At 43.7% G+C, this 71,901-nt stretch overlaps 3 protein-coding genes across 6 annotated transcripts in view; all 3 read right to left on the bottom strand.

Moving 5' to 3' along the window:
• Window positions 1-10,168: 10,168 nt before the first annotated feature.
• LOC130405209 (ras-related protein Rab-7L1-like) lies at window positions 10,169-20,816 on the bottom strand. Of its 2 annotated transcripts, XM_056610241.1 has the most exons (5): window positions 17,698-20,816; window positions 17,491-17,562; window positions 17,186-17,367; window positions 16,473-16,594; window positions 10,169-12,737 (listed from the first exon to the last, which is right to left on the bottom strand). In XM_056610241.1, exons 1-5 carry the CDS (start codon window positions 17,813-17,815, stop codon window positions 12,632-12,634), a joined length of 600 nt encoding a protein of 199 aa, XP_056466216.1. In that variant the 5' UTR covers window positions 17,816-20,816; the 3' UTR covers window positions 10,169-12,631. The 2 variants fall into 2 exon arrangements, with proteins under 2 accessions (XP_056466216.1, XP_056466217.1); XM_056610242.1 differs by lacking the exon at window positions 17,491-17,562 and having other exon boundaries at window positions 17,698-20,815.
• Window positions 20,817-21,480: 664 nt separating this feature from the next.
• On the bottom strand, window positions 21,481-51,875 carry LOC130405208 (atlastin-2-like). Of its 3 annotated transcripts, none has more exons than XM_056610237.1 (14): window positions 51,702-51,875; window positions 45,128-45,312; window positions 44,832-45,044; window positions 43,332-43,463; window positions 41,425-41,529; window positions 39,918-39,968; window positions 39,767-39,823; window positions 39,548-39,640; window positions 39,244-39,382; window positions 38,877-39,004; window positions 38,613-38,669; window positions 38,433-38,504; window positions 37,708-38,139; window positions 21,481-36,634 (listed from the first exon to the last, which is right to left on the bottom strand). In XM_056610237.1, the coding sequence occupies exons 1-14, from the start codon at window positions 51,772-51,774 to the stop codon at window positions 36,503-36,505; spliced, it is 1,869 nt and encodes a 622-aa protein (XP_056466212.1). In that variant the 5' UTR covers window positions 51,775-51,875; the 3' UTR covers window positions 21,481-36,502. The 3 variants fall into 3 exon arrangements, with proteins under 3 accessions (XP_056466212.1, XP_056466213.1, XP_056466215.1); XM_056610238.1 differs by having other exon boundaries at window positions 44,832-45,041; window positions 51,702-51,866; XM_056610240.1 differs by having other exon boundaries at window positions 21,483-35,848.
• Window positions 51,876-62,291: 10,416 nt separating this feature from the next.
• The window catches only part of LOC130404630 (equilibrative nucleoside transporter 1-like), a 15,800-nt gene continuing 6,190 nt past the window's right edge, over window positions 62,292-71,901 (bottom strand). The window contains exons 5-13 of the mRNA XM_056609474.1: window positions 71,053-71,192; window positions 68,658-68,792; window positions 68,130-68,227; window positions 67,838-67,919; window positions 67,084-67,157; window positions 66,758-66,866; window positions 66,443-66,528; window positions 63,742-63,941; window positions 62,292-63,445 (exon numbers count right to left, since the gene is read on the bottom strand). Of these exons, the coding sequence (XP_056465449.1) occupies window positions 63,334-63,445; window positions 63,742-63,941; window positions 66,443-66,528; window positions 66,758-66,866; window positions 67,084-67,157; window positions 67,838-67,919; window positions 68,130-68,227; window positions 68,658-68,792; window positions 71,053-71,192 (1,036 nt within the window). The 3' untranslated portion in view covers window positions 62,292-63,333. The remainder of the gene's footprint in view (window positions 63,446-63,741; window positions 63,942-66,442; window positions 66,529-66,757; window positions 66,867-67,083; window positions 67,158-67,837; window positions 67,920-68,129; window positions 68,228-68,657; window positions 68,793-71,052; window positions 71,193-71,901) is intronic.

Here is a 71,901-nt window from a genome sequence, read left to right on the forward strand (position 1 = left end):
ATCTCTTATCGTCGTATCCCTCGCCCCCTGGGAAATGAAGTTCAAGCGCATCATGTTGCATTAGCAGCTCGCTTTCACTTGCTTTGAGTTTGGTTCCTGAGGGGAGGAATTGTCTGTAAGGGATACAGTAGGCATTGTGGTGATGTTTAAGGGTGACAGGGAGCTCATTATTCAGTGTTATACCAAAACACATATTAATAAGGGCCGACATCATTAATGCATTATTGATGCGGTAGGGGAGGTTTGTCTAATTGCTGTTGACAATACCACTCTTAGGTCTGTTTTAGGGACCCTAAACATCGTTGTTACTGCTTTAAGGTGCTAGTGTTGTCCGCTAAGTGCAAGCTAATCAAAAACTCCCAAGCCCATTAAAACCTTGTCATCAGCTAAACTTTGCGGCAAAGGTAAAAGTTGGCCGTCAACAGTAAATTTTCGGGCTCCTTTAACTGCCCAATTAAACAAAGGGAGGAGGATAAAGGCATGAAATATAGATTAGCTGGCACCGCGCGGCTAGCCTGCTGCAGTGGAATGGCAGCCATGCGTCCGGTCGCCACAATAAGCGTGGCGAACGGAGAGCGTCTTGTTTTCCGCACGGTAGTCAATGCTTAATAGGGTCCCGGAAATTAAACATTAACCGCTGAGTTCTGACTCGGGCGCTCAAGGAGTATTAAAGCGATACCACGGCACAAATCGTACGGGTGGGTAGCTTCCATTGATGCACTACGTTGCGGGTGTGCGGTGTTTATCCCAAGCCCACGTTACTTTGCAGGACTTGGGGACCGGGCTTTTAACGGTGCGACAGAAGGGGCCTCTTCCTCTCGCGCCACAGAATTAGCCAGGGTTGTAATTCTGACGAGCTATAGTCTTTACGAGTCCCCCACCTCGCTTCTGCAGAATATGAAAACATCAGCATATGGCTGCCGACAGCACCGGGGCTAAGGAGTCCAGCTCCCCGAAGCAACATTGAGACAGGGGTGACATTCGCCCACACACCGCCGGCCATAACAGAGGAATGGAGAGTTTACGAGATGAAGTCAAGGGAAGATGGAGAGGAATATAGTATAATCAGAATATGAACATAACCCTGTATAAAAAGGAGGAAATATTAAAACATTGAAGGATAGGGTTGAAAGTAAATCCACCAACCTTGTGTAATACCTTTTTATCAATCCAGAATATTGAGATTTAAATAAAAGGTATTCGATGGATTTATTACACTATTAATTGTGCATCCTAAGCCTTATCATTTCAGACTAATGTGGTTTTGTGTGGGTGTGTGGATGTGTTTGTGTGTGTGTGTGAGACTGTCTGTTTGTACGCGTGTGTTTGTGTAGCTTTACGTGTGGTGAACGGGATCAGAGCATGTGTCCGTCAGCTGCCAACTGTCCAGCTTTGCTCCAGTCCCCCGAGCTCTCTTTAAAAATCTTCTGTTTCACACCCATGAATTACATGTCTGTCTTTATGGACCTGGTTAAAACGGGCACTTTCTGGGCACATCGTGTTCATATGTGTGTGTGTGTGTGTGCCAGTGTGTGTGAGAGTGCGCGTGTGTGTGTGCCTGCCTGTACATGTTTGTGTGTGTTTGTGTGTGTGTGTATGTGTGTGCGTGTGTGTGTGTGTGTGCGTTCCCGCGCACGTGTGTGTATGTGTGTGTGTGTGTGTGTGTGTGTGTGTGTGTGTGTGTGTGTGTGTGTGTGTGTGTGTGTGTGTGTGTGTGTGTGTGTGTGTGTGTGTGTGTGTGTGTGTGTGTGCGTTTGCATGTGAGTGTGTACTGTGTGACAGATGGGAGGCAATATGGCATACTTCTGTCCAGGCAGATGTGGCCCAGCACATCACACCAAGGACCACGAGAGAGAGGCTCTGAAAGGCTCTGCAACATCTGGACCTAAAGCCACCTTTAGCCCTGGCCAACAAGCTAACTTTACCTAGCTGATACGAAACGGGGGGGAGGAAGAGGAGGAGAGGAAGAGTGGAGGATACAAGGAGGAGAGGAGAGAGAAAGAAGAGGAGCAGAGAGGCGGAGAAGAGGAAGAAAATGGGAACAGGAGGAGGAGCTGAGAGGAAGATGAGGCGGGGCCGAGAAGGAGAGAGCGGGCAAGAGAATATGTTAATCACATCCGCCTTGTTATGGTAGCAGAACGTTGTTCCAGGAGAAACAAATCATTTAGTTCCATGCAGCGCACCACCTCTTTATGATCCTCCCAAAACGCCCAAACACGGCACCCATACGTCCGGTAGCACTATGATTGACAAGTGAGGAATCCCGTCCCCCTCAGTGAGGGCTGTCAATCAGTCTGTCCCCACATGGGCCTGTCATGGCCCACTGCCCAGGAGGAGTTCCCACCCAGCAGGGGCCGCCTGGGCCGGACCGGGGAGACGGATTGTGCTCTGACGGCAGACCAGAGAGAGAGAGACAGGGAGAGAGACGGAGCGAAAGACAGAGAGAGAGGGGGGGGGGGGTTGGTATAGCCACTGCTTGGGAACAGAGGGTGACAGAACAGGAATGAATTGTGTTGCTTTATTGTATTAATTACCTTTCTAATTAACTTGGTTAACTCAGTAAACAACACACTCTGCGCTGAAGCACCAAATAAAATAAATACAATGAGAGGCCAGCAGCCTCATGATGCTACAGCAGACAGTAAACAGAGACTAACAAAGAGGAGTGTGTTGGCTCACATTCACTATGTCCAAAACACATCCTTTCTCACCAATATAAAATCCAGCTTGCTCTCAACCTGCCTCTGCTTTCTCTATACAATTATCCTGGAAATATAACATGATGTTCTATTGGTGTGAGGCTGGCATTGATTTAGTATTGATCTTGAAATGATCTGGTATTGAGTTTGTATTGATCTGGTATTGTGCTGGTATTAATTATGCATTTTGCTGGTATTGTGCTGGCATGGTGCTGATATTGTGCTGGTATACTTCTGGTATTGTGCTGGTATTGTGCTGTTATTGTGCTGGCATTGTGCTGGTATACTTCTGGTATTGGGCTGGTATTGTGCTGGTGTTGTGCTAGTATTGTGCTAGTATGGTGCTGGTATTGTGCTGGTATTGGGCTGGTGTTGGGCTGGTATTGTGCTGTTATTGTGCTGGCATTGTGCTGGTATACTGCTTGTATTGTGCTGGTATTTGGCTGGTATTGTGCTGGTGTTGTGCTAGTATTGTGCTAGTATGGTGCTGGTATTGTGCTGTTATTGTGCTGGTGTTGTGCTGGTATACTGCTTGTATTGTGCTGGTATTGGGCTGGTATTGTGCTGGTGTTGTGCTAGTATTGTGCTAGCATGGTGCTGGTATTGGGCTGGTATTGTGCTGGTGTTGTGCTGGTATACTGCTTGTATTGTGCTGGTATTGGGCTGGTATTGTGCTGGTGTTGTGCTAGTATGGTGCTGGTATTGTGCTGTGTTGGGCTGGTGTTGGGCTGGTATGCTGCTGCTGTGTGTGTGCGGTGCCATAGGGACCGCCCATCGCAGATAAAAGCAGTCATATGTTGAGCAGAGGTGCCCTGGATTTCTATACAGCTGTAACCAGATGTCCATTGGCCTATAAAGATCACACGCAGTGTGAGGCGTTTACCCTGACCACGCACAACTACTACAAGACTGCAGCAGCACCTCCATGTACCACTTATATGTTTACATATATATATATACGTTAGCAATTTATGAAAAAAAACAAATGTTCTTGACAAAATGTACAATATAATTGAAAACTTAATAAATGTATACACTGATATAATTGATATATATATTAAGATATATATACCGTTTTATATTGATAAATGATAAGAAGCAAAAAAATATAATTATATCAGTATATATACAGATCATGTTCATATATAAAACTTATATAAAACTATTAACTATAACTATATTAATATTATGGATGTTTCAGTGTTTCTGTGTATATATCTGTGTTTCTACAAACTGGATTTGATATCTTGGTATGTGATTTTAGAGCTACAGAGACCACTGACTCCAAGGAATCCAGGACCCCACTGTGTGTGTGTGTGTGTGTGTGTGGGGGGGGGGGGGGGGGGGGGGGGCTCTCTGTCTCTCTCTCACAACCTGTCTCCAAGAAAATACCTCACCCTCCGATGTCTTCCTCCATTCCCGCTTTCTCTCCCTCTCTCTCTCTCTCTCTCTCTCTCTCTCTCTCTCTCTCTCTCAATCTCTCTCTCTCCCTCTCTCTCTCTCTCTCTCTCTCTCTCTCTCTCTCTCTCCCTCTCTCTCTCTCTCTCTCTCCCTCTCTCGCTCTCTCTCCCTCTCTCTCTCTCTCTCTCTCTCCCTCTCTCTCTCTCTCTCTCTCTCTCTCTCGCTCCATCTCTCCATCTCTCCATCTCTCTCTCTCTCTCTCTCTCTCTCTCTCTCTCTCTCTCTCTCTCTCTCTCTCTCTCACCCTCTCCCTCTGTCTCTCGCCCGTTCCCTGATGGCTTCCCGCCGGTCTCCCTCAGCCTCTCTGAATAATTAGTGATGTGTGTCAATATTGCAGCCCATAGTAACCATATGGTAGGTGCGGGCAGACAGGCCATTGTTAGGAGCTGTGAAATATTGTGTCTCCCTGTGAAGGCTGGAGCCAGCGGAGGCAGGAAGTGATGTCGGGACTGACAGGGACATTGTGTGGCTGAATGGGCCAGTCCTCGACGGCAGAGAGAACCACGGACCCAGACAGAAAGTCTTGACCCTGGTGAGAAAGGCTGATTAGTCATGGTGCCCAACAGGGCCCTCTCTCTCTCTCTCTCTCTCTCTCTCTCTCTCTCTCTCTCTCTCTCTCTCTCTCTCTCTCTCTCTCTCTCTCTCTCTCACTCTCCCCCCCCCCTCCCCCCCGCGACCCCAACACACACAAACACCACCCCTTGATGTCTTTAAGGCCACTTAACTCAACCCAGGCCTTTTCACTGCTCCCATTAAAAACACACACTCATATATTCATGTCAGAGCGAGTGGGAGGGAGGGCGAGCGGGAGAGAGTCAGAGAGGGGGCGGGGTCTGAGAGCTAAGAGGTGCTAGCAAGTTCCGAGGCTAAAGGCCGTGGACGTCTTGGGTATGCGAGCTACAATGCCACTGCTACTATAATATATGCATTTGTGTGTTCATCTGTCTCAAGTCGGTCTTCTGTTGCTCATTCAATATAATTTAAAGGAAAATAACGACGCTGGCCGTTTATCTGTGTCGTGAAGAAGACAGATTGTACCACAGCAGATACAGAAAAACGAATGAGTTGAGATGTAAGGTGCTTGCCAACATTATTGAGCCAAATTAACAAGCTGTGAGCTGTTACTACAGACGATTCACAAATTCAGCAAAATCTACCAAATGCTGAAGTTATAAAGTATGTTCAGTCCCACATTATGTGAGACAACTTGAATTCTTCAACAAACAATCCATATGGGGTCTCTTTTTGCACAAATACATTTGTGCAAAATCTGGGGATTTACACGTTTAGTCAACTAAATAGATGTGCTTTATCAACTGCATTGCTCAAGAAAATTTTAGAAGGAAAGTAAATTTAAAGTTTGAGCATTAAGTTAGGAAACAACTTATTAAGTTCTAAACTTTGTGAAGGCACACACTCACACACTCGCATAGACGTTCATAGACCAACAAACACAAACACACTCTCATACACACACATTCATCACACACACACCACCCAAATAGACACACAAACACACATACACAAACACTCTCATACACACACATTTAGTACACACACACACAAACACCACACAAACAGACACACACACACACACACACATGTACCCTCTCGAACACACATGAGTGTGCGCTCACACACACGCACACACACACACACCAATAGATGTACTATGACTCTTCTTCTTCTTCTTCTTCTTCTTCTTCTTCTTCTTCTTCTTCTTCTTCTTCTTCTTCTTCTTCTTCTTCTTCTTCTTCTTCTTCTTCTTCTTCTTCTTCTTCTTCTTCTTCTTCTTCTTCTTCTTCTTCTTCTTCTTCTTCTTCTTCTTCTTCTTCTTCTTCTTCTTCTTCTTCTTCTTCTTCTTCTTCTTCTTCTTCTTCTTCTTACCTCCATCCACATCCACTCCCAACATCCCTCCATCTTTCCCTCTTTCATCCAATCCCTCGGCCCCCTCTGCCAATTATGTCCCGGTCAGTCATCTGCTCTTTGTACTCTGATGAAGGCGTTTTAAATGGATGCCCAGCCTGCCTTTATCTTCCATCATAAAGAACTACAATTAAGCTCATGTATCTTTGCTCAGGCCTTTGATGGCTAACAAAGCTGCCACACACACAACCAGAGACCGGGGAGAAGCCAAGCACAGGAGAACTGGCACGGATATTTACTGCTACGGGCATGCACACATACACATGCGCACAAACATGCACACATATGTGCACACAAAAGCGCACACCCAAACACACACACACACACACATACACACACACACACACACATGAACACGCACACACAGACACACACACACCCGGACACAAATATATTCACAAGCGTGCACACACACTGAACGCATGTGGAAGAATTGAATATTTCATACGTCAATATTTCATGCGTCACAAATGAAAGACAAAGTGACAACTTTTGACAAAGTTAAAGTAAAAAATGGTATATACATATAAAAAATGAAATTGAATTGAAAAGTTTTTTAGGGGGGGAGGTATGGTAAAATTGCTCAATAAGAATTAAGACAGATAATTAGCAGGTAAATAAAAACACAAAAATCTCTAAAATGGGTCTAGAAAACATTTAAAAAGCCCAGCAGGGCGCCAGCAGCAGCGCTCAGGCTGTTCCCGCCTGCTCCACGGAGCCGGTCTGCGGGGGCCCCGGGGGGCCGCGTCTCTGCTGAGGGCGGGGGATTGAATAGTCACTGGAAGTAAATGGAAAGTTAAGAAGAAGAAAGCCCACGGAAAGTCATTAAAATCCATATTCATCCAGAGAGACGGCGGTAAAGCAGAGAGGCTGTGCGGTGATGGGAGCCATCAAATGGATCGCGCAACCTGTTATTACTCTCTGTTTAGTGGAATGAGAAACGAGCAGGTCCACCGCACCAAGTAGTTGTTGTTGTTGTTGTCGTTGTTGTTATTGTTAAATTCATCCAGTAAGAAAGAATTCAAAAATCTATGAAACTCATGATAAAGTATACACATAATTCAATAATGAATAATCAATTTATTTGTGTATTCAATCCCCATTAGTTCAATCCCTAAATCAATAATAAAAACCTCTTTCCTGTAAGCCTCTTGTTGTCTGCATTCTGATGAAAAATAAAGCGTGAAAGCAAATAATGATAGGCCTAATTAATATGTGAAATAGGGATAGATATCCTTTTTTTTTTTGCTTTGACAAAAATGTATTAACAATCACTGAAAGATATTACTCCAACAAATGGAATGTAAATGGATAAATAATCATTACCATAATAAATTATTATTAAAAATGTTTCCCGAAGACATTGCATCAGCATCACTTTCTGAAAACATGTTCAAACTTGTGCATAAAAACTCAATGAATCAATCATTGCTGCGTCTTTAACTCTGCAGTGGAAACCCGCCGAGAAGGAGCGGAGGAGAAGAGCAAGGTATCCGTATTGTTCCGCAAGGAACAAAACCAGCTCCACAGGACCTCATATGTCACACTCTCTTTATCCCGCTCTCCCTTTCCTCCCCCTCGCTCTCCGTCCCCCTCTCTCCCTCGCCTCTCTCTCCATCCCCCTCTCTTGCTCTCCCTCCCTCTCTCTCCCCCCCTCGCTCTCCATCCCCCTCTCCCCCTTTCTCTCCCTCTCTCCCGCTCCCTCCCTCGCCCTTCTTCCCCCTCTCTCTACCCATCTCCCTCCCTCTCCCTCTCTCTCTCCCTCCCCCCCTCCCAGCCCCTCTCTCCCCCCCTCTCTCTCCCATGCACCAGCTCAGCAGTATAGTTACCTGGGAGCCAGGGCCCCAGCGAGTGAGTAATGTTGCGGAGACAAAGGTCCTGACAGCAGAAGTGTGGAGAGAGTGATGAGGGGCCCCTCTGGGGTAGCTTGGCTCCAGGCTGGCCCCGGCCTGTCCTCCCTGGCCCCCTGGCCCAGCCGCATGTCCCTCTCGTGGCGCCGGGCCCTCGGCCAACTCCCGCGAAGAGGATGAGACGCTGCTCCCACCATTAGGCAGCGGGGATCGTAGTTGAGAAACAACTGTGGATTACTGGATTTGGGTCTTTGGTGTGATTTGTAAACAGCCATTGAATCAATGGGTGTGTGTGTGTGTGTGTTAGTGTGTGAGCCTAATTATGTAGGTTTAATTATTCCAATTTTTTTTTTCTCATCATAACCAAAATATTAAAACCTCCACCGTCTGTTCGATTAAGAGTGAAATAAACGTGAAAACCTGTTTCACCCGGGGGAATATAACTTGTTTAAATATGAACACGAGAATAGGCCTCCTGCACTCCGACCAAGACTAATGAGAAGACACACTGTTAGGAAATTAAATCTCGTTTGATTGGACGCTGGCCCTGCCCTTGAATAAATGTGGTTAACAGGACGTTTGTCTTTTTACTTCATGTTAAATAAGATAATTTATTTAAAGTAAATAAAATCATAATCAAAAAAGCCCATGATAGGGCTTGTTCATCGCGACGTCACACCGCAATGCCCGCCTTTAATTAGGAAGCATAGCAGCATAGGAATATTAGCCTACTGGTAGTCATAGTGTTTGGGTCATTGTAATGTTTGAAATAATTTGTCATTATTCGGGAGACATTGATGTGTTTAAAACTGCCACAGCATTTATCATGAAAGACATGGCGAAACCACTCTTTGATTAGTAGGCCTACATGTTACAGTACCTACATTCCCCCTTATTTATGATTTTATACTACAACTCGCTTGAGGCATTATCGAGTAAGCGAGTTGTCTCGCCAAAAAAACCTGCCATGATGCTTCTGATGTACACGCCCTATTGTCCCTTTGCACAGCGGCGGGAAAAGGGGAAAGGTGTCACCAATAAACCCACAAACCACTCATTATGGGTCTGCTCCTTATATGAACCAGGACACAGGTAGGAGATAGTGAAAAATTAGGCATTGATCATTGCTAGTGCTTTGACGAGATGCAAAGTTATTGTAACTGTAAACACCATGGAACGCTGTGTGTTCTCGACAAAACGACAAGACGACAAAACTTCTGAAAGATTATTCCAATAAGTAATGAATAGTAATGTATTAGTGCATCGTCAATTGCAATGTAACACATGTATTCAAATAATAAATAAGTGAATAACCAATGATGAAGCCAGCAAATAGATTGCAGGAATGTAAAGAGTGAAATATAAACAGCTTTCTGTGCCAGCTAGTCTCTGATTCGTGACCTAAAACTGGGAACTCTGGAAGCTTCATTTCTAATGGTCGAGTTCAATGGAATTTAATTAAACAATATAAACGGTAAGGTATGGTGTTCGGTTCTAGCTGTTGATTTAGTAATCTGTAACATACAAAAACATTCACAATAGTTATTGCCACCATATTATTATGTGGCAAGAATTGAATAGAAAGCCATTCAAAAAGTGACGATGAGCGAGAGAGGACACATAACCCTTGGTTCACGCCCACCCACCCCTTGCTATACCGGTCCACTAGTGGGCGGCAGCCCGATGGAAGACCCCCCCCCTGAAAAGAGAGCTGCTGCCTGCAGGCCCACTCAACTCACACACATGTTGGCCCCACACCCCCAACCTGTTTGAAACACGGTCTTTAATTTGCTTTAGTCCTTAAAACCTTGAGGGCCCCTCGAGCTACATGGTGTGTACCTGCTCCCAGTGTATTCACACTGCTAGAAATCGCTTATTGCCATTGCTTATTAGTGGTTCTGAGGGAGCCTTAAAGACATTTAAAAGCAGAATTGAAGAGCGGTCTGGTGTTTCAGCTACAGCGCAGGTTAACTGACCAAACCTGGAAATACTTTGGTATCAGTGGCACAAGCCTGGTGTATGGATTGGGATGTGGCGTGTCTTTCTCCTGTAAATATCTATGAGCTAAATTCGATTTTTTAAATGTAATCAGATACAATTTGGGTAATCTCAGTAACATTCATGAAAGGAATTGATGTGCTTCAAAATGCTATTAGGCTATTTTTCTGGCCGATGAATGTGTGGGCGGTGGAGAGAACTAATTGCCTATCCCATATGTATATTCTGCATTTGAAATGCCATGTGTTTTCATAGGAACGTATAGAGGTGATCAGTATAATTATGGCTTAGAATAAGCCCAAGATAGCAGCACAGCTGGAGCATTTGTGCTGCTTAATATACATATTTGTAAAATATAACTGGTAGAAAAAATACGGTGAAAATTGGTTGGTGAATTATCACCATGTTTTTTTCTACACATACTTTATCATATAATATTTAATGTAGTTTGGATACGATTTCCATTATTATAACATGGCGTAGGCCATCATGATCGGTTTGAAAAAGATTTAATATTGAACTGCCCCATTTTCTGTGTTCATTTTTGGTCAGGCAAAACACACAAAAAATATCTAGGAAGTGTATCACACTTGTATTACATGGAGGTGTTGAAATGATTTTCTGGATATCCTGTCTGCTTCACTTCAACATTTCCCCTTTTTTATTATGCTGTCTCTAGTCAACTCAAAAGGACCTATGCTGCCCCCTTCTGTTCAATATATCACACTGAAGGTTGTTTACCACATACTTCTGACTTCTGAATGTGCTCGGTAAATCCCTTTACAACACAGTACAATAATTGTGCATATTTGATTTTACACAATATGTCACATTAATATTCAATAATATATAAAGCTAACCTTAAGTTCCACATTAGACAGGTAGCTGTGATATCGATATTAAGGATCCATGCGTGACACAAACTGAATTAAAGACTAACAAAACTAACATTTCAAAAATCAGTTCCTGAGAAAATATTCACCATTTATAACTAGAAAATCCATTTCCTGCGGAAAATGCAGTGAGTGCTGCAGTGCAAGGTGAGGTTGAAAATATGTTTTAATAAAGCCACATAATTTAATACGTAAAGAAAACAGAGTTCAAAAGTCTAAATGGCGTAAACAATGTAAACATGCAAATAATTTAAAAAAATGTAAATGGTGGGAGCAAATAAAGTGACAGCTGAATGAAAAGCGCAAAGCATTGCTAAAAAAGCAGAAATGTGAAATGAATTGAACTGAAGAATCTGAAAGGTGTTGCCCTGCACTGCTGGTGCAGGGCAACACCTAGTGGGGCCAATGGCCCCACCATGGCCCCACTATGATGGTGAACCTAGATCTTCTGCCTGTTCAGTTGTTCAAACCTGTCTTGACTCTTTTAATTTGAACCGTCAATTTGAGCATGCTGTTTTGGTAGTGCTCACAATATGTTGACAGAATAGTAAATTACCATTAATGTAAGTTGTCGTATTTTCAACATTTACTTGTGTTGGGCTAAAACCTTGCAAGGTTAAATCATTTATTAGGCGTTTGATAGAACAATGTCATCAAGTGACCTGAAAAGACACCGCATCAATGTCCTGTAACAAATCAACTAACTGAAGAAGAAATATGCTGAAGAAAATAAACAAATAAACTTGTTTCTTGAATAGCGTTCCCCATGTATTGTTCCACATGCATATCATCCCGTCTCTCTTAAGTGAACTTAAATCATGTTGGAAACATGGAAACTAAAAAGCTATAGGCACACACAGTATATAGAAAACAAGGAAAAAGTAGTGCAATAACAATCGCAATAAAAGAGTGTGAGCCCTATTACAACGATACAATTGCAGAAATGATGAGAACATAAGCTTAGTCTTCAATGAATCACTGATATTTTAGAATAATTTACAGAGGACCAGCCCGAAATAGACAAAGAGAAAGTGAGGTAAAAAAAGCGAAGCAAAATTGTTTTTTTTAAATGGTTTAGTAGTAATAAAGTAATAAAAGGTGTGCAGTGATCATTCAAAACAAACAAATAAAAACAAAACTATGTGTAGAGCTCAGTCCTGTGTGTGCAACAGGTTCCTGTATAAAAGGAGAACTGAAAGTTTGACAACAGTGAGGGCCACGGGACAGAACTAGAGAAACATGTCACCACTGTTTACCCCTAATCCATCCACTCATTTTCCCCAATGAAGGAAAATTTGGAAACTACATTTTCTAAATTCCATTTATTGTATTCACTGATAGTGAGTGGCTGATACCTGCAGTTTGATACCTGAACTCCATCATACGCTATTTAAGTTTTTCCCTTCCTTTCACGTATAATCTAATCTGGTTCTAGGAATAAAAGAGCGGATATATAAAACATTTTCCCTTTTAATACTTCCAAGATTCCTCTATGTGCTCAATACATTTGATCTGGTCTCTTTTTTAATCCTGAAGATCATTTGGTGCCATTTTATCATTTTGGACACACACACACACACACACACACACACACACACACACACACACACACACACACACACACACCACACACACCACACACACACACACACACACACACACACACACACACACACACAGTAAGGTCAAGTAAGGTCTGTGATTCTGGTCAGGGTTTAGGGAGTTGGATGCCTTGCTCATGAGCCCCCAGAGAGTGCAGTCCTAAAGGTAGTCATATGCAGGTTGTTGGTGGGAGGAGGGCTGCTCAGCAGCACCCGGTGTTGGGGTCCAGCTGGCGGTCCAGTAGATGATTGACATCACCGGTCTGTTGTAGGTCGCACTGCATGGACAGAATCTCCTCCACCAACCTCCTGCATCACAAGACAGCGCATTGAGAGGAGTTGTGGCTGCAGGCCGTTTCAGTGGAGCCTTCCACTGATCCCTTTAGAGTGTTGCGAATTCAGTCTTCAGTCTAAAGCGGGGGCCACACTAAAGGATTTTCAAGGCCGATTAGAAGCAGGGGGATTCCAGAATCTGCAGCTCCAGTCCCTTTCATTAGGTGAATTTTGTAAGTGTACAGTTTGTTTATTAAAGAGGACATTTTATACACACAATACCACCAGTAGTTCACCCATCGACACCATCTTGTTTTTAAGACTCGATAAGTAGATTAACGAACACAGAGATAGTGACATCCGTCAACAGCACGCAAGCTCTGTGTTCGCCAATCTACTGTACACTTAAAAAGTTATCAATGCCTCGTTTTATATGTTAAGACCAGGGCTTGAAAACGAAATTATTTTTCAATCGTTCCGCTCCGAACGGAACCGGTATATTTAACGTTCTCGTTCTTGCGTTCCGCCACCAACATATCGCTCCTGAACCGGTTCGGAACGTAAAATAACGTTCGTTCTTAACGTTCCGGCAGTGTTATTGGGCATAGTCTATTTTTGTGGTCGATAAAAGGGTGACCAGATGTGTCGCGTTGTGCGGGACAGTCCCGCATTTCCATTACTTTGTACACGTCCCGCAAATTGAGACGTTGTCCCGCATTGTTATTAGGGCTGGCCCGAATTATTTGAATATTCAAATACTCGTTGGGAAAATTAGTATTCAAAGCTTAAATCAGTATTCGGAGCTTCGTTGTTTCATGTAGGGCCTACGTGACGTTACTTTACTTTATAACAACATTAGCGGGATCTCGGGAGGAAAAGAAATGCTTAGTGAAATGCTAACCTTAGCTTAGTTGTTTGTTTACGTTCGCTGTACAGCGCCGGTGCCGCGCCAATCAACTGTGACTGGCTTGCTGCAGAGCGTGAGCGTCTTGGGAATACCCGGTCAATATAATGGATATAATATGGACACATAAGACAATCAATATTCTGTATTTGTTATGGATTTATTGTACAAATTCCCTGAAAAGATGCACGTTCCAGAATGAATTGAAAAGCTCCCGCAAGGGCTGAGATGGCAGAGTACAGCTGATTTGGAACGGAACAACAGCTGTTTGCTTCCACGGGGAAAACTAAGTAACTGCAACTTACTTAGGCCTACTAATTAACGTTCAAAAGCTATTAAATCTTCAACAAAATATGCAGATACTGTCAAAATCGGTTCCAGGGAGTATATAGGGATTATTAATGTTGTTCTTGATGGTGTATTTTTCTGGAATGAGTATTCGAATATTCGCTCGGAAAAACCAACGAGTATTCAAAGCCTGAAAAATGGCATTCGGGCCAGCCCTAATTGTTATTGACAGACTGTCAGACTTGATTTTTGAAATAAGTGTTTTATAATCTGGCATTTATGAAATAGCTGTGTGTAGACAGCAGTGGGGGCTGTCACTAGGCAGCGGGCGGGCTGTCTGATCATGTCAATAAAACTGGGACGCGGACGCAGGTTAAGGGCACGGCCACCAACAAGAAACAATGCAAAGGCGATATAGTGGACTCGGTTAATTTAGCTCACGTTACCTTTGTCGAAGATAGAGCTCAGTGCAACTGTTGCTTCCAAATCGCCTCTCGCCAGGGTGGTGCTGGGAACTTGTGACAACTGAGCTTAGCGGGTGGCAAAGTGAACTGGGCAACCGGAAATATTTTTATTTTTTCATGAAATAGGCTATGCTTTTGTGAAATTTTATAGGCTATTTTATAGGCGAAAAAAACCCCGTTATTAACCGGTTTTGGGGATTTCAGAATAACGTTTCTGTTCCGGAACAGTTGAAGACCATTTGGTTTTCGTTTCCATTTCCGTTCCTCGTAAAATTCCGTTCGTTTTCCGTTTTCGTTTTCGTTCCTTGAACCAATTCAGAGCCCTGGTTAAGACCCTTATTATACTGCCAAAGAAGTGTCGGGCTACTTCTAGCCTTTTAAGTGGTTTAAAATAGCAATTTAGTTTTTACCATAACACATGCCCCCATCGTTCCAAGTTTATAGCGTTTTGCTAGAATTGTCTAAAAACAGCCAACTTAAGAATGCGTCTATACACGCTTTTTTGCTCCCAAACGAACATTCCAGCTCAACATCCCTACTAGACATATCCCAGATCCATTTTACACCGGACTTCTCCTTTAAGACATCGTAACTCAATAATTTTTCCACTGTTTACCTTCGTTCAACCCATTTAACAAATCTACACAATTGTATCTTCAATAATATCCAAACGGAATTTCGATATCATTTAAAGTATTCAGAATCACAGTTTTAGTTTCATACCGGCTTCGTTTTCAGTTGGCCTCATCGATTTACGTTGACGCTGGAGCGTGCGGACGCTCGGCATTGTTGCCAGATTGGGCAGTTTTTCCCGCCAGATTGGGCTACTTTTGGAGGACGTTCAGGCAGTTTTGCCAGATTGGGCTATTTTTCCCGCTCTATTGGGCTACTTTATCACGCACCGGCTTGCTATTCTCTTAAAGACACACTCACACCCACACACCAGCAGTGCAGGGCAACACATTTGACCTTTCAGATTCTTCAGTTCAATTAATTTTACATTTCTGCATTTTTAGCAATGCTTTGCGCTTTTCATTCAGCTGTCACTTTATTTGTAACCATTTACATTTCTTAAATGGTGTGAATGTTAACATTGTTTACTCAATTTAGACTTTTGAACTTGTTCAAATCCCTTCACTTGATTTAAGCCATTTAACGTTTCTTTAAGTCTTAATCTATGTGGCTTTATTAAAAAATATTTTCAACCTCACTCCCCCCTATCTCTTCTCTACATGTAGTTTTGGTGCGCGAATGCTGCTGAGGGAGGTAGCCTATTTGATTGATTCGCTGAATTGTCCAATCATGTGGTGATAACAAAAAAGAAAGCGATACCATTGGCCTGGGGCGCACACTGGTGCGACCCGAGGGCAAATTTTCTTGCGCCAATGAAAAGCTGTCTCTGCTTGATAGACAGCAAAAAGTTAGCGAGCTTAGATTGACTTCAATGTGGCCGGCGCCCCTGACTTGGAGGGCTTTATTTCGAATGACCAATAACTAGCCTAGCCCAAATCATTGACGTTCAGACGCATTTAAATGGTTGCTGGCAGTGACAAGTATGTCACACAATTAAACAAGGATAAACGCTATGTATTTTTGTTGATTTATTTCGTAATGATAATAGTTTATTAATAGTTGGCAGATATATGGCAGTTGGAATTCACTCCCCTCCCACATCAAAGTCTCTCCAACCCTCTCTTCTTTGAAATCTGCCCTCAAAACATACCTTTTCACACTAGCCTTCCCCACCTAACTCCCACCTTATTCTTCATGTTTAACCTCTGTTTTTCTTTTATTCCTAGTCTGTTTTACATAGTTTTTGATAGGGCAATATGTAAAGCGTCTTAGAGTACCATATTAAGCGCTATATACATTTATTTTATTATTATTATTATTATTATTATTATTATTATTATTATTATTATTATTATTATTATAGATTCAAGTGAATATTTCACGGAGGGGCGGTGCCCTAGCGCCCCTTATTGGCCCACCGCCATTCCATCCTATTAAATGAACCACATCAACCGAATACACTGTAAGCTTGCATTTTTTAAAAGATAGAATTGGCAATCGTTTATATCCACTTGAGGGTTCGGGCTGTATCGGCTGTGTCACCTGATAGCCTCTGAGATGTTTTTGTTGTCCTTCACAGAAGTCTCCATCCACGCCACAAATCCATTCTCCTTACTAAACCTACTGATGAACTCGGTCGACACCACCCTTGAGGGTAGATCACACTAGGGGGGGGAAGAACGAGAGAGAGAGAGCGAGAGAAAGAGCGAGAGAGAGAGAGCAAAGGGTGTAATTAATCTGAGATGTCTGAGGAATATTAGAGACAGAGGGCAAGAGATGGATGGGGGCATGGGTCGGAGGGAGAGTATAAAACTAGTACAGTAAACATGGCATGGGGATGAGAGTGAACAGAAGTTGAAAAGGACAAAGGGACCTGCTGGTTACATAAATATATGTTATGTTGTCATTCAAGTCATCGAAGATTTTCATTCAACTTCTTCTGAGACCTTCAAGGAGCCTGCTGTCTGTCCACACCACCTGGTCAGAGCCTGACTGAATAGCCCTGCGTGTTAATGTTTAAACCATGACCGGTTATCACATGCCGGAGAGGCCAAGAAGCGTTACGAAATGACGGTATTATTCAAAATAACTCAGAACTCTATTGCTCAATTTGCAATCTGGATTGTCTCAAGCAAATAATTATGCTAATCGATTAGTTTACACACTGCAATGATTGGCTGGACAACATCAGTACACCTTCAGCAGAACTGTGTTTACAGTTGTAGGCCTCTACAGGTGTACAACACAGAAGCTACCTTATTAGCCAGAAGAATGCAGGGTATTGGGTTCCCGTCCGGCAGCATGGCCTTGCTGTCCAGGTCCTGCTTCCACACTCGGCAGCTCTGGAAGCTGTCCGGGTTTGTGACGTCAAACATGATGACGCAGCCCGACGTGCCTTTATAGTAGATCCTGGTCATGGAGATGAACCGCTCCTGGCCTGACACACACGCACAGAGACACACACATAAGAGACACACAGACACACATGGTTATCCAGTATGAAACCATTTACTCTTTGTGATGATATTGCCCCTTATGTAACCCATACTACTCTTTCTACCTGCAATGTCCCACAACTGCAGTCTGACTTTCTCTGTGTCTGTCCAGGATAGCAACTTCATAGAGAAATCCACTAGCGAGAGAGGGATAGGGAGGGAGGTACATCCAACCAGAGATTACTGTGAAACATTGACGGATTGTTGTCAAATTACCGAAGTAACCAAAACATGATTGGTCTGATAAGTGCCAAAAACACATGTGGCCTTACCTCCCATAGTCATCTTGTAGTCTTTGTTGAACTGCCCGTTGACATAGCGATGGACAAAGGACGACTTTCCCACATTCCCATCACCGACAACCAAGACTTTCAACAAGTACTCGGTCATAGCTCTCCTTAGAGTGAACGCATTGGCCGCTCAGACACACCGGGGAAAGGGGAAGCGATCCGTGTTGGCAACGGGGCTTCGTTCCCTGTCCGTCCCCGTCACTCAAGTCGAACAGGATTGTTCAGCAACTCCCAAACTCACCGTTGATGGCGGTCCACTTGTTTTTCCCCTAATCTTCACATGTCACAAACTTCGCGTTCCTGTCCTCTGCGCCTCGCACTCAAAGGAGTTTTGCTTCGCATCCCGAGGTGTGGACGCGCTTCATCGTTGCGTAACCTTGGACTGCCCGTGACGTAACCTCGTGTGTCGTGCACTTGCTGCTTGAAGGATTTCAAAATAAAACTAGTAATTTAATTTCCTGCAAAAAATGCGTCGAGTGCTGTAGTACAAAGTGAGGTTGAAAATATTTTTTAATAAAGCCACATAGATTAAAACATAAAGAAACGTTATGACTTAAATACCTACGTGCAGGTTAACCGGAAGTTTTGATTAATGGGTAGGCCTAAATAAAGCACTTAAAATATGTGTATCATTTATAAAATGTCTCCAAAATAGTCCAGTTTTTGTCGTTTTTGGCAGTAACGGGTGTTTTCTAACGCAATTTGGCGATGACGTCACGTTGGGGGAGACGTGGTGGGAGGTAGCCTGTGACGCCTCGTTGCCACATACGTACAATCTCGTATGCGATCCAACCGTCTCCGACCGAAAGTCCATTCATTCCTATGTGATTCTCCGTAATGTCCATTTATCCTCCGAGACTCCTCCCCTCCGTAAAATTTCTGTCCGGTATGTCCGTAATATACGTTCAAAAAATGTAACTTTCGCCGTCGTTTTACGGAGATACCGTATGAAAGTTTTTATGTTTTTCACAAAACATGTAATAGGCCTACCTGGCAGGCCAAAATCCTCGCAGATCTCTTTCCAAGCCTGGTTGGTTTTGTTTTTATCTCTATGTCGATCCTCATGTTCGAAAGTACCGGTCTCCTAAAAACGGCCGGGACAACGTCGCGTCTGAGTCCGAAATGGGTCCCGTAATCGGACTGAGTGTGGCGGTTGGTTGCCAACGGTCTGGAGGTCTTCCTGAAGCTCCAGAGTAGCGGGACAACGTCGCGTCTGAGTCCGAAATGGGTCCCGTAATCGGACTGAGCGGTGAGGTTGGTTGCCAACGGTCTGGAGGTCCTGAGAATCATCCAGGGGAGCGGGACCACTTTGCTTCTGAGTCCGAGATGAGTCCCCAAATCGGACTGAATGGTGCAGTTGGTGGCCCCAGGTCTGGAGGTCTTCCTGAGGCTCCAGAGGAGGGTAACTCTGTGAGTCTGAGTCCGAGATGAGTCCCCAAATCGGACATCTTTTGTCCGTAAATAAATTCATGTCCGTACATAAAACACTAGCGACTCCTTCCGTAAAGTTACGGAAGCACAGATACGAAAAACATACGTATGTGGAAACGAGGCGTCAGCCTAGTACTATAACTATGGCGTCTAAGATGTGGCAAAAAACACAAATAACATGTATGATGGCCAACAGCAGTATCATTTCAAACCTGTCAGACGTGAGAGGGCGAATGAGGAATTGCCGAGAACTGATGGCGGTCAAAGCCAATTAAATGCATGGTCAGAGGATAATGAGTGGAGAGTTATAATTTAGCAACCAGCAACGAGCGCTGGAGCTAGTCAATGAACAGCAGTGCATACAATAACGACACTTTTATTTATTTTTACTGTCAGTGAAAAGCACCGATTGAAAGTCAACGTTTTCTTTATATCTAGTGACAGCGATTATCGTCGTAAGTACCGGTGTTACACCGAACTCTGCGACCCACCGAAAAGTGTGACCCCAGGGGGCGCAGTTGTATATCTACATTTTCTGCAACATGGTGGGCATTAGCCTATAACAAAAACATAAATAAAACATAAGATCTGGGGTGGGTCTTTCTTTTCTTGATACTAACATTAATTCTAAACAGCATTTTACACAGTAGCCAATAGGAAATGCTCAAAGGTAAAGCAGCGTAATTTTACACAGACTGTAGCTTTTTATGGGTAAAGAAGCAACGGTGAAGGACCGGACTGGACGCCCTATCGATTGTATTGGTCTGTAAAGTGCTAACAAATCAATCAAATGTATCTATTAAGCACCTTTATTAAAAAGGTAATTGGTTGGGGGGAGATCTTATGTTTTATGTATGTTTTTGTCATGCCTGTCTTCCTTCAAACTCGTGCATACTGCATAAAATATGCAACAGCGCCACCTGGGGTCACACTTTTCGTGGGTCGCAGAATTCGGTGTAACACCGGTAAACTTACTCAAGGACTGTGCGGCTGAACTAACTCCAGTTCTCACCACCATCTTTAACCTGTCTCTGGCCTCATCCTGCGTCCCAGGATGTCTCAAGGCAGCAACAATAGTCCCGGTTCCCAAGACACCAAATGTTGCAGGTCTGAACAACTACAGGCCTGTGGCACTCACCCCTATCGTCGCTGAATGCTTTGAGAAACTAGTCATGAAACACATTAAAGCCTCCATACCGCCATCATTAGATCAGAATCAGTTTGCTTACCGGAAGAACAGGTCAACAGAGGATGCCATGGCCATTGTGTTACACACTCTACTAGAACATCTTGAGCACAGTAACACATATGGGCGACTCCTTTTTGTTGAATTTAGTTCATCTTTCAACACTATCCTGCGAAGTGAATAGTGGGGAATAGCCCCCGAGACCGAAGGTTTATTTGTTATCAGCTGACATTTTGCGTTGAAAACAATATTGAGTTTGAGATGTCAATCATGGGATATTGCCCAATATCCCGAGATAGCGAACCAATCAAATTGCGCCATCTTAGGAGGTTCACGTGTAGCATATACTAACTATAGATAATATCTATGTATTTATCTATGTATCTGTATAATCTGCTGAACACTCTCTACACGCCTACTATTTTAGAGGTTTGCTATTGATTCTCATTTCCCTTAGAATGGGGAGACACGGACCAAAGCCTCATTGAGACCCTTGGGAGTAGAGACTAGTAATTAAGTGCACTCACACTAGGCCATCTGGCCGTGTCTGTTGGCCGTTTTCACACCTAACCGTGCTCAAATGGCCCCATTGTTCTCCGGCCTGCACTCACACTAGGCCATCTGGCCGTGGCCGTTGGGCGTTGTAACTGTGGCCTGGCCACGGTAGGCTCTTGTACATACGTCATCATGTCGTAAGTAACACGTCATCACCAAGCGTCCGCTGCATGGACCATAATAAAGTCTGCCGCCAGTCAGAGTTCTAACAACAATGGACAACAACACACAAAACACAGTTCGCACTTTGCTGAGTCTGTTGCTTATTTGGATATATGTTTACCGTTTAATGGGAAAGAAGGCTTGTCGCCTTTATTATGTCCGTGGTCGTCGCATGGACTATACGTCATCCAGCTCAGGTTGCGTAGCCGTGCGTGTGCGCGTGTCGGCTCATTAGCATCTGTACCGTAGCGGCCCGTGCCGTAGCAGCACACCTCTCCCAAGTGGCCAAATTGGCCCGGCCTGGCCAGACTGGCCACACTCACACTGGCAGATTTGAGCCCGGTTAGGTGCTAAAACGGCCACTGCCACGGCCAGATGGCCTAGTGTGAGTGCACTTAATTACTAGTCTCTACTCTCAAGGGTCTCAATGCGGCTTTGGTCCGTGTCTCCCCATTCTGAGGGAATCAATAGCAAACCTCTAAAATAGTAGGCTACCTACTTTTTCGTATAACATTCCGCTTTGTGATACCTAACAACATTAAATACAATAAATAACAGTTTAAATCTTAAATACCCACAAGCAAATTGCACAAATTCGTTGGAAAATAAACCCTGCAACACGGCCTTTAAATCAAGCCACAAGTGAAGGGATTTGAACAAAAGTAAAATGGAGTAGGCCTAAACAATGTAAACATGCACACCATCTAAGTAAATGTAAATTTGGAAATAAAGTTTCCAAATTTGTCCAAAGCTGTCACTTTATTTGGAATAAAGTGACAGCTGAATGAAAAGCGCAAAGCATTGCTAAAAATGTAGAAATGTACAATTAATTGAACTGAAGTATCTGAAAGGTCAAATGTATTGTCCTGTACTGCTGGTGCGTGCGTGCTTGTTGTGTTTCTCTTGTTTCTCTTTCATGTTTCTCTTGTGCGTGCTCATGATCTTTATTAAATCTTTACGATACAAACAAGAACAAGCAAACAGTCATTAATAATTGATCAACAGCAGAGCCAGGGGGAGTTTCAAATACATACATTAAAAATAGAGCATAACTGAATGGATTTAGCAGCATTCTTATTTTTTGAGTCATAGATGGTTTTGACATTCTCTTTTTCCCTACCAAAAGCAATAAAAGAAGGTTTAGAGTTACTAAATTTGGCTTTGTGAATATGTTGTTTCCCTAAAATGATCAACGAATTAATCAGGTACATTTCTTTGTTTTTTACTTTTGTTGTCATGGAAACCAAACAGTACATCTTTCCACAACAAAGAAAAATCAGCGACAAGTTTATCGGTAATGTATCGGGATAGATCTTTCCATAAAGTGGTGGTGTAGGGACATTGCCAGAACAGGTGCACCATTGTTTCTGTACATATTCCACATAAAGAACAGTTAACACATACGTCAAACTTAAACCTAAGGAGATATTGCTTAGCAGGATAATACCTATGTATGATTTTGAATGACATTTCTCTTACTTTATTCGTAAGGAGGTATTTTTAAGGAAGGTTCCAGATATTTCCCAAATTCAAGTTGTCAACAAAATTAGACCAATAGGGAACAACATTAGGGGTACTGTTGACATCTCTCTGGAATAAAGAGCGAATGTTACGATTATTATTCCTCATTGTGGTAGCGAAACATATACATGGCGCGTTTCCACTGCAGGGTGCGGAACGGATCGGATCGCAAAGGTGCGGATCGGGTCGCGTTTCCACCGCCAAAAGTGGGCGTGACCCGGACTTTGCCGTACCCGTTCCGGCCTCGTTCTCGGGACTCCTCCGTTGGGGTACCGAAAACGAGACGAGACGCCTGAAAGGGTCCCGGGAAATTCTAGCTAGACACCCCCTCCGTTGATTGGTCGACAGAATCATCACTTCCGGGTGACGCGGGGATAAAAACAAACAAACAGTAGCCTCGAGGTATTATTCTTTACAATTAACATGTCGTGTAAAACGCTTGCTTGGGCGAACAAGGAGGTGGAGACGTTCGTCTGCATTCTTGGGGAGGAAGACGTTGTTTACGATGTTTACGTAGCTGCCGCGGCGATCAACATCCGGCCTACCACAAAGGGTACTGTCGGCAGTGGAAACGCGACCTCGGAACTGAGCTGGGCCCCGTTTCCCGATAACGATGGATCCACGCTCGTACGATCATTCTCACGATGGATCTTGCGATCCATCGTCAATTTCTTTGGAGCGTTTCCCGAAACTCCTCTTAACGTGAACGCGCATTCGCTGCACTCACGACGTCGATTGTAACTGTCTACTGACACGGTGCTGAAAAGGGCTCCGTAGGAGGGGGAGACGCAGGAATGTCGCAGGAAAATTGTGTTAAAAAGGGTTAAAATATATCCCCATCAAGGACAACAGCAGAGTAGCCTACAAAATTTTTTTACTGCAATTATATGAATGCTAAAGACATTAAAACACAATTGATTAGGCTTAAACCGACATATATCAGTCCTAATCCTGAATGCACTGTGCGTTTCACGGCATTTTCCCCCCTGAAATAATTCCTCTTCACACCTGTGAATAACCCGGGAGACGTCCATGATGAGGAATACAACGAAGCCCACCGTCTGGCCCGGTGCATCGTTGAGCGCACGATCGGGAGGTGGAAGTTGCGCTTTAGATGCCTTCACAAGTCAGGCGGAGGGCTCCAGTTTTCGCCGGCCAAGTCATGCGCCGTGATATGTGTGACGGCTATGTTGCACAACATTGCAGCTAAGGCTGGGGTGGCATTGCTTGAACCGGAGGACGTTGAGGACGATGACGATGAGGAAGATTGGTGTGAGGACGGCCTCCCTCATAACTACGCGGCTGGTTTTCATGCGCGTCGAATAGTGATTGAGACTTTTTTTTAACCCCCTCCACCCTCCCTCATGTCACTAAACATTCCCGTCAACGTGACCAATTTTAATTTGTTTAATTTATTTATTTTTTTACATTATTTTATGCTACGTTTTATGAGTATCGTATGTCAGTCTGCACAAATCCCCCCACTTTCTCTCACACATTTTGAGTGCCCTGCCTGCGCAAACATTTTCTGGACTGGCCCGTTTTATTTTGGCCATTTTAACATCTTTATTAATAAATTAATTAATAATCTTTATTAATTACCAAACTAAGAACATAAAGGCGCAATGCGTTTTAATAAAACGCATCCAATATACGGAATGTCCGATGGTGACGCCACTGAGGCTATAGCTGACGATGCTCTTAGCGTCCTACGAGTACCTACGAGCACCCCTGGAGTACTCGTTAGCTACGAGCGTTTTCAAGACGTTCGTTCCCCACGATGCTTTCGGGAAACGCGGTGAAAACTCTACGATGCCCTTTCGACGCACTTCACGATCCACTAACGCCTCGTGCCCACTGCACCGTCAGTCAACGGACGTGGGAAGGCGTGGCTGACGGATGGGGGAGTAGTCTTTGCAGAGGCATCCGTCAGCCAATCAAATCGCTTCGCCGGGTTCTTCCCGCTTCTTCCTGCTTGTTGCGAGGCAAGATGACCCGCTTTCCCACTTTCCAGTATCGTCAGAGCCCGAGTCGCGTCACAGTGCTTAAATTTGCATACGCGATCTGATTGGATGACGGAACCGTCGCTGCCGAAAAAGTTGAACATTTTTCAACTTTCTGACGGTGGCGAACGCTCCAACTGAACGGACGGATCCACAATGCATTGCGCGTCCGTCCCCATTCAAAGTCAATGGGCAACGGACAACTGACGGAGGTAGTGGGCAAGGGGCGTTAGGCTAACGACGCTTTCGGGAAACGGGGCCCAGGGCTATACCGCCCCCTCCCTACGTACCGCACCTTTGCGATCCGATCCGTTCCGCACCCTGCAGTGGAAACGCGGCAGTTAACATTACCAACTGAGGTCAATTTAGGGTCCAAAGCTGGTAAACAGTCTGGTTTTCCAGTCCCTCTCAAGAGAGTTAAAATACCAGATGGGATGGCATCCGTAACAATAGTAAACTCTTTTGGGGTGATTGGAATGCCAAAAGTGTGAAGGAATTCAGAATAATTCAGCAAAGTTTCATTATCATTTAGTAATTTGGATACTAGAATTATGCTTCTATTGAACCAAGTTTTATAAAAAAAAAAGATTTATTCTTGAATTTAATAAGCCGATTATTCCAGATGAAGCACCTATGGGAGAAATTATGTTTGTAGATTAACGACCATGCTAAGAGCATTTGTTTGTGGAATTTGGATAAAATTAAGGGATTTATTTTCTATTTTATAATCACATAAAAGAAAAAAATCTAGACCTCCAACAATAGAGAAAATATAGTTATGTATAAAATTCCATGTAGATGTGGGATTTTTTAGAAAATGCTTTATCCAATTTATTTTAAAAGTAATATTAAGGGTTGTTAAATCAAGAAAATTTAGACCACCGTGTCAAAGGTGTTCATAATAACAGATTTTTCCAAATCTAACTGAAAGTAATTCATCAATGGAGTTACAGAGTTTTTTGTTGACAAACAAGGGGATAGCTGCATATGTAAGATGAGATAAACCTTCTGCCTTTGTCAACAATACTCGTCCTTTCAAGGATAAATCTCTCTGCAGCCATTGATTAAGGTTTTTCTTTGTCTTATCACTAATCAAATTAAAGTGTACAGAGCATCTCTCCTCCTAATTTTTCATTATATTAATCCCTAGATAATTAATCTTATCTTCGATTGGTATGTTACAAACCTGAGAGGTGTTGCTTTCTTTAAGGGAAAAAAGTTCACACTTCAGATTTAAGCAGAGTCCAGAAGCTGCGGAAAATAATGATATTGTTTGGCTGGCATTTTTTAAAAATAATGTAGTATCATCTGCTACTTGGGTGAGGATCACTTCTCTTTCTGCAATTTAAATTCCTTTTAAAGCACTATTTTTAATATGGGTGGAAAGAAGTTGTGTACATAAAATTAATAGGTAGGGAGAGGCAGGGCAGCCCTGCCGGATGCCTCTTTGCAGCTCAGATCTCGGCAAAGTCCCATTTTTTAATCTGATAGAGCTATTGCCTTTGGAGTACATTGTTCTAACAGCTTTACAGAAAAGATCACCAAAAACCAATTTCTCAATAGTTTGAAATATAAAGTTATGTTATACTGTGTCAAAAGCTTTATAGAAGTCCAACAAAAAGAAAAAGCTATCATCAGGACATAAAAATGAATAATCAATTATATCTATGACAAGCCGAATATTGTTTGAGTTATGTCTTTTTCTCATGAATCTGGATTGGACTTCAACAATAATAGGGTATAAAACATTCAATTGTTTTGCAATTATTGAGGCAAAAATGTTGTAGTCAGTGTTTAGTAACGTAATAGGTCGCCAAATATCAATCAACAGTGAATCATTTTTGGGTTTGGGGATTAATGAAATTAAGCCTTGGGTCAGTGATGGAGATAAAGAACCTTTTTCAACACTTTCGAATATAACTTCCAGTAGAAAGGGAGCTAAATCTTGTGTAAAAGCCTGAAAAAACTGCAGAGAGGCCATCAACTCCAGGATATTTATTAGTTTTACAATTTTCAATAGCCAATGTGATTTCCTGCAAGGTTATCATCGCAAAATTTCCTATCATCTTGAGAGATTGGTGTGACGATAAGTGGTTTCAAGAAAGTAGTGGCTGATTGATGGCAATATTGTGATTTGTATACATTTCTATAGAAGTCCAAACAGAAAACAGCTATGCTCTTCGGATTATAAATTATAGTATCGTTAATATTAAATTGCTGGATTAAATGGAATTTCCCATGATATCTTTCTAAGCCGAAAATATAGGCAGAGTTCTGTTCCCGATCTTCAAACCACCTTTTTCTTGATCTTATAGCCGTGATAAGAGAGATCTTATAACTCTCTTATCACTGCTACGCAGACGACACTCTGTTCTTTTCCCCAGAAGACCCCTCAATTTCGGCTAGGATCTCTGCTTGCCTGCGGGACATCTCTATCTGGATGAAAGATCACCACTTGCAGCTTAACCTAGCAAAAACTGAACTGCTAGTGTTCCCTGCTAAAACAGAGCATCTCCCACCATATCAATGTTCAGGTGGATTCACTCTCCCTGTCACCAACCAACACTGCTCGAAACTTAGGCGCAATAATAGACAATGGCCTCACCTTCACTGAACATATTGCTACAGTCACCAGATCCTGCAGATTCACACTATACAACATCAGGAAGATCAGACCCTATCTCTCCCAGTACTCAGCCCAATTTCTCGCTCAGACCATGGTCTTGTCAAAACTCGATTACTGCAACTCCGTACTGACTGGCCTTCCAGCATGTACCATCAAACCTCTCCAGATGATACAGAACGCAGCAGCCCGCCTCATCTTCTCACAACCAAAGAGGGCACATGTAACACCTCTCCTGGTCTCACTGCACTGGTTCCCCATCGAAGCAAGGATTAAATTCAAATCCTTGACCCTGGCCTACAGGGTTCTCGCAGGGTCCGCGCCATCCTATCTCAGTGTGCTTATACAGCCCTACACCCCTGCCAGACCCCTGCGCTCATCCCAGGAACGTCTCCTACGCCGCGCCAACACCACCACAAAGTCCCAGTCGAGACTGTTTTCCTTCCTGTTGCCACAATGGTGGAACGACATCCCGGGCCCCATCCGCTCGTCCCCCAGTCTGGACACTTTTAAAAAACATCTAAAGACTCACCTACTTCAGCTGTTCCTCCCTGCCTTAAGACGCTTAGGCTCCAGATCACTCAGTCCTTCTAAAAACAAATGTTCACTTCCCCTTCTTTTATCAGTTTGTGCTATGTTGGCACTTAATGTCATGATGTGTTTTTTTATATGTTGTATGTCGCCTTGGACAAAGGCGTCTGCCAAATGCCGCTATGTAAGTAAAGTAAAGTGAATGGAGACTGCATTATGATCTGTTAATGGGGTTATGATGATATTAACTAATATTTTATCAATATTCAATTGATCAGAAACTAACCAATAGTCCAATCGTGAACGTCTGGTGGCACTTCTATTGCTCCAAGTAAAGGCATTTATGTTAGGATTGTTAAACCTCCATACATCAGTCAAGTCGTATTTTTGCATAAATAATTGTACGTTTAAATTTACTGCAGTGGAAGCACGTGGAGGCCAACAGTCAATGTTGTGATCTTATATCATGTTGAAATCTCCCCCTATTTCTATACCTGAATTTGGAAAGCTATTAAGGGTATTTTGTATATGCCTCTCTAATGTTTCATGTTTCTCATGGTTAGAATTAGAGCCATATAGGTAAATAATTACCAAAGTAACGTTTTCAACGGTTAACACTATGTATCACTGACGGATAATAGAATAGTCCCTGGAAAATTATATTTTAGAGTCGCAACATCAGCAGAATGTTCAGACCCATGAGCCTGCCACAGATCATTTCTCCACTGGGATCTCCCTAATATACCATCATCCGGAACTGAGTTTGACTTTTGAATGAAACAGAAATCAGATTTGTGCTGCTTGACAAACAAAAATAACTCTTTGCGCTTAAAAATATCCCTTATCCCCCTGGCATTGAGAGTAATGAAGAAAAAGACGTATTAACAACAACAGATAGTCTTGGTCGCCTGCCGAGAAACTCACCTGAATCGAATATATGTGCTTGCAATTTCCCATGCAGCAGTGTCTTTGTAATTGTGACAAAGGCTCATCAGTAACATTATTATTAACATTAACTATACAATGGGTTATTGTTAGGCCTAATTTCTCTGATGTAAAGGGCAGATGCTAGACCACTGTGATTAGAAAATATCCACGACAACAATAGATAGCAATTAATTAAATTATTTTATTTGCATATTTATTTCTTAGACCCTAAGGCCCAGTTCAGACTGGGCGGCTTGCAACTCGCAACTCCTTGCGTCTCCTTGCGACGAGACGGGCTGCGACGTTCTAAAACTGGGCTGTTCACACTGGCTGCAGCGGGCTGCGACGCTAGGTGGTTTCCCTAGCAACTGTGAAATCTCTGGCACAGCTGAGAGCCGCAACAGCATCATTTGCGTAGGTTCGATTAGTTAGGTTTGCGATTAGTTAGGTTTGCAATTAGTTAGGTTTGCAATTAGTTAGGTTTGCAATTAGTTTTATTTTTATTTTGCTTGAGAGTAGGCTAGAGTTACTGTGTTTTGCCATTCTCCGGATATCGGATATTTCAATCTGATATTTTTATGCTGGGGTGGACAGTACGGTACCGGGACGGAGTAAGGCCGCGACGTACAAGTTGTTCTGTGCTGTGATTGGCTGAAGAGAAATAGTTAAATCGCCGCGTTCTAAAACTGGACCTTGCGATTTGACATGTTCAATCTCTGGCGACTCCTTGCAACTCCTTGCGACTCCTTGCAACGACCGGTTCACACCGCCCCTGCGACGTTCTAAAACCGTCTCGTTGCAAGGTGAATCTTTGGTCTGAACTGGGCTTAAGTGAAAAAATAGCCTGTTTGTAATTCATATATGTACATTTATGACAAACTCGTGAGGAAATCTGCCCCGTTAGGACATCACAGGTGGGCGTGTCCACCTAGATGTGTGACGGATAGATGAGCAACGTTTTCTACAGTCCACTGGGTAGGCTGGTAGACTGATCTATCCAGCACACAACTAGGTGGACACGCCCACCTGTGATGTCATAAGGGGCAGATTTCCAAAATGGCTTGTACCGGCTAATCAAACCACACCGGGTGGCATGCCATGGGACCTTTAAGAAGTACGAGTGTCAGAATGGGCAGACGTCTTCAATGAAAACAGCTGAAAATGAAGCCGGTATGAAACTAAAACTGTGATTCTGAAGAAAGTTGAAGAAAGAAATGATTCCGTAGATTTGTTAAATGGTTTGAACGAAGATAAACGGTTGAAAATTGATTTAGTTAAGTCCTCCAGTTGAAGTAACAGTCCCATTGACTCCAATGTTAAAAAAAAGATAGTATTTTAAAGTAGAATTTCTTAAAAAGTATTAAATATAATAATCTGAAAAGAACCGTGTGATTCCAAGCTATTCTGAACATTTCAGGAAGAAGATAGGACCCAAAGTTTGTAGAGAATAATAAAGAAGAAAGAAAGATAGAAAGAAAGAAATAATAGAACTTAAGAACAATAGTTGAGTGCTGCAGCACTCACCTTAATAAAGATTTTGTAGTAAGATTACATTACATGGACGCTTTGATAGGGAAAACAGGGAGGTGGCCATCAAGGCTGTGCTCCCTGCAAACCACCAGCCCCTCACTCTCTCCCCCATTGACGTGTGTGCAGCACTGAGCAGGACTAATGCACGGAAGGCTGCTGGGCCTGATGGTATCCCCGGACGGGTTCTCAGGGCCTGTGCTGTGCAGCTGACTGAGGTCTGGACTGACATTTTCAACCTGTCACTAGCCCAAGCAGTTGTCCCCGTTTGCCTCAAAACCTCCTCCATCGTGCCGGTGCCAAAACACTCCACTGCAGCGAGCCTGAATGACTTCCGCCCAGTTGCACTTACCCCCATCATCTCAAAGTGCTTCGAGAGGCTAGTCCTGGCTCACCTCAAAACCTGCCTGCCACCCACACTGGACCCTTTCCAATTCGCCTACCGCCAGAACAGGAGCACAGAGGATGCCATCTCCACGGCACTCCACTCCGCCCTCTCCCACCTTGACAACAGCAACACCTATGTCAGAATGCTGTTTATTGACTTCAGCTCAGCGTTCAACACCATCATCCCCTCCAAACTGATCACCAAGCTTACTGAGCTGGGCATCAACACCTCCCTCTGCACCTGGATACAGGACTTCCTAACCAACAGACCACAGTCTGTCAGGTTGGATGAACACACTTCCTCAACCCTCACCCTGAACACTGGCGTTCCACAGGGCTGTGTGCTGAGCCCCCTCCTCTACTCCCTCTTCACCTACGACTGCACAACTATACATGGTTCCGATACGATTGTCAAGTTTGCAGACGACACTACGGTGATTGGTCTCATCAGCAACAACGATGAGACGGCCTATAGGGAGGAGGTCCAGCACCTAACTGCATGGTGCGCCCAACAACAACCTGGCTCTCAACACTAAGAAGACGAGAGCTCATCGTCGACTTCAGGAAGTCTAGAGGTGGCACACACACCCCCATCCGTATCAACGGGACGGAGGTTGAGCGTGTCACCAGCTATAGGTTCCTAGGTGTCCACATCTCAGAGGACCTCTCTTGGACCCTCAACACCTCTAAGCTGATCAAGAAGGCTCACCAGCGTCTCTTCTTCTTGAGGAAATTAAAAAAGGCCCATCTGTCTCCTCAGATCCTGGTGAACTTCTACCGCAGCATCATTGAGAGCATCCTTACCAACTGTGTCACAGTATGGTATGGCAACTGCTCTGTCTCTGACCGTGGTGTAAACTGCGCAACGCATCATCGGTTCCTCACTCCCCTCCATCGAGGCTGTCCAGCACAAGCGATGCCTGCGAAAGGCGCGTGGCATCTGCAAGGACTGTTCTCACCCCAACCACAGACTGTTCACCCTCCTCCCCTCTGGGAGGCGCTACAGGTCTCTCCGGACCCGGACTAGCAGGTTTAGGGGAAGCTTTTTCCCTGCGGCTGTCACCCTCCTAAACTCTACCCCCCCCCCCGCGGCCATTCATTGCACTAATCCATGCTAGTTGACTGAACAATTATCCCTCTACTTGAATTTACATATCCCCTGTATCAACACCCATAGTACTCTATTTTTATTTCTATTTCTATTTATATCCATGCTAGTTGACTGAACAATTATCCCTCTACTTGAATATTTATATTACTATATTTATATTTACTGCACTTATTGTAACTCTATGCTGCTCTGATAATTCTCTGATAATTCATGTACAAACTGCACTTTACTGCTCCTTTGCACTTCCGGTTGGTCACAAAACCTCATTTCGTTGTACTCTGCACAATGACAATAAAGTGAATCCAATCCAATCCAACATAAATACAAAAATTAATTTATTTTTATAGTTTGAGGGGAAAATTGTCAATAAGGTTGTTTTTACCAGCTCCACGCCGTCAGCCATAAACTCCCCTTCACTGTTTTTGTTTCTTCCTAAAACTAATTTGTTGCCCTCTGCTTCTCACTGTTTTTTATTTCCCCATTTACAAAGACTTGCATGCTTATCATCTTACAATCCCTGTGTTGTAGGCCTATTTTATTATCTTAATTAGTGGTATCAGTCATGCACTCATTCACTTTAACTAATTTTCTCCAAAGGCTTGTTTTTTTTTTAAATATAAAAACCAGTACATTGTTTTGGTCATTCACCTTCATGGGAACTAGATTGATGGACTAATACAACTATTATAACTATTAGAAGACTACTACTACCACCGGTATTTGTTCTCATCCCTGTAGAGTTTACGCCCCTCCCACTGCCCCCAATGGGATTAATTAACCCAAAAATATGCCCGGAGAATTACAAATTACTCATTTTTTCTGATCATTGGTATCATTGGTATAAGGGACTAATGGGGACTACAAGAAGCACAGTTTAGCACTGAAACATTTGGGTGAAGATTCTACTGAATTGGACGAGATTTCGGAGCGAGACTTCCTTGAGCGAGTATAGTAGCGTGTATTCGTTCAACGGCACACCTGTGAGAGTGAGAAGATAAACAGTCAGCTAAACTCAAATCATGTGCGCCTTTAATACTTCAAACAAATGCAATGATTTACATGACTCGTATGAATACAAGTACAAACTGTGAGACAATTGAAACAATCAGGTATAACGCTTAATTACTCTAGCCTAATTAATAAATCATATCCACATAATGCAAGATGTTGGTTGATATAGACTGCATTATACAAGGTTCCTGATATACTTATTTCTCATACAAACTGTGTGCTATGTATGTGCTAATATAAACTGGTATTTATCAATAAGTACTCATCAGTAGAAAACTAGCAAAAAATTATTAAACTTATAGGTTCCAAGTCCCAAAACCTCAACTTCACACTAATGACAAGTCAGGTCACTCAGCATTTATAAATGACTGGACAATTCACGTCCTTAGAAAGCATTAAGACTTTTGTGGGAGAACATGAGATTTATGTGAGCATTGGTAGTGCTGCAATGGTACTTGAGGCATTTCCAGCCTTTAAGTGTAATGAGTACAATCTTAGCAAGGCATAGACTTCACCTTAACTGAAATCATGGAAATACATTGATTTCCAAACTTTAAAAATAAATTTAAGTTGTTGGTTTTGCATACATTACCTCAAACCATTAACACATCTTACTAATTTATCTTCTAACTTATTGCTATGGATTACAAGTACTAATGTCAGAGCAATGCTCCATACACTATTTGCCACTTCATTAATGCTTTAAAGTTGCAGTTATAACGTACTCTTACTGCTCTCAACATGAGATCAGCCAAGGATTTCAACCGTACGCAATATATGAGGGCTTCTTTGCAAGCCCCATCCGGACAACGTTGTCCAGCCTAGTGAATGCGGAAACATGTTCCTGTGTCTGAGCACTTCTGAGCTAAGAATCTCATCCACTTTCTTTTAAATTACACCATCACTCTTGCTAAATACTATGGGCCTACCATGTTGTAGGGCACAACATATTTTACTTTTACTGGCTCATTATACAACAAATACGTACAATTCCATGCAAGAATTTCCCAAAACACTCCTACAATAATATGGGATAAGCAACAATGGTCCATGGTGAATTGAGCATCTTAAAATCTATTTTACAACCTGCAGCTGATAAAGACAAGGCCGACAAAATTGTATCTATAATTAAGGTAAACACAGATTTTATTGAAAAATAAATTACATGAAATGTATTTGAAGGCAGTTATGAAGATAACCGATCATTACATTAAACAAAAAGGCGCTTCCAACAAATATTAAAACTATTCTCTGGCCATGTTCCAAACAGCTGAAAATTGAGAAAATCAAAATGGACCAGTTTTAGCTGATAAAATTCAAATAACAAATGAAATTATCTATAAAATGTATACATTTTATTTCAATATTTGATCTCACATACACGCCCTACTTGTACTAAGTGCACATAAAACCTACAAGACCGGTTGTGGATGGAATCTTTGAATGGAACACATGAGGCTGTGATGGAGCTGACCCCAGGTGAGTCAGTTTGTCCATCCCTCCTGATTACAGCCAACATCATCAACAGGACATCAGCATCACAACACAAGGGATAAGACAGTGTCGAGCAAGACCTACACTTTGAAGAGAAATCTTGATAAACAAATGATGAAATGAAACCCAGAGCTCTTGATTTTCCAGCCGTTCGGAGCTCATCCATATCTAGGATTTCAGGAAAATGCTCAGATGAAGTCAAGACAATGTTGAAACAACAGAAGAAATGACAGCAACCTACAGGCTGAAGGCAGATACTCTCAAGAGAGAATGGTGAGAAGCAGCAAAGTACCGGTGAGGCCAGGGGTCTACAGGAAACCTTGCCACGGCGTGGGATGTTGAGGCTTCGGTGAAAGACGGCGAGACATTGATAAAGGGATGTGTGATGCCATTTTCTTTCTGGCTACTACAGTGGGTACATCCCTAGCTCTTAACACCATGCAGAGTCCAAACAATGGCAGGAAGCACACTAAATACCAAGCTCAAATAAAATCATGTCTCCTGCTATAAGCCGCTCGGAAGAGCCTGACTGCTTGGTACAGGCCCCGTTCCGGTCTACCACCACTAAAGACAAAACTAGTCATCCATGGGGATGGACTGATACTGGGTACAGTTGCAGAGGGAAGCCGAGCCTAGCCCAAATATATAATTAACCATCATGTGTTGCCATAGTGTTTAAAAGCTAAATTGTGAAAAAACATGATTGCCTTTTCCCTGTAATAGTTCTGAGAAAAGTAAAATATATTTCCACACAGCCTTTCAGTTCAGATAGGGCTTGATTGTTTAATCAGACAATAAAATTAAAATTAGATCCAACTTCTGTAAAGAGGCTTAGGGTTGTAGCTACAATTAACTGTAGGGAAAGAATTATACCATGATATAATCTAAATATTAGATCAAATAACCATACCGAACAGGGTCAAATCAAAGTAAATGTCCAGCTCTGAATATTGTTTGTGTTAACTGACGGAAGACGATTGCCGAGACTGCTATCATCAGCGTAAAAATATGAACAGTCTCAAGTCTGCCTCGGACATTACACAGCTATCCCTGAATTACCGCCGAGTCCTTACGCTGCGGGCTAGCGAGCTGGATGTCAGAAACGGGGCACACACAGTGTACAGTTGCTACGTAGCGCGCGTCTGCAAACGGCGGGTTTTCCAGTGTTAACCTGTGGAGCTGGAGCCGCTGTTAGCATGGCACATCGGAGAAGACCAAGACATTTTTTATACTCCTATTTTGGTTCGAGGCGACCCATTCTCGGCTTTGCTCCGAGGCTGCGATCGGCATGCCAATTTCACCCCACCAACCACCGGGGGCAGCAGAGCGCAGCCAGCAGGGAAGCCCTTTTCAAAGGGTCCTTTTGCTTACAGTATTGGGACACTTCAAACGGGAGGGACTGGCATGCAGCAAAGCATGACGGGGGAAGGCGGATCATACTTTGGTTGTGAACAGTTCAACAGTCCTAGGATGTGTCACGCATATCTACAAGGTGAGGGTGGTGGTGGACAGGGGAGCGGGGAAGCGGGTCAGAGCCGGCCGGGTCAGTGAGCCTTTAGCTTGCCGTGCTGAGACGCCGGCTCCGTCAAGCTGGCTTTCAGAGAGTTCACCACCGTCTGTCTGACGTTGTCCTCCATATAATGTTCGCTAAGTGGCTTCAACACCTGCAGGAGAGGAGGAGGAGGAGGAGAGGGAGGAGGGCAGAGAGGCAGGAGGTGAAAGGGGAAGGGTGAGGAGCAGAGCAAAAGGTGAGGAAAGGATATTTTGGGTGAGAGCCAGTGCTTATAATTGTGGATATGAATTTAAGAAACAAGTAATTGAAAAAGTGTGCTAACGGATTACAAGGACAAAGGAACTGAAAAAAATAAGTGGAAGTGTGGTTAAGGAACTGAAAGATACAAAAATGAGGGCGGAAAACTAAGAAGTGCTCTGCAATCCAAAATGCATTCCAAATCGGAAATATATGTACAAGATGGCATAAAAATTCAAACAACCAACGGACACAAAAACACATAATTAACAACCATAACCCAACCCACCAAATCACATCCATCACAAAATAGGGGTTTAAAAACCGTGAGGCAAGGTGCATGTCCGGGAGGTCCTGAGGAGAGCCTGTTTTGGTCCGTATTCAGGGGTTCAGAGGTAAATGCCTGCAGACAGAACGCCCCCCTGGCGCCTCAACACCGCAAGGCGAGCACAAAGCAGCCGAGGCAAAGCAGAGAAGTGTAATGTGGACACAGAGGAAGTCAGCACACCACAGAAAGCTTGGGAAGCAGTCTCTGTGACCAGGAACAAAAAACACCAGAACGAGGCAGCTAGTGTTTTTTGGAGCGGTTGTTGAGTAGCGCTGCGAGAGAGCCCATTGCTCCGCCCGGCGAGAGGGAGCAGAGGAGAGAGGCGGGCTGAGCCAGGCCTCCCTCGATCGGCTGCCTGAGCCTTGAAAACACCTGCGATTGGACGAAGAGCAGGAGGGAGGGAGGGGGAGCAGAGTTAAACCGTCTGTGAGAGACATGCCCAGCAGGGATAAACTGCATTTCAACTTGTTATCCCATGAGACGCAAAAGGACGTATTCAGCCGGATTTACTCTTCTACATACAGCATTTCGGCCGAGATTGCAGAGCTGCCAGGATTCACACTTCCACGTCACTTGAACGTGTGCACAGGCTTTGCTGAACCGGGTAAACCAGGTACCGGAGTCCCTTCATACCACTCTACTGAATATAGTTCTGATGTACCCATTATGGAAAGCAGTTAATATTGTATTATTACAATATTATTATACTTTTTGAAAACAAAAGACGTTGGTTCTGTGCTTGACTAATCAGTTATCATTTGACATCTACGTCCCCAGAGACGCCATGTTGCTATCCGCTCGTCGGCAGCCCGTCTTTTGCGTACGTGTTGGTCTGCACCTGGTAAAAGGGGCGTCTATAGGTCTCTGCATAGCACCGTTGTACTTCACATACGGTCTGACGTGGAAGTGTAATTTAGGTTTAAGGAGGCTTCAAACAGCGAAAAGAACTTCAGGGATGGGGGATGAAGTAGTGGGGGTACACCTTACTCTTGAGTTGGAACGGAGGCTAGAGAGAGAAAGACATGCAGGCTGGGAGAAGCAGGAGAAAGGAGGGTTGCGCTAGATAGGAACATTTATCATGATGTATCAACCTCCAATTAAATCAGCAGATAAAGTGGAAGCCCGGTGGAAAACCGCAGAGTGAACGGCAGGAATAGCCAGAAGCAAATAGTGGGAAGGAAAAAATCATAATACAGAGGAGTGGAAACGACCGATCAAACGATCAAAAAATAGGAAAAAAAAGCATGGCAACCACCCCCAAGCCTGTCGACCATTTTCAGCGAGCCATAAAGCTAAACACGTACACGTCACTGACAGACGTACGTTAAAGCACAAACAAACACAGGGCACACACACAAAATCCTCCCAGTGGACAAATCCTCACGGACACCCAGCCGTGACCGGGGGGGGGAGCCCTCTGATTCGCACCCTCGCAGCGGACCCACCTGTTCCCAGAGGTTCTCCGCCACCAGGTCGATGAGCGCGCCAATCTCGCGGAACTCCCCGGAGTACTTGACGTAGGCCCAGGCGCAGAGGGACAGTAGCGCCACGCCCATCAGCAGGTTGGCCAGCGCCGCCAGGGTGCCTAGTCCCACGAAGCCCGTGACGCCTGACACCACGTAGGCGGCGAACATGACGGCGAACAGGGTGGCCGGCGTGCGCGCGGCGTAGAAGATGTTCTTGCCGTCGTTGTGCTTGGTGAAGTTGGCGTAGACCTCATCCAGTTCCCCCTCCAGCTGGCTCTGGTAGCGCTGGCAGAACTCGTCGCCGCCCATCTTCTTGACCGAGCGGAAGTGGCGCACCGAGCACTCGCGGAACTCCTCATGGCAGCGCTCTAGGTCGGCCGGCGCGATGTAGGGCTTGTCCCCGCCGCACACCTGAGAGCACCAGAGAGAGGGAGCTGAGCAGGGTTCAACACTGGTGGAGAGGGAGATATGTAGAAGGACTTTGGCACTAAATGATGTCCTCATCCTTTACAGTTATGGTATATAAAACCTAAATAGCAGGAAAAATCAGGAAGTTCCACCCGAGATCATTATAGCCTTCCCTCGTGGTAGTATTTGAGCGGTCCCGATATGGTCCTTCCGAATAACGGCTAATAACGTGGCGTTGCGAGACGGCCTCATGGGAAATGTGTTGGGAGGGACTGAGGGAGTCGGGGCTTCCTTACCGCCTCCATGCTCTTCCCGTACAGGTCCTTGGCTCCGGCCACCGCAGTCAGATTGTTGGCTTCTGCCGTTGCCTGGGAGACAAGGAAATAAGCAAGAAGGACATTGGTTGAAGATTATATGCAGATCCAAACCTGAAAAGGTTTGATTAATTCATGGGCTATAAGGGGATCTTAACAGACCTGTAGCATGGATTTAGGATGAGGCAGCTCCTCTCCTTGGTAGATCTTGATGTAGCTCTGAAATTAAAATCAGGTATTAACAAAAGAAGAAATATATAAAAAACATTCATTTTTTTATGTTTAAATATAACGACTATAACCAAATATCTTCCCAGACCCGACACTAAGAGTGATAAGGAGAGTAATCTTTGCGTTAGCATACTAGGTATAACACGTTGCAGACGACCAACCAAACAGAGCACGATGTGACCTGTGCTAGCACACCTTGAAATACTCCACCAGGTCCCTGCAGGTGACCTTGTTCCCGCCGATCTCCTTCTCCACCAGTCGGTCGGGGGCCAGGAGGAGAGGCACCAGCTCCGCCAGGTGAGTCTTAAAGTCGTCATCGATGTCTGAGAGGGAGACAACATGAGAGACAACTCTGAGCTCTATCGGCCAAACAAAGGGTAGAATAAAAGCAAAGATCGTTTTCTCTTCCTAACTTTGGGGCATCAAAGACTGCGACATGCCTCTTTGATGGTCAATCAGTGTTGGTGTAGACGATATAAGCTCCTTTGACTGATATTTGCGAAATATCTCTCCAAAAGTGATGCATGTTGGAGGTGTGTGTGCGCGTGTGTGCGTCTCTCACCCCTGAGTCTACCGTCAAAGTATGGGTTGGTGGCCACCTTGAGGCCAGGGTGGGGCTGGAGGAAGCAGCCGATGTTGGAGAAACAAGAGTGGATGTGCTTCCTCACGTTCTGCAGCTCTTCGTGCTGGTTCTGCTTCACCTGGGGGGGCAAGCATCAGACTTTAGCTCTGTCTCATGTCTACAGGAGGAACCAGACGGGTTCAGGAGGTTGCATGTTCAGAGATCTCCAGAAGAACCCATCTCCTTCTACACCACCAGGCACAGTAGCAGTTTCTCCATGAAGGCTACAGGGAGCAGGGTTTACCTGCAGCCGTTTCTTCAGGAAGGCATTGCCTCCCTCTAGGCCATAGCCGTGTTCATAGGGATAGCACCAGTCCCGGATCAGGAACATCAGGGACTGCAGCGGAGACACAGAAGGACAGAGGCACGGGCCAAACGCATTATGTTTTAAAAAGAAGATCTGATGACCTCATTCACTGTCTTAGAGGAAGAAATAGACTAATCTAATAAGAACCGACAAAACCTGGAAAGGCTTCAGGTAGATTTCCTCCATGGCCAGGCGCCCGTACTCTGTAAACAGCTGCAGACATGAAGATACACAGCGTTAGCATATGCAGAGACAACAACATCATGGAGAGCTAGGGTTGGGTGCTACATGGTCGAGTGGTTCTGACCTGCAGGTGCTGTAGGTCATCTTCTTGGACGTTCTGGGTGAGATTATACACCTGGAGAAGCAAGCATATTCAATAACATATGTTAACAACCTGAAACAGGAACATTGACCTCTGCTCCATTTTGTTAGTTTATCAGTATTATACGGTTAAGGGTATAATTAAATGTGCTGACATTTTGCAAAAGTAAAAACACACTGAAATCATTTTGCCAAGTTTTATATTGAAAACCACAAAAAAAGTAGCACTATGCATTAAATAGTATAGGTTTCTGTCAGGAAATAACATGCTCAAAGTAAATGGAGTATCTCCACAACAGCAAGGGCTATACTATTTAGTCTTGCTTCCAAAATAAAGATAGGTTAGGGAGAATATAGATTGTTGTGCTAGTGAAATAATGCCTGTGGATAATAATGGTTTGAGTAAATCAAGCTAGAATCAAGTGTAAATATGTGTAAATATTGAATGACTGCCTGAAATAATTATCATGTTTTATGGTACTAATGGGCCATAGCACAACATCTGATTAGTACATTGGTCAATATTTGACGTCAATAAATTGAAGTAGGGTATCGGTAGAGGTTTTAGTAGAGGTAGATTGAGGCGAAATCTTCAAATAAATTCAATGCGAATTGACAACATAAACAGGTAGATATTTTGAGAACCCATTGTACAATTTTGACAATTGCCCCCTCTATAGAATGGTCAGGGTGAATTTAGTTGATCAAACAAGTGCAATTGCACCATACAGCCATCAGATGGCGATAAATATTGTGTGTTCTGTTCAAAGTCAATTTACCCATTTCCTCTGAATCCCTCTTAGTTATTATACATGATTGTAAAAAACATGTTAGGCTCAAAATTGGGCAGACACTGGATTATCCGTTTGGGTGGTTTTAATGCGATCAAAAACAGAAACAAATTTTTGGTCGTTTGTTTTTCATTGTTTTTTGTTCTAGTTCTGCAAGGTTTAGTCACAGAGCGATATGGTTGGAATAAGGAGAGTCAGCTTTCATATGATATAATTTGTGTAGATAAAATCACGTGAGAAAGTTAACCCTTGCTGTGCAGTTAGGAAATACACAACTCATTTGTTACATGTTGATTTATTTTGGGGTTGGAATTGTCTTTTTGTGTAGCACTGTCTTTGATAGATTTAAGTCAAATCTTTCTAGGGACGTTTCGCATGCCTTTCTGATGTGTTTAAATGCCTAAAAACTGCTTTGAGATTGCAGGGGCTTTGCCTGGACACTTCAGGATAAATAAAACATTATATATGGCATTATGTGTTGTTGATGTAGCTGCACATTACAGGTAAGACAGCCTTTCCAAATGCTGAAAAATCTGTGGAGCGCCGACACCGCCTTCGGCCATGTTTTTATCGAATGCAAAGCAGACTCACGTTGCATGCTTCGCCTGCCCAGTATAAAATATGTATACATGGCATGCCAATAGTGGACGTGCAATATCTTCCCACCCTGGTACATTTACTGAATGATTGTTGTTGTACCTGTACAGAACTGGTCATGGTGCTCAGGGCAAACACAGTTGCGCAGTCTTTGATGGTGGATTGGCTGTCAAACGCCCCCTGTGTGTCTACGAGCAGTACTGCAACCTGGTAAAGGAGAACAGCAAACACGGACAAAAGACAGGTAAACATTAATCCGCCAGACCCGCAAAACGCAACGCACCTTTGACACACGCAGTGTGTGCACCCATGTGACCGGGGTGTTTGTACACCAGTGCATGTGTGCGAGAGAATAGAGTTCATGTCCAAATTCCAATCGTGGACGTAGCATATTGATGTGTAAGGAGGAGTCTATGGAAGCATATATGTAGCAAAATTCAAATGGCAATGCAATTTGCAATTCAATAAGTAATTACGTTATGCAATTGACAATGCATTATGCAATTTCATAATGTAATTCGTAAATACGTTATTCAAAGTGTATTTTAATATGCAAAGTGACAATGCAATCCTCAATTAAATTTGCAAAAGTTATAACAATAAAAATACAATAACATTTTGTCAAATTCTTTGAGTTCCTTTATTCAAATTGAAAAGCTATAGCGTCCCCGTGATTGCAATCCACTTCGCCACGCTCCATGTGTTGCGATATTCAAATTACATTTCAATCCGCAAAACGGAATCCAAAACGGAATCCAAAGAGGAAATCCAAAGAGGAATCCAAAGAGGAATCCAAAAAGTCAATATGCAAAGTGGCAAACGTATCAGCCAATCAGCGTCTGGGCGGGAACTACGTCACTTTCTATTGTCTCCAAGGGTATCTCCACAGCTGAATGACCGGGCACCCATTCGTAATGAGTCGTGATGTGGGGATACATAGTAGTCCAGCAGAGGTTGAGCGGAGGGAGCGGGAGGGAGTGTATTCTTGGAGGAGGTCCCAGAGGTAACTGGGGGCTAGGTTGTGGAGAGCTTTGTAGGTGAGGAGTGGGTGGAGACGGTGGGTCTCCCGACCCTATGTTTCGCACCCAGTGCCTGTAGCACTTGGGAAATCTTTGTGTTTACCACACTGGCGTCAAAATGTACCAGTGAGGATAAGTGGTCTATCCTATCTCCCAGAACACGCACTCTATATACTGCATCTGTGTCTTCAACACGATTGTTCTCCACATCATCGGCCAAACTTCGGAGCGTATCAATAATCTCCATTGGTGACCATGGACCTGACACATACGAACTAGAAGTGAACAAGGAAATTACGAGCAAGTGACGTAGTTCCCGCCCAGACGCTGATTGGCTGATACGTTTGCCACTTTGCATATTGACTTTTTAGATTCCTCTTTGGATTCCTCTTTGGATTCCGTTTTGCGGATTGAAATGTCATTTGAATATCGCAACACATGGAGCGTGGCGAAGTGGATTGCAATCACGGGGACGCTATAGCTTTTCAATTTGTATAAAGGAACTCAAAGAATTTGACAAAATGTTATTCTATTTGTATTGTTATAACTTTTGCAAAATTAATTGAGGATTGCATTGTCACTTTGCATGTTAAAATACACTTTGAATAACGTATTTACAAATTACATTATAAAATTGCATAATGAATTGTCAAATGCATAATGTAATTCCAAATTGCATTGCCATTTGAATTTTGCGACATATATGCTTCCATAGGAGTCCCCCAGCTCGTAGCATAGCGATGTGTAAGGAGGAGTCACCCAGCTCGTAGCATAGCGATGTGTAAGGAGGAGTCCCCCAGCTCGTAGCATAGCGATGTGTAAGGAGGAATCCCCCAGCTCGTAGCATATCGATGTGTAAGGAGGAGTCCCCCAGCTCGTAGCATATCGATATGTAAGGAGGAGTCCCCCAGCTCGTAGCATATCGATGTGTAAGGAGGAGTCCCCCAGCTCGTAGCATATCGATGTGTAAGGAGAAGTCTCCCAGCTCACCTTACTGCCGTCTGACCGCTCAACCACGAACACCTCGCTCCAGGCCTGGATGCCTGTAGTCTCTCTCTCACAGCCTCCCCTCCAGGAGAAGCCTGACAGAGGCTCATCCTCACCCCCCATCCAAGACTCGCCCTGCAGGAGGGAGACAAGGCAGAACGAGGGTGAGGAGGAGATGGGCAAGTGATTCAAGGATGAATAGGGGGAGGCTGGAGCCATGCATTGGTCAAATAAAACAGGGGTGAAAGTGAGTTACAAGTATGGACATGACTTCTGAATACCATTCACAAACCTACAGTTACGAACCTAGAAAAACCAACTCCTACTTGTCGTAGGCTTTCGTATGTATACGCAGCAGAACATACATTAGTGGTTGCTGATGCAAGTCAGTAACCGCAATATTAACCTGTTTGAATAACACTCCAAGCCATTGGATAGATTTGCAAGTCAAAGTATGCGTTACAAAAGACTTCCAGCAACGGAAACCAAACTGCCACCCTAGCTCTACGGATAAGCTTCTGAGATCGGCTTCTGGGAAGTCAAATATATTATTCATAACAAAGTATGAAGTTAGCATGCATTTTACTGACATACGATAACTAGAAAGTCTCTGCTGAAGAGAAAATACACGAGAAAAAATGAAGCTGAAGAATGCTCCTTCAGTTTAGAGGTGGTCAAGTTCCAACTGCGCAAAAACATGCTTGGCAACAGCTGGGGGACACGGGTCTTCCATGAACTGTTTTCCTGGCTGTGCACATGTGATGTAAGGTGAGCTCTCCCGCTTTCGTGTCCAGCTGCTGCTAGGAGCTCCGGGGGCCTGGGTGTCCAACGCGCCGAGTGTTGGAGAACATGGCACACAGCTGCTGACCCTGATTGTGTGTCGCGTTGTCTTTCCAATATTTTTTTTATTTTTTCTTACAAACTTTTTTGTTTGTGGTAGACCCCTCACATTTGCTCAGACCAATGAATGCAAATAGAATACTGAGGTATGCTAAATAGTGTTAACACAATGGTTATTCGTACTGGCAAGTCAGAGCAGACAGACCACATTTCTCAACGCCTCAGAGCGCAATAATATATTACAGTATTGCACAAGTATATACCAGACCTGCAAACTCCTCAGAGTAAAAACCTTTTTTACTCTGGACGAGAATCAATGAGAGAATCAATGATTTCACACGAGTATGGCGATTATTTACCGCCTGTAATACTTTGTCAGGTTGACTTTTTTTTTATTCATTAATAATGAAACCGCCCAACACAGAGCTTTATAGTGTATTCTCCAGTAGTCTCAAATACTTTCCGTTCCGTCTCAGTCATTAAATAAAAACAATGGCAGACATCGCTGGCCCTATAACCCAAAATGATACGTTAAACCACACGAATGAGAAAAAATATATATATTAACAGATCACAATACATATCGAATTGGCCGCAATCTCGTAATATCGTATTGTGATGCCCTTGCAAATTCATCAGAGTGCAACCTGTACATTTAGTTACCGGGTTATGCATGTAGCGCAGCATGAAGTCCAACAGGAAGGACTTGCCCTTGCGGAAGGCCCCAGCCACCGACACCACCACCACGTTGAGGTCCTTCACGTGGTCCTGCAGCAGGATGTTCTCCAGAGCCGCCTCGTCCAGCTCAAAGCTGTGCTCCTCTTCATTGGCCAGGACGATCTGGATGGGCCTGGCCGCTTCCTTCGCTGCAACCTTCTGGAGAAGATGAGAGGTTTACTGTCCTATGTTCTAGATGTGAAATTATTTTGTAGACCGCAGCGAACATGATTGCACTTTACCTTCTCCTCTTCCTGAAAACCTTCATCAGGGGAGGGGGTTGTGGCTCCATCTGTACCCGATTTCAAGGTCAGTTTTTGGGACTGCAGCGTCAATCCACCCTCCTCCACCTCCAGGTCTTCAGGTAGGGCCATGGGTGGCCTGGGTTTATGATGGGAAGTCGGGACATCCCCTACCTCAGTAACACCTTAATAGACATGGAAAATGAAAGAAATGTGTAAAAAGCCATATTAAACTGTGTACAGGAGATATGTGGTTCATATTTTGGTTGGGAAGTCTTCCAGGGAGCTCTGTGCAAAGCTACATCTGGATGCACGTAATGCTTAAAAATAGAACTGCACTGAAAAGCACAAAGGGCGAGATAAAAAGAAACAGCAGCCTGGCGTGTCCGGTCCCGGAGGCCCCTTTAGGTCATGCCTCGTCTCCAACGCCTTCTATGTCCTTCTAGGAAAGTGGAGCGCTCCTCTTTTTCAAACACTTTAAAATGTGCATTACTTATAATGCCAACAAAAGGTTGCCATGCCATGGTCAAAATTCAGATATAAAAATAATGTTGGTCCTAATAATGCCCAGTCAATGAGAAAGCAGTATTATTTTGACCAGGAGATTTCAGGTAAATAGAAAGCATAGGGACGATTTGGTCTAAAATAAAACCTTGATTCTTTCAAACTAATGGACAATTTAAAAGGGATGTCCCGATCCGATCCACGGAATCTGTCCGATGTTGGCCCATTACGCTGGATTGGATACAAACGATATGCCATATGAACAGTACAAGCCATATCATTTTGTGAGCTTATCTCGATTACCAAGATGTGAAAGAATAACGTCAATAACACTTCCTGGTTACTACCAGTGATGACACACACCCATGCACAAGCACACACACTTGATTCAACCATTTCAACCATCAGCTATTCTATACATTATCTCAAATGTATTCAAACTTTAACCATTTAGCCATTTGTTTAACTCTTGTTTCCAATCATTTTTGCATGTTTACATTGTTTACTTTTGAACTCTGTTCAAATCTTTATTAGATTCAAGCCATTCAACTTTTCTTTGGTAAGATGTTTTATTGTTTTTTGGCTTATTGGCAATCATGAGCAAAGTGCTTTATATTATATTATTATTATTTGTTCAAGAGTAAAACAAAGTATCGGACTGATCGGAATCGGTAGCTAACAAAAGATGGGGCGTCGGTATCAGAAGTGAAAAAGTGGTATCGGGACATCCCTAACAATGTGATTGAAACCTTGATTCTTTTCAGTTTTTTTCTAAACAAACTAGAAAGACCAAAATGTATGGTCCATCGTTTTTGCAGGCACTTTATGGCTTGAGCAGGCATCTGCATACCTTGGTGCTGCACACACCTCATGGTTATCTATTCCATTTGATCACCGTTAGTGAAAATGACATATCAAAACAGGGGACCTCCACTAAGCGAAAACAGGAGTAAAATCCTGTTTTGGCCAGTCTCCCCAAAACACTACATTTACTTTCAACTCTGCTAATGCAAGTAAGAGTCTTCTCGTAACGATGAAGTGCCTGTTAATATACTCAACAAGCGACATTGGAGGCGGGGTGTGTCTAGCGCTCTGTCTGGGCAGCGGTTGACTCTGGCGTCAGAGAGAGGGATAAGCTTCTCAGGCTCTTATAGTATGAAGCCACAGTGTGTGTAATGTGCGGATACGTCACGCTTTTTCTGGAAAGCCGGTGATTTGGATGATTTCGTCAATGAGAGAGGCTTCCTAGGCAACTATAGTATAATGCTTCGCGTGTTGATGTGTGGAGCTCTGTTTGAGCAGCGATTTATTTTGATGTCCAAGTGATTGTTAAGCTTCTCAGTATAACGGTACGTTTTCCTGCACACCGCTGGTCATTATGACGCTCACAGACAACCGCGTTACTAAAACAGTATCACTGAAGTGCATCAGAAAGATAAGCAAAAGGAAAAAAACAACTGCCTTTGCATAAAGTTAGCCGTCTATTCTTTATCTACCATCCTTATCACAGTATCTCATGTAAACAAATCAGAATGTGTGTGGTTGAAGCCAGATAAATGCCCCATAAAGGCCTTTGATAGCTTTTCACAACCACATTTTTTTTAAAGAGAAAAATAATTGTTCATATTGCAAGTATGGTTACACAATTGATTATTTTGTTATTATGCCGATTTATACAATCGCACAATCACAATGTTCGATATTCGCTGAGAAGTATTCGAATAATATTCGAAAATCGGTTAATCAAGAACCCCCCCATGCACGCACACACACACGCACCTGAGATACACGCACACACAATGACACAGGGAGAGGCTTTTATGACTTGTATGGAATCAATCTGTTTATTTCCTCAAAAACAACAAAATTATTTCAACGTGGGCTTAGGCAAATAGGCCTACATGCGCCGAAACGCTATTTATTTTACTGAACACAGCCTGCATGACGGTGAACTAGACACGGCTTGGGCATATGGAAACTATGTCCATTGCTTCACACGTTGTGTCTTTTTACAATTTATTCGTTACCAGCATTCGTAGTGTTGATCAGCAGAGAAATAGTACGCCAAAGACGCTGAAGTCGCTTAGCAACCGAGGACGCTGGGGTTGATAAATTAACCGATTATTTGCGGAGTGGTACGACAGAAAAACAATATCCACTTCCCTTGACAGCGGTCATTTTATGCTTAGCAATGGTGAATTATCAAAAGATTATTCACCACCGGAAGTTCCTAAGGCCCATGCAAGTGAACGGAGCATTCAACAGCATTGAGGAGAGCCGTTTAATAAATAACGATAGTCACATTCATTATTCGATTTTCTACGTGACTCCGACTATTCGACGATTGTTGCCCATCCTTAGTTAATAAAAAAAGAACGGCAATAATTAGATTATTTATTTTTGCCTAATCTATTCGTTTAGGCAAATTGAAAGTTTTTACCATAAATATATGGAATGTTGAAAAGGTTTAATAAATTAAATGCAATAATTTCTGATGCTAGAATTTGAACAAAAAGGACCCTAAAAACATCTAATCCTCTGGCTTTACAGAACATGAACCACTCAACAACCTTTAGTCATATTAGAGCTCAGATTATCTAATATAGGGGTTGACTGCAGGAGTATTTATCTTTGAGCTCCACTCATTAAAAACCCCTCCCACATTCTATAAACAGCCTAAATCGTTACAAAACTAGGTCTGTGTATGACAAAGAAACACCTGTCTTGAACGAGTCCCATCAAGGCTACTTATGGCATAGGCTACTCCTGGAAATCTTCAGGAATGTCTACTCCAGCACAACACGTGGTACATGTAACGCCAGCTATTTTAATGAGTTTAATAAATCGATTTATTTCAAAGTGATAATATCAACATAATACCATCAGTAACATCCGCCCTCCTTTCTTGCACTCTCAAATTTGAGCGAAAACATGGGGTTAATGAGAAATATAAAACACTCCTTGGCTCATCATCTGAGAATTCAGAGAGTCAGCAAGACAAATGAACAGCACCGGTCACAGAAGAGACTTGGAGAAATGGCTCAGCATGGTCCTAATCAATGCTGCCAAGCCATGGAGAAAGAACAACATGTGAGGCTTGCAGTTAGTGAGGCACTGCGTGTACCTACACTTGTTGATAAAGTCACAACGTAACAGTAGGGGGGCTGGTAAGTAACAGCCCTCAGCATCAAGCAATGTCAACACATCCAATGAAGCATTTTTTTTTCATGGCTCCGCCTGCACATACGGTCTTTATGAGGGGGGGATTTAAGACTGCTGTAATACATAACCAACCTACCATGCACGTTAAGCCTAGTGCTGTCCCCCTACGACCTATGAAATTATTTTATATGTGCAGGGCTATCCAACTAACAGGCGGTTACACTAACATGCTTACAAATTAGGCCATCACCTCCTCTGTCGACGAGAGAAAAGTGTTTGTATCGAGGTCAGGGGTAGCTCGAACCCCTCAGCATGAGGAAGTGGAGAAGCCAGGCAGCCACTCAAAAGCCACTGCTCTGCTGGGATAGCAGCATTTGTGCATCGCAGCACTGTGCATTTGGGGCCAGACGGGCCATTATTTGTCGACATTAGGGTTTCGGATCTAGGCACATACATCGTCTACAACGATACTTGGACTGGAGACCTCTCTTACCACTAATGCAATATTTAAAAAAATATTTCGAATCAAAGACCAAATAATCAAGACACAGCATGCAAGTTACAAAACAAGAATCAAAGAAGGACCAAATAATCAAAGGACACAGCCTGTATGTTACACACCAAGATGTATCAAGATGGCTATTTTTAGCACAGAAGATAATCCTGACTAGTTTACCTCTTGATTGAGAAGGTGTAAGGCCATTTCTCCACATGTTGAATATAGGACAAAGTTAAAATTAGAGTCCTCATTTCTTGTCTTTCCAACCCCCGAGATGTTGATGAGCAGACTGACATACATTGCAATTCAAAGATACATATAAGCACATAAACCCTGAAAAGGTGGTAACGGGACGTTTAGTCAACATTGAACAGGTTGCATTGTGTGAATTAGCAGGTGTACACAGGTCATCCACAATTACCCTTCCAGTATTGCACCACTCCACTTCTGGTTAAAGGGGCTTATGTTACTGTGGTAAACACTAGTTGGAGTAGCTAGCTACATCCTTGCTTCGAGGCCAGGGCCAGTCAACCTACTACCAGTATAACATAAACTACACCCAATACTGCACTACATCGAAATCTGGGTCAGTTCCCCAACCACGGGCTAATATAAGAGTAGCAGTAATCGATTCCCTCTCTTTTCTTTTAAGGTGCCAAAGTCAAAAGGATAAGAATTTCCTTTGTCGACTAAACTAATCCATCCCAAATAATAGTCAACTATAGTCATACATCTTTGAAAGAATGTCAAACGTCACAAGTATGGTGTTAAATCAGAAAGGTTTATGTATTTGGTTTAAACTCTTTAATTCCAATTATTATGCATGAAATAATCCAAAACTGTAAAAGAATGGACCAAATCCCAATGAGTAAGTATGCCTACAATTTGTCCACAGCATTGCTTGGCTTCTAGGAAGCAAAGCCTATAAGTTATACAATGCTCTTTTTGTGGAGGTGGACCAAGTCTTGTGTATGCAATTTTCCGTGTTGTTTGCTTTCAATAAATGTCCTTATTGTATGTTTGGTAACCCTTGTTTATGCAATAGAAGTTTCATCATTTCATTTCAATCCATCATTTTCTTTTCAAAGTAGAGGCTTTTCTAGAAGGAAACCCAGTTTTTCGAAACCATTAAAGATGCTCCAACAACAAGTTAAATGAAAACTTATCCGGCAGCTGTAACTTCACACCAATTGCGCTGATGAAAATAAGTCTTCCTCGGTTCTCGGTAACGTATTTTCGCTTTACTGCTAAATATAAGGGGCCCCATTTTTTGTATAAGCTGAAACTTATTTAGTTGGTTGGTTAGCGTTCACACTAAGTGATGTGGCCATAGGTCAACTAAGGCCTGCATCTAATTTACACAACGCATGACACAACTGAGACAAATAAACAGGCAGAGCTCTGACTCTTTGTACCGAAGACTGAGTGCGGATTATTGTGACTTTTACTTAACAGTATCATAACAGCAGGGGTTGTGAAAAGAGCCTTCCTAATCCTATCTCTAGGACGTTGGTAGTGTATACCTGTGTGTGTGTACTTACTTCATAAAAGCCACCACAACTTTCAATTCTGGTTTTCCTGACACCACTTAAAGCATTAATCAATATGACAGTTCAGCGGCGCTATATATGTCGACACATGCTAATGGTTTTCCCCTCAATTGAGCTCTAGGATTACCAGTTTATGTGCATTGTTGTTGTAAACCAGGGCTCCAATAGACACAACTCGTAACGTTACCTGACTGAACCGAGGGACTGTTAGCATCGTTAGCTACCATCTTAACTTGTAATTGAGCTTTCACCTAGTACTACATTGTATACTGTAATCTAATCACAGCAAAGTATATTGACACCAAGCTTCAGTTGACCCCGAAACGGTTGTTGAAATAGTGAAACACCCAGGGACTAGTTCAACTGGAATCCGACGACCACATTAGCTTGTAAATTAGCTTCAGGTGGATAAGTATGTCGGACTAATAATAGCGTATTTAAAAATAAACGAGTCATTAGTGAAGCGAGGAGCCGGTGTTTTCTGCACAGTGCGAAAAACACAACCCTGGCCATGGGGAAAGAGGCCAACCGACTCCTAAAGTTTATTAGAAAGTAAGCGTTCCGGCCGCCTTACACTGGATAAAGACACCGCTCGGCTCAGAGTCACGGCCATGTGGAGGCGCGAGTCCTGTCACCTGCTACCCCGACCCTCACGAGACACCCAGAGCCGCACCGCGAGCTACTTATCGGGCCATACGGTGGTCCAACTTAACGTTACGTGACGAGTTACCACACACAGCAGTTCGTCTCTGGCATTCAACTGCAAACACTCAATCACAAACAATGCAAGTTAACTACTGTCCAACCGGGTCCTGCGTCCGCTTCGCCGAAATTAGTTTCCGTTTTTATGGTGGATTACCTTTGTCAAATGTTCGGGGTTGACAGTTTGATTCAAAGGGGTTCCGATTCCTCAGCCCGCTCACCTCCGCCATCTTGGATCTTGTATGTACTGAATTTGAACGTGGCTGACGTCAGGAGCGTCTTTCTGTAGCCTGCTCGTCGAGCTCCTGCCAACCAGAATCTGGGACGGCTTCAAGTCAAGCAGCTTGCTCTCGCAGAAGTAAAGAGGACTGCTCTCTTTTTTTTGGAAAATAATATTAAAATAGAAGCATCTGAATCATGTACTGTATTAAATAAATATCACTTATTCGCCAAAATGCATAATAAAAATCATAGTTTTTTATGGAGTCATCGTAGTCAGTCTCATAATATGAATGACGCCCATTTATTTATTGCAATTATATACTTGTGAAAATTGTTCGTTAAATATGTGTTTGTTATTTTATGGATACATTATTTTACACATTATCCATGCATAAGGGTTTTCTTTTTCTCAGGTTTTTTCACAGTTTATTACTCACCCAGATCTCACTGTGAGTGATTATAAATAGGCCGGAAGTTCTTGTCATCAAATTGTGAGTAAATTAATTCAAAATAAAAAAATCATGCATAAGCACACATAATATTACTAATAATAGTGTTAGGGTTCCTTTTATTCTATTGTGCCCTCTTCCTTGGCATAAGCGCGCACTCACATGCACATACAGACAAACACAAACACACTTATTGGGGTTCAGCAGGAGCAAACAAAAATGTGTTGTGTTTGTGCGTGTGAGTGTGCAGTGGCGGTTTTAACCAGAGGCATAGGTAGGCAGCTGCATGGGGCCCCCATAGTGGGAGGGACCCCAACCACACTTATTTTTAAGTGCACAAACAGAGACGAATCAAGATAAGTCTAAACGCTAAAATAAAATTAAGGGTTAGGAAATAAAGTTACCAAAGCAGCTCAAATAAAATAAAAAAGCGAAAAGACACCGGTAGGTATTTGGCAACGCTTCCAAAGATGACACACTTTTTAACGGCTACTGTTGGGGATACAGACAGGAATAACAACGTCCAAAGCGTTGAACATGCCGCTACAGCAGCAGCTAGCTGTGAAGTGGCGCTAGGTGAAGACCTGTGAGAAGACTTCAATAGGAAGTATTGTTAGAACTTACTTGGAACCATGTTCAGCTTGGGCCAAATGGTTTTGTACAACTTCTGGTGAGGCCGGCCGGCGTCTCTCTCTCTCTCTCTCTCTCTCTCTCTCTCTCTCTCTCTCTCTCTCTCTCTCTCTCTCTCTCTCTCTCTCTCTCTCTCTCTCTCTCTCTCTCTCTCTCTCTCTCTCTCTCTCTCTCTCTCTCATAGGTTTTTGTAGAATGTTTGAAATGTTCAATCTCAACTGTAATGTAAATTCACTTACAAATCCTTTATTTTTTGTAGAATGATGAAATGTCAATCTTGAATGGATACTTCACCGGTGGAGATATGAAGGTTATAAAAAGTAAATAATTCTATGTATTATAAATGTGCAAAAAAAAAGCCTAGCCTGAGAAAAGGCGGAAAGTGTCTCTGGCTCAAAAGTAAGAAATCCTCCATCTACCACAGGGCATTGCACTCGCTGCACCGCCCGCCTGTTTCCGTTTGGAGGGGAAGGACCCATTATACTAGCGCGACTGGTAGCGCGAGAAAACATATCCGTGATACGTTGACTTGTTTAGACTTCTACTCTCGTTTTTGTTCAAACGCTTCATTTGTATATTACTGTACAGGATAAAAACATTAGCTAATTACAGTAGCTCAGCATATCAAGTATTTGTACTCAACCTTTTCTCCCCAGTTGCAATAAGTGTTTATCTTACACAGTAGGCCTACTTTAGTATAACAGCACTTGGATCAGTAGACAAATCACAACAACCAACATGAATTTGAAGTTTTATTCATGAAAAGATATGAACTATTTACAAAAATAAAATGTGTAGTGTGCGTTTGCTAGAGTCAAAATAGTCACAGCTCACCTTGAGCATCTACTGTCTCCTGGTAGCCACGTCAGGCACGGCGCCAGGATTCCAGTTGTGGTTGGGCCAGACTAATTGTGGGTGGTCATTAAATTAAAAACGTTATCAAATCCTTGTTTAACCTAATACAAATGACTGACTAATATACAGTTATATTATCTGTGCTTAATGGCTTGATGCTCTATAAATATTGTCCATTGTCTTGCTGGTTATTTTGATATTGATTGATCTTTAAAAAATAACAATAAACAATGCTTGTTTTCCTGGCACTTTGGCAAAGAAAGGTGTTATCTGAACCCTTATTCTCTTTTGGGTTCCATCGTGACTATTAGCTGGTGTAGTGCTACACTTTGTGTGTTCTCTGCTTTCCATCTTCATTTTGGATTAAAGAAGTGTACGCAGGGTTTAAAGGGGAAGGTTTTTTTTCTCATCTCCAACCTTTACTTCCGCGTAGATTAGTAGCTTTACCTGCCTATCCACCATTCTGTCAGTAAACTAACTAATTTTTTATTTTTTCATCCCCGCCGCGAGGCGATGGTGCCTCGGCGCTGCCCGCTGCCCGCTTCCAAGGCGGTGGTGCTTCGGCAGGGGGGATCAGGCGGGAGACAATAGCGGTCAGGTACCGAGGCACCACCACCGCGAGGCACCACCGCCGCGGGTTGGTGGTGCTTCGGCAGGGGGGATCAGGCGGGAGACAATAGCGGTCAGGTACCGAGGCACCACCACCGCAAGGCACCAACGCCGCGGGTTGGTGGTGCTTCGGCGCTGACCGCTGCCCGCTGCTGCAAAGCACCACCGCCATGAGGCACAACCGCCGTGAGGCACCACCGCCGTGAGGCACCACCACCGTGAGGCACCACCACCGTGAGGCACCACCGCCATGAAGCACCACCGCCATGAGGCACCACCGCCATGAGGCATCACCTCCGCGAGGTACCACCATGGCGCGGCCGCAGCGGAGGTGCCTCGGCGCTGCCCGCTGCTGGCTTCCGAGGCGGTGGTGACTCAGTAACAGGCAGAGGGGCTCCGGTGGGAGACAATCGCGGTCAACAATTGCAGTCTACTTTAGATTGATGTGGAAGTGGAAGAACCAGAGACGTCGGAGAACCCGAGACAGTCGTTAGAGATTCATAATATCGTCTGGAGGCGCACACAGCTTTTGGCTGTGATAATATATATTATATGATATAGATATCTATGTATTATATTATATTTTTTAGATCTAGAGCTCCAGGACTCCCGCCAGAGCACCCTGAGTGTTCTAAAATATTTACAGAACAGGGCCAAAAGCTGTGTGCGACTCCGGATGATATTATGAATCCGAGCCATTGCGATAAATCCACGGTAAACACTAGTGCATGGTACCGTGGCCACAAGCTGCTGAGGGCCACACCCTCCACCTTGATCCGCCATGGTTGAGAAGGAATTGGGGGAAAGGAACTTTGGCTTTGACTCCCTGAAGTACATGAACTGCGTCATGGAGGACAAAGGGATTGTTGCCCACACCCTCCACCTTGACCCACCTCTAAAAAACGGCATGTTTGTGGAAAGCTCATTGTAGGACTGGCTCGTAGTGGCTGTAATTCTGCACCAAGGCTGAATTTCTTGAACATCCTCAAATACTGTATTAAGGTCCCACTAACACCTATATTTAAGCATCCATAAAGAAGCAAGCCATTGGACCTTTAATCTAAATACCTGCGTGTAAAGGGTGTAACAAGATAAGAAGGAAGTAAGACAAGAAGAATCCAACCCAACAAGATGACTCATTGACGAGAAATCAAGGAAGAAAATAAACCTGTCTATTAGAGAATAACACAGCAGTACAAAAATGCTTACCTTTACTCTGAGTACTCTGAGTTAACTCTAATTAGTAGATTATCTTAACCTGCCTATCCACCATTCAGTCGCTTAAAAAAATGGGCCCACAATTAGCTAAATCCGCCACTGTCTGTCTGTCTGTCTGTCTGTCTGTCTGTCTGTCTGTCTGTCTGTCTGTCTGTCTGTCTGTCTGTCTGTCTGTCTGTCTGTCTGTCTGTCTGTCTGTCTGTCTGTCTGTCTGTCTGTCTGTCTGTCTGTCTGTCTGTCTGTCTGTCTGTCTGTCTGTCTGTCTGTCTGTCTGTCTGTCTGTCTGTCTGTCTGTCTGTCTGTCTGTCTGTCTGTCTGTCTGTCTGTCTGTCTGTCTGTCTGTCTGTCTGTCTGTCTGTCTGTCTGTCTGTCTGTCTGTCTGTCTGTCTGTCTGTCTGTCTGTCTGTCTGTCTGTCTGTCTGTCTGTCTGTCTGTCTGTCTGTCTGTCTGTCTGTCTGTCTGTCTGTCTGTCTGTCTGTCTGTCTGTCTGTCTGTCTGTCTGTCTGTCTGTCTGTCTGTCTGTCTGTCTGTCTGTCTGTCTGTCTGTCTGTCTGTCTGTCTGTCTGTCTGTCTGTCTGTCTGTCTGTCTGTCTGTCTGTCTGTCTGTCTGTCTGTCTGTCTGTCTGTCTGTCTGTCTGTCTGTCTGTCTGTCTGTCTGTCTGTCTGTCTGTCTGTCTGTCTGTCTGTCTGTCTGTCTGTCTGTCTGTCTGTCTGTCTGTCTGTCTGTCTGTCTGTCTGTCTGTCTGTCTGTCTGTCTGTCTGTCTGTCTGTCTGTCTGTCTGTCTGTCTGTCTGTCTGTCTGTCTGTCTGTCTGTCTGTCTGTCTGTCTGTCTGTCTGTCTGTCTGTCTGTCTGTCTGTCTGTCTGTCTGTCTGTCTGTCTGTCTGTCTGTCTGTCTGTCTGTCTGTCTGTCTGTCTGTCTGTCTGTCTGTCTGTCTGTCTGTCTGTCTGTCTGTCTGTCTGTCTGTCTGTCTGTCTGTCTGTCTGTCTGTCTGTCTGTCTGTCTGTCTGTCTGTCTGTCTGTCTGTCTGTCTGTCTGTCTGTCTGTCTGTCTGTCTGTCTGTCTGTCTGTCTGTCTGTCTGTCTGTCTGTCTGTCTGTCTGTCTGTCTGTCTGTCTGTTGATTCAGAGATGGCCCTGAAAAACTTCACACATAGGCCAATCAGGCTTTACTGCACCCTGCATGAAGTTCATTGATTGGCTGAATGTAGGGCACTGGATCAACACCCTCCCTCCCTCGACAGTAAGGGGGACTACTCTGCTCATCCAGGGACTCTTCGTCCTATGATTAGATGTGACATTTAGAACTCTGTCGAGGACCTTGATGAGGTCTGGTTGGATAAACACCGGATCTCAGTGACGGAGGACAGTGGACCGGTCCTCCATCAACTTTTTTCTTCTGTTAAACTTTCGTATTCTTATTCTGACGGTCTCTATTTTGTCCTTTTTTTCTCTGGGTGTTTTTTCTCAGAGTTTATGAAAATGCTCTAAAAAAACAATTATCATTATTACTATTATTTCATTATAATAAGGTTTGATATTGTCTGCGTATTCTGTTTGAGAAACAAGTTAAAAAAAAAAGTGGTCATTAATTAATGAATGGTACAGTGATGTGATGTTGAGCAACATCTTTTTTTTCTTTGAAAGCATGTTTTCAGTGATTTGCCGTCAGTGATGTTTGAAAGTGACATTAAAGCCTATAATAAGGATAAATCCAATGCAAGATCTTAAATACTCCTAAGAAAAACCAGAGGCTTTAAACGTAGCTATTTAATTTATGTATTTTACTATTCTAAATTATATTCATGGCCATTTCTTTTCCACGGTGTCCTCTTTCCTTCTGCTCGATTGGGAACTAGCGTGTCCTAGTGGTCGACGAGGGAACGGAAATACATTTTGTTTGACTAAACAAGGTGTTGCCAAACATCTTCATGCAACCCCTTTTTTGTGCTAGGACTTACCACATATTTGTTTCTTTACGTCAATTTCATATCAGTACTGGTTTCCCTTTCTCATTTTTCAAACATATTACTGTAATGAAAAAAGGAAACAGAGAAGCTGAGCATATAATATTAATTACGTTTTTTGTGGTCATGATCCCATGATCAACTTTGTCCCCTGCTGTGACCCACTTATAAGTCACGGCCTGCAATTTGAATAAACAACCTAAACCAAAATAAACATCATGTCCAATCTCCCTCCCTTCTCACATGTGCGTTTGTGGAGTTGCATTACAGTATTCGTCCTTTGTAAACCAGCAGAACGGGGGGGATTGAGGTCAGAGAGGGTTGTAGGCGGCGGGTCAGAGTGTTGCCGGAGCGGAGGAGTAGCTGACGTCTGGGGAGCAGCACTTGCATGACGCTATACCCCTATTCTTAGTCTGTAGAAAGATGAGAGCGAAAGCCTGCACTAAATTTAGAGTGAGTCACCAGACAACACAGTTAGTCAGGGCATCAGGAATGAGTGTGCGTGTGTGTGCGTGTGTGTGTGTGTGTGTGTGTGTGTGTGTGTGTGTGTGTGTGTGTGTGTGTGTGTGTGTGTGTGTGTGTGTGTGTGTGTGTGTGTGTGTGTGTGTGTGTGTGGCCTATATTTGCCCTATATGTGTGTGTGTGTGTGTGTGTGTGTGTGTGTGTGTGTGTGTGTGTGTGTGTGTGCGGTGTGTGTGTGTGTTTGCCCTATATGTGTGTGTGTGCGTGTGTGTGTGTGTGTGTGTGCATGTGTGTGTGTGTGTGTGTGTGTGTGTGTGTGTGTGTGTGTGTGTGTGTGTGTGTGTGTGTGTGTGTGCCCTATGTGTGTGTGTGTGTGTGTGTGTGTGTGTGTGTGTGTGTGTGTGTGTGTGTGTGTGTGTGTGTGTGTGTGTGTGTGTGTGTGTGGGCCCTATTCGTGTGTGGATGTGCCGTGTGCCGTGTCATGTGTGTGTGTATTTAGTGATTTCTCTGCTATCCACCAGCAAGTGTTGCCATTCAAAAACGTAAGCTAATGTGTGCTTGGCAGTGACCTTAATTAATATTAGGTCACTTATATTACATTTATATTATTAAACTTTAACTAGACTAAAAACAGTATTTCCATTTGCCTCCGGCTCTTGCCACATGTTTATAGGATTTGTGTTTGCACTTTATTTCCTGTTTTTATTGCACCCCTAAATATTGCTGCATGTGCATTGTCTGTGTGCACCTGTACTCATAATCTGTACAGCACTTTGGTATTAACCTGTTTTTTTTTTTTACTCTATTAACAAACTTGATCTTGAACGTGTCATATAGTTATGTGCATGATTTCAGCCTATATTGCAAGTAGTAAAATATACAAAACAAGATAGAATTATACCATCAATGGGAAATATATACAATAACAAGTTTGAAGGCTAATAAACCAGGATTAGTTTATAGGATTGGGAAACACCTTTCAATAATAACTGGTTATGCACATTCATTAGCTTATGCACCCTAGATGCAGATTTGCAATTCGAGCTGATTTAGGTTTGAATTTCAGACTTTTATATCCCAAGTTAAATGCACTTTTATGAATATGAATATATTTAGATTTATATATACTGACTTCCTTTGACTTCGAATTTATTTTGTACAGTCAGTACATAATGATGGACACTAGAGGGAGCCATCATACTAAGAGTTCTGTGGAACAATGCTGGAATCTTTTTTTTATTATCCAAACGTTTTTTCTCCTTTTTGTAAGACGATGGAACTAACTCACCTCTGCTTTTTATTTTGGCATCGTCTCATCGATTCATTTTTCGCTATGTTAACATTCACACGTTCTCGCAAATTCAACAGATGAGACCCTGTTCTGACATTTGTGCAACAGAAATAAGAAAATATGACACACCACATTTTTGACGTGGCAAAAAAGTCCTACAATCATTGCAAATTTTGTATACAGACTGGAAAGATAGGGTTAAGAGAAAGGAGGGTTATTCTTCGTCTTGTATTAAGCTGTAAACTATTCAAGGTTTCTACCTTAAGAAAATTCAACAAACAAGCCTAAAATGATTCGAGGGTGGAGGGAAGGGTTGCTAAGTGATTGCAGAAGTGGGGAGGAGTGGATGAATATGGGTTAAATTATGAAATTTTTTGACCACGATCATCCAGTGGTCAAAAATGATATCGTCTCCCCAATTATATTTGTGGCCTGGCAGATCAAGCCAAAGAAGCCAACCTGCAATTATTATGATTTATCATACTGTCTCCTCAATTATATTTTAAAGATAAGATATATGTATAAATTGTTAGGTTTCTTAAATAATATTTTGGATGGAGAAGGCTTTCTGTTGGAATTTAACTCTTTCATCCCTTCAAATCACATTACATCCAAGTCATTCGATTTTTTAGGAGAGCATCGTGGGTGGGGCTTGAACCCAGGTCTGCAACGATTATATAGGCCTAATGCAGCTCTCTGCACGCATGCTGGTTAACGTTATGGAAGTTAGAATTAGCAAATTATGTTGCTTGAGGCAAGGTTAGCGGATCTGTAATTTGATAACACAAACTCGGTCGGCAGTAGGCCTATTAAGGTTTAGTTTTTAAATCAGCAGCTTTTTGAACAACTGCCACCTAATTTATAGAGAAACTGATCTGATTGAATAAAATCGGATATAATTTGTTGTTTTTGCTTCTTTTTATTTACAGGTATGTGATAAAAGAAAACGTATACACTAATCTAATGATTTGACCATAAAAAGATACATTTGTATTGATTCCATTTGGATGGTCAGTGTTGCTGGAATCCACACATGAATGTTAGGGAAGGACTGGACATCTTGTATTTTATCGTACTTTATCTTCATTCTTATGACGGTCCCAGCCTGTAGACTTACATGTGATTTTGAGGTATTTCAGCCTTAACTGAGACACTGACCTATGAACCCTGAAGGGTAATCACATTTGAAGCATTAAATGTGACCCACTTAAAAGGTCTTCCCAAAAAAGTTAAACTGTTTGGATGACTTTGCGCAAGGATGTGTTGAGGTTGAATGGTGGGCACCAAGTTTAGCCACATATAAATTACATGTATTTCAGTTCTCATCAACATGATCTATTTTGACAGTTCAGATCCGTTCCCAGACCAAACCTTTGGTCATTATCCAGTAAAACCTTTGTACAAATATTCATAGTAGTAAATGAATGAACCATGAGGCACTGGCACCCACAGCATCAAGGACGACGAGACGATTCTCACTAATTTGTTGTTCTTTGATGAACGGGTTAGAAGGCAATCGTATCAAATCTTTTTTTTGTTGGGGAGGAAGTAAATATTGTGTATTTTAAGTTCAACACTTATACAAGTAGATTTCAGTAAGAATGCAAAAAGTGCAGATCCTTAGCTAAGTGTATTTGTTGAACAGAATGCTCTTGGTTCCTCCTCCCAGATGGGCCACACATTGTAGAATGCAGAGGCCGGAGCGGTAGAACCAGCTTCATAAATCCTCTGTGCCGGACTGGGGACAGGACCCAACAAGCGGGGGTCAGGAACCTATGGCTCTGGAGCAGGGGCGTAGCCACATGGGGGCCAGGCCCCCCCCCCCCCCTAGGTATCATCATAGTAATCTTTACTGTAGCTGGTCTACACACACACACGTGACCCCCAGTTTGTTTGGTTCAGATTTAAAGATAGAAAGCTTTCAGTATTTTGTGCCGTATTATTAAGTCGGCATCACCAGACCAAAAAAATAGACCTAATCATGAGTGTAGGTCATATATTAGAAGTGGCCTTTTGGAAAGTAATGGGAAAGGTTGGATGTTAAGATTAGCATAAACTTGTGCGTCCCTCTTGACGTTGATTTGGGTCACATGCTGCAGGGGAATACTTGGCATGTGACACACGTCCCTGGTGTTGGTCACAGGATGTGGAGCACTGCCATCCAGCACTATTTACTGGGGCTGGTTCAGAAAGCCCCTCACTTTCTACAGACCATGCAGTCCTAATTGTATCAGTATAGTAAAGAATCATTGCCGCTAATAGGTAGCAAGTTAGGGGGGAGGGGAGGGGAGACACAGAGTTAATCCATCCAGGGAATTTCTCTTTTTATTCTGGTTGGAAATTAAATTACTATAACTGTATACCACTAGAGGTTGCTAATGGGAAAACGTATGCTGTATTAATTTTTTTTTATTGCCTTTGAATTTTCTTTAGTAGTCGGTGAAATGCTAGTGTATATCATCAATCTTGCAGCAAAATGCGAGTCTTACAAAAACATTTATTTTCTTTGTTGGGTAACTTTGCTATGGTCCTTGCTATACCTCATCACCGTCCTGTAAACAGGACAGTGCCAAGCACCACGTCATTGAATACATCTGGTAATGCATTATATCTGCAGGTAAAACAAAAAATTATAAAAAAATAATCAGATATGTAAAAATATAAAACGGATAAAACTGTTGAGGTTATTGGTTTCCTCCATTCTGATTGAAAATCCCAAATAAATTGTCGATCAATTAAAAATAACTAGATAAAACAATTTGTGTCAAACTCATAAGAACATCTTGATAAGAGATGGCAGAAACACACCTGGTGAAGGCGAAACAATGCATATATGTATGTTTTGCTGATAATAATAATGCTGACAATCACTGCCATGTGTATCAAGACACTAAAAACCAAAACAGGCCTTAAAACACAAAAAAAACAAACAGGCCTTTTAAACATTGACTACCATTAGACAAAAGGCAGTCTCCACCGACTAGGCACTGAATAATGGGATGGCCGAACAGTATCATAAAAACTAAATGTATTGCATTCTAACGTCTGGGAGGATAAAAAGTAAATTAACAAACGACTCCAAAACAAGTAATCGCAGTGAGAAAGGAGAGATCTTCACACACATACAGTCCCGATACGAGCACATCGCCCAGGTCTCCTTATGGAAATGACTGGGTCACGTTCCAAAGAATTTCCCATCCCCATGGAAATATTGAGGTCACCAATAACAGTAACAACGTCACAGCATTAATTGTAGGACACTGGAAATAGCATGTATCTTTAGGGGATGAGGACCTTACCGCTGCTGCCCCCTAGTTGTACAATCTGCAACTACCATCAGTAACTATCACACACACACACACACACCCACGTACACACACACACGTCTGTTATCTGAGGGCAGTATTGGGCGAGTACGTATAGACACACCTAGCTGTGTGGGTTGTCAGGTAACGTCTTATATTTGGTAGAGATCAACCTGCCTATTGGTACAGCTCTAATTTCACATCGCTGACCCCCGACTCGGTTGCCAGTGCCAAAACACGTCCGCTGTTAGATTCTCACTTTGTGCAGAACCTAAAGCCGTTAGCTGTTTGAAACAGGACATTTCTGAGAAAGAATCAACAAAAAAGTATGTCTATAGTCTATATAAAAAGCAGACACATATTTACGTCGGACAATATGTACCATTGAATAGAATCAGAGAAGTTCCTTCTGTCTACATGCTACTGCCGTTTGCCCCTAGAGTATCCCTTTAAACACTCTGTCACAACGGGGACACAGAGGGCCGCTGTTCTTCTTCTCTGACGTCACCAGACGGGGCTGACTCAACACTTTTCCGTGACTTTCCACCCCGGGGCTCAGAGAAATTAGGCTCGCTCCACAACCGTTTGGCACATTCAGCAACAGCAATAGGAGAAAGGTTTTGGTGATTCAGTCGGTCTAGTATTTGTGACCCACTCCCTCCAGCCCTCGGCCGGGGGGAGTGGGGGAAGACAGCTCTGTGAGAACGTTCAACAAACAGGAGGGGGGAGAGGGGGGACAGTAGGGTGTCCATACCGTGGGGGAGGAGGCGGGTGGGGGGGTTATTAGATCATGGCTCGGAAGCCAAAGGACAGGGCGGCCCCCATGGCCAGACCCAGGGACAGGAAGAAGGCCATGACCGCGCCGGCCGTCTCAGCTTCATGTTGCGCCACCTTCCTGTGGGGGGAGACACAGTTTACTCAAAAATCTTTTAGTGAGACCTTCACTTTGTGGCAGAAACATCGATGTAAAGGAGGAAACCATGAGCTGGAATACAAATGTGTGGATTCAGAACCGAAGCTCCACTGCATTTCCTCAGTGCTTAGTTTGAAAGTTTACCCGACGGTGAAAGGAGCCATTGGCACGGCACCACTATGGGCAGGACAAAGCCCTAACCCTAACCCCCCCCACCCCCCCCCCCTCCTCCTCTGTAAACCAATCAAATCCCCCGTTTAGGTGTTTGGATTCCTTACTTGGGTCCGAAGCACATGCAGAGGCTGGCCAGGTAGCCGTTGGAGAAGGAGAAGAGGACGATGAAGAGGATGTACCAGGCGTCGTGCCCAAACAGCACGGGCAGGTAGCTTCGCGGCTGCACGTTACACAGCATGAACAGCGGTACGAAGACCACCCGCAGACCCACCAGCACCGGCAGCCACAGGCTGTCCTTCCCCGGCTGGGGGGGGGGGGGGGGGAGGGGGAGAGAGAGGGAGAGGGAGATTAATGACTTTGATTTATGAGTGCCACACACCCCTCTCTAGGGCCTTTCTAGGGCCCTAGAGAGGGGTTCACATGGCACCACATCCAAGCAGGTGGCTAACTGCTCCTTTCGGGTAAACGCTGTAGTAATCTGTACATTTGATGTATCATTTGCATAATAATCTGTATATTTGATGTTTTGTTTGTACAATAATCTGTGTATTTTATGTATCATTTGTATAATAATCTGTACATTTTATGTACAATTTGCATAATAATCGGAATATTTGATGTTCTGTTTGTACAATAATCTGTATATTTGATGTATCATTTGTATAAAAATCGGTATATTTTATGCATCAAATGTTTAATAATCTGAATATTTAAATGTTTTTAAAATAATCTGTTTATTTGATGTATCATTTGTTTCGATAATAATAAAAACTCATCTCTTTTTTCTATGACTGTCTTATGGTTGCTGCAGTGGCATTTCCTTATATGTGTCTAGCTCCAGAACACATTAACCAGGATAGGGGGCTGGGAGGCTGCTCCCAACAGCAACCCTCCAGTGTCTTCCCTGCCCCATGTGCTGGGAAGCGCCTGCCTGTGACCTTGTGACAGAGCGCCTGAGTGGAGCAGCGAGGAGCCTGATGAGACCGGTCTGACAGGACAGTAAGTCAGCTCACATGGTGTAGTCTGAGTAACCTCACCATGTGAGTCTGCACTACTTCTTCTGTACGTGCAGACCCACGCACCTACATTTCCCCCACCCAGAACCCAATTAGCTCTCCAATGTTCTATAGCCTCCAACATAACTATCCACAGGGCAAAGTGTACAGGATATTCCAAACAGCAGGATAAGGTTGCTGTTTGGAAAAAACTTTACAAGGAAGGAATGCTAATATTGCTCCTAAGCCGGACTCCCTGGAATTTGTTTGAGTATTTCCATTTGATTAAAGGTTTGCGTATGTAAAAGATCAAATGAGTGCTCTCATTTGGGAACATTCAAAAGGAATATTTTGGTTCAGTAAGTGCATCACACACACACACACACACACACACACACACACACACACACACACACACACACACACACACACACACACACACACACACACACACACACACACACACACACACACACACACACACCGAGCGAGTCTAAAAGAGATAGCTCTCTCTGATCTGAGATCAAGTCATTCTTGGCAGAGAGTAATTTGCTGAAATATGAATTTAACTTTCCTATGTCGTGGCTGGTTGTAAGTGTCTTTTGTGGCAGATATCCACTTTAACAATTTGTTTCCATTAGTGTGTTAGTGTTGGCGGTAACCGCCCGTTTTGAGGCAAATGTACAGCTATTTGAACTCCAAAACCACTTCCTTGAGAACAGCCTTGGACACACACACACACATATCAAAGCTTGGGTTCCCTGTTTTCCTCAGTTCGCTCTCTAGTGACCAGATGTTTTTCCATGATTTCACTGCAGAAAACCCAATGGATCTGATTCCAGTGGTGTCGCACTGAAGACGCTGTGAATCATCTCTGCTTTTTCCAGCAATCCCATGCAATGTGATCACAACAACATTCCACACCTCCTTTTCAAAACCAAAAGTCACTTTTATGGGTAAAGCATAAGTATAAAACATCTGAAGGGCAAGACTGGAACACTGGCCTCTTATCCAGCAACTGACCAACCTGATCATACTGCTTTTAGCTCTTCTGTTCTTATCCCCTATATTGATAATGATCCAATATGGATGATCAACTATGTTGGTAATAATCCAGTGTTGGGGTGTGCATACAGTTGATAATAATCCAGTGGTTTGGTGTTAATACAGTTAGTATTAATCCAGTGGTGTGGTGTAATGATCCAGGGGTGTGGTGTAATAAACCAGTGGTGTGGTGTTGTAATAATCCAGTGGTGTGGTGTATTAATCCAGTGGTGTGGTGTATTAATCCAGAGGTGTGGTGTATTAATCCAGTGGTGTGGTGTTGTAATAATCCTGTGGTGTGGTGTAATAAACCAGTGGTGCGGTGTATTAATCCAGTGGTGTGGCGTATTAATCCAGTGGTGTGGTGTATTAATCCAGTGGTGTGGCGTATTAATCCAGTGGTGTGGTGTATTAATCCAGTGGTGTGGTGTATTAATCCAGTGGTGTGGTGTATTAATCCAGTGGTGTGGTGTAATAAACCAGTGGTGCAGTGTATTAATCCAGTGGTGTGGCGTATTAATCCAGTGGTGTGGTGTATTAATCCAGTGGTGTGGTGTATTAATCCAGTGGTGTGGTGTATTAATCCAGTGGTGTGGTGTATTAATCCAGTGGTGTGGTGTAATAAACCAGTGGTGCGGTCTATTAATCCAGTGGTGTGGCGTATTAATCCAGTGGTGTGGCGTATTAATCCAGTGGTGTGGTGTATTAATCCAGTGGTGTGGTGTATTAATCCAGTGGTGTAATAATCCAGTGTTTTGGTACCCACCCACATACAGACGGCAGTGAGACTGCGGCCGGCCCAGTCCATCAGGTTGAAGAGCAGAAAGCAGGACACGGGGATGAAGTAGGTGTCTGTACGTCGTTAACAACAAAACAAAATGCTGTTATACCCAAGACTTCAGTCCTCCAAGGCCAAAAGACCAGTTAAAAAGTGTTTGTTAGACATAACAATTATTGTAATGCTTCTTTAGCACAGCAGACCACATTGGATCTAGCCCTAACCATGAACTAAATGTTAAATTTCATAATCTGAAAACTTGGGTGTTAGCATTAGCTAGCGTGCTAACATGAGGACACGTACCCCAGGCACTGCCCGCGGCCACGGAGGACTTCACCTCCACCGTCACGGCGGGGAACGTTCCGATGGTGATGGTGAAGATGAAGCACACAGACAATGCCATCACCCAGATCTATTGGACAAAGAGACAAAGACAGGCCCGGTATCATCAATAACTCTAATTTCAATGCATTTAGTCGCCGTGCAAATAGAGGATGAGCACAAGGTTTGATTACAGTACAAGGACTTCAATATTTGACATTCATTTCGAAATGCATTCATATTTGGGAAGTGATTATACAAATACATAATTTACACGTGTGTGTGTGTGTGTGCGCATGGGTCCCGACCTGTTTAAAGATGCCCAACACCGACGGGCTCTGCCTGCCTCCCGCCGCTGCAGTGCCCTTCTCCCCAGAGCCGTCTGAGGAAAACACAAACACACACTTTTAGACAGACAGCATCATGAACACTGGCGGGGAGATAAACAGAACACAGAACAACAGCCATTCATTTATTTCTTGAGGTGCTTACGCCCACACAACCCAACAGTAGCACAGAGACTTGAGATAGTTTTGAGCCTATCTATAATTTCGGTCACAGACACTTCTCCTAAATTTAAACTATACTGCTCACAAAGAGGCAGTTGTCATTCTGTCTCGAGGGCCGTTTTAAATGCTTCTTAGTGGTTTGGGCTTCCTGGCTGCTTTAGAGAGTATTCCACAGAGACCAGACAACCAAACAGCCCATTGCCCGCCCACGTGCTAGACTAGACAAAAAAAACAAAGTTAATAATTCAAGAGATTTCATTTAATTTTATACAAGCATCATTTAACCTAACCAACAGCCGTAAAAAAAAAATTAGTTAATAGTTATATTTGTTTAAACAAGGACTTAGGATATGGAACCAGCTTTAAAGCGTTAGCCTTTCTAACCCACAAGTGGACGTGGTCACCCCCAGAGGGACACTAGTGACCCTAAATAGCTGCTGCCCACTCCTCAACGGTGTTGAGGAAGCCCCACTGGAATGTGTGGATTGGAAGTACTTCAGTGGATGCACGTTTCTATAGGATTCATAAGTACAGAATTGAGTTCAAAATCTACCTTTCTTAAGCAGATCCATCCTGTTCTCCTCCTCCCCCGTGAGACTGGATCCATTACTCTCCATGTAGTACTGGAAGAACTCCTGCATGACAAACCACAGTGTAAACAACTACAATATCTAATTAGCGAGCCACAGATGGTCAACATGAATCCCCCCTGCAGCATCGATTCAGCTGCATGCCTCGTCTGCTTGCAGCAACTCCATCGTCGCTGCAGCGAGGAGATGCACGTTGGGCCCTGGCGGTGGGATCGTTTACAGACGGAGGTCGAGTGTTATTGAAGACGGGCATACCATCTTGGGCAGGGCGATGTAGGCTAGGATGGCCAGGAAGATGACCACGCAGGCCGTGATGAAGTAGCCCACGGCGCTGTCCTGCAGGGCGGAGCCACCTGCACGGAGGAAAGGACAGACGGTGTCGGCTTGGCTCAGGAGATGGAGCAGGTTGACTTGTAACCAGAAGGTTGCTAGTTCCATCTCCGGCTCCCCGAGTGTTGCGGTGTCCCTGAGCATGTCACTTTTCCCCCCAACTGCTCCTGACGAGCTGCCTGTCGCCCTGCGTGATTGGTTCCGCCGTCGGTGTGTCAATGTGTGTGAAAACATTGTAAGTCGGTTTGGATATAAGCATCTGCTAAATGTCCGTAAATGTAAACATAAAGTGTCACTCGGTGCGTGTGTCAGAAATAGTGATCAAACTTGTTTAACAGTGGGGGAGCATGTTAGCCGGGATGGGAAGGTGTGGGAGACGGTAGAGTGTGTTTTAGAGAGGCTGTGTTTAACAGAGCAGGGAGTGTTTCCAGAGCAGTGGAAGGCGTTGCGTACTGGCCAAGGCGCAGATCATGGAGAAGGCGGCGAAGGTTCCGGCCAGGCCTTGGCCGCTCATGATGGGGGTGGTGTAGGAGGCGGGCAGACGCCCCGCCAGGCCGAACAGACTCCCCTGGAGCACCGCGCCGAACGCTGAGGAGGGGGAGAAGCACAACGAAAACCACAAGGACGCTCAGGAATCGGGAGAGAGCGAGCGGAAACCCCCCTCAAAAAGGAAACCTGCTCAGTCCCACTGACCCATAACAACATGTGGAGAGACGTGAAGCACAATAACTCAAGTGTTTCTTCCCCTCCGCTCATCTCCCCAGGGTGAGACAGACAGAGACAGAGGGAGAGTGAGAGAGTGGGAGACAGCGAGAGAGATCCATCCATTTGTTTCAAGGCTTCCTTGCATACAGCGATGCAGTCTCAGCGCTGGAGGGATGGAGGGAATGAGACATAGATAGATAGAAAGAGGAAGAGACAGGAGGAAGTACTCCCATCAAACCACACAAGCTGCCTGGTCCTGCCTCAGGGTGTTGGGGAGGGGAGCGGGGCTAGGGAGGGGTGAGCTTTTCCCTGCTGCTCCACACCCTACTGTCTATAAACCCTCCCAGTGGGACGGGGGCGTGAGCGCGCCAGGGCCCGGCGGGTCCAGGGCAACTCGTCTGCACCCTGCACACACACACTGGAGGGGGATTACCCACAAGCCCCAGCACATGGTTTTGATCACAGCTGGGGCGGGCCGTGGGGAAAGGTTTGTTTTTGTGTGTGCGTGCGTGCGTGTTGTCAAGGCAATTCCTTTAGGATATTGCGGCTTGGAGAGAAGACTCCGAATGCAAACAAGCACAATAGTTGTGCGTGCCTATTTAACGCTTGCAAACACCAGTCTCCTCTCCAGTAGAATAAGCCGTTCTCGAGAAGAATACAGAATACAGTTCTCGGCTTATTCTCACACAGCCTTTTAACAGCTTCACCCCCTCCACGTGATGCAATTGTCCGTACATCATATGAGGGAAGTTCTGACATCAAGGAGTTCTTCTCGTATAGATAAGGGGGTTACTGCTTCCTTGTGAAACGCAATATCATCCCACTGCAGACACAAATGGGCGTTCTCGTGTGGTGGGTTGTTCCCGTTTACGCAGACTGGAACGCCCCCTTCTTATTCTTCGTTGCCTTTCTCGCTGAACTGTATTAAAATGTCACAGTATACTACTCAAAAACCATGTATATAGTGTTGTAAATAAACTTCCAAAGCTTTTCAAATCTTATTTGGAAAATAACTTCACATGGTGTGTCTTTTTAAAATTTACATTCGTAGTGTTGATCAGCAGGGAAATAGTCCGCCAAAGACGTTAACGTCGCTTAGCAACCGAAGACGCTGGGGTTGACAAGTTACCGGACTACTACCCATGCAAGTGAACGGAGCGTTCCACGGCATTGAGAAGACCCGTGTAATAAAGGCCTATAATATTCTGTTTATGGCATATATTTCTCGTTAGATTAGGCCAATAAAGCAATGATAACAAAAACAAAAAAAAAACACAAACGCTCGAGGCCCGACCCGACCCGGCTCAAGGATAGTGGTGGGAAATATCGGCGGGCCGGGTCAGGTCAATCAAAGGCCACATTGTGTAACATGAATTGGCTAAAAAAATGCCACTGTAGCATATTTAAACATAATTCAAATTGTGCAAGGAATTATTTCCATTGGTCATTCTGACCGGGTCATTTAGAAATTTCGGTCTTCCTCATTTTTTCCGGTCAATGACCGGACAAGGGAAACTCTGCTATAAACCGGCCTGACTTCACCGTCAACACCAAACCCCTTCTTCTTCGCACGGCGGTCAACATCCGGAGCATTCGCTAGTTAGATTTTCTCAAACAGAAGTTGCAAAATAAGATCTAGTAGTAAGTACGGGTAGCAAGAGGGGGCTCCATGATTGCTAAATCTAATGAGAGAGAGGTAAAATTGCCATTAAGGAAGGAATGCATAGTATGCCTTGCGAAACCCAGTATGCCTTTCGAAACACCTCGTGATTGGTCACTACCAGGAACGCCTAAAGGGCGTTCTTGTGTCATGACCGAAACGCCCAAGCCTGCAGATGGACTCTTCTCTGTAAACGGTTCACGCCAGGCAAAAGGTTAAAAACAAAGGGAAACATAACACTAGTTAACAGTTGGGGTGGAGATAACACAACCTGAAGAAAACAAAGCTTACATATGGTTTGATAATTTTCATCACACTGTGACAAAAAACAAAGCTATAACTCGGAAACAGTCTCCACACTTTTTTGTGTGCACAAATCATTCTCTGCCATAACATTTTTATGGACAGGAAGGTGAAGACAGGAAGGTGGGTTGAGAGAGAAGGAATGACGTTTGCGACCCCAGGCAAAACCCCTACACTCACAGTTGATGATGACGATCTTGATCATGGTGATGGTGAAGAAGGCCAGGGGATCCACTTCCACCTTGACCAAGATGGCCGTCAGCAGGAACACACCCAAGATGACCGCCAGACACCCGCAAATACGCAGCTTCTGGGAGATCCTGGGAGGGAGGGAGGGAGGGAGGGAGGGAGGGAGGGAGGGAAGAAAAGGGGGGAGGAAATGATTATTCATGACTTGGATTTATGACACCTTTGTAATACTCTTTGTAGGGCACTAGAGAGGGGTTCACATTGCACTACCTACAAGCAGATAGGTTACTGTTTGGGGCTGGTTATTTCTGTAAAAATCTGTATATTTTATGCATTAGTTGCATAATAATCGAGGAGAAAGAGCGAGAGAGAGAGACATGGGGGGGAGATGGACAGAGAAAGGGGTCAACAGCGAGAGGGATAGAGATACGACTGGTATAAAAATGTCCAAACATGGACATCAACATTTCCATCAGCTGTGCGAGCAGTCGTCTTGGCATCAAGGTAGTTTGGAGACTCTCCGAGTAACCACACACATAAATAACCACATGCTACGAGAGAAGAGAGCACACGCAGCTGGGAGATATGTGTGAACGTCTTTTTCCATGCCCGAGTCCACGCTCACGCCAAGGAGTGCGGCCTGCCCCAGGGACCCAGACCAGTTGTGCCAGATTGGTCGAGACTGCCGGCTGCAGCATGCAGCAGCCAGCATTGCCAGATTGAACGGGAAATCCGGCCCAATCTGGCTACACTGACCCAGACGGGGGGAGCCACGCACCCACCTGATCACCAGGGACCGAATTAGAACCAGTGGAGCCTATTTAAAAACATAGACATTTT

This window comes from Gadus chalcogrammus, chromosome 15, assembly GCF_026213295.1.
Source record: "Gadus chalcogrammus isolate NIFS_2021 chromosome 15, NIFS_Gcha_1.0, whole genome shotgun sequence".
Classification (NCBI taxonomy): domain Eukaryota; kingdom Metazoa; phylum Chordata; class Actinopteri; order Gadiformes; family Gadidae; genus Gadus; species Gadus chalcogrammus.

Bases quoted from the DNA above. Each gene is read 5' to 3' on its own strand.
- LOC130405209 (XM_056610241.1), bottom strand. From the start codon at position 17,815: ATGACCGAGTACTTGTTGAAAGTCTTGGTTGTCGGTGATGGGAATGTG. The intron at 17,563-17,697 runs GTAAGGCCACAT...CTCTCTCGCTAG, and splicing joins CTACAAGATGACTATGGGAG to TGGATTTCTCTATGAAGTTG. The intron at 12,738-16,472 runs GTGACACAGCCG...CTTGTGATGCAG, and splicing joins AACATCTCAGAGGCTATCAG to GAGGTTGGTGGAGGAGATTC.
- LOC130405208 (XM_056610237.1), bottom strand. From the start codon at position 51,774: ATGGCGGAGGTGAGCGGGCTGAGGAATCGGAACCCCTTTGAATCAAAC. The intron at 45,313-51,701 runs GTAATCCACCAT...ATGTCTATTAAG, and splicing joins ACCCCGAACATTTGACAAAG to GTGTTACTGAGGTAGGGGAT. The intron at 38,505-38,612 runs GTCTGTTAAGAT...CTTGTCTCCCAG, and splicing joins ATCCTAAATCCATGCTACAG to GCAACGGCAGAAGCCAACAA.